This window comes from Chenopodium quinoa, unplaced genomic scaffold (assembly GCF_001683475.1).
Source record: "Chenopodium quinoa cultivar QQ74 unplaced genomic scaffold, ASM168347v1, whole genome shotgun sequence".
In the NCBI taxonomy this organism is placed as follows: domain Eukaryota; kingdom Viridiplantae; phylum Streptophyta; class Magnoliopsida; order Caryophyllales; family Amaranthaceae; genus Chenopodium; species Chenopodium quinoa.
In genome coordinates this window covers 4,358,628-4,416,271 of record NW_018743199.1, presented here as the reverse complement: position 1 = coordinate 4,416,271, position 57,644 = coordinate 4,358,628, and the positions used below count along the sequence as shown (strand labels likewise).

The window sequence follows — 57,644 nt, the reverse complement described above, 5'->3', positions numbered from 1 at the left end:
CTCTTTTCAGGAAGTGAGTCTAATGCCAGGCGCATAGCTTCCCAGTTTGCCTCTTCGTCATATAGCATTACTCGAAGAGTCGGCTCGTAGTGTTCTATTGGAAGAACAGCTTCTGCACCATAAGTTAGGAGGAAGGGAGTTTCTCCAGTCGCCCCTTTTTCAGTCGTCCTAATGGCCCAAAGAACATGTGGTAGTTCATCTGCCCATAGGCCGCCTGCTCGTTCAATCTTTTTCTTGAGACCGTCTGAGATGATTTTATTAAAGGCTTCTACCTGGCCGTTTGCTTGTGGACGGCCGACAGATGCAAAGTAATGTGCAATTCCTTGGTCTCCCAACCAGCTTTTGAGAACAGGCGTCTCAAATTGGGGACCATTATCAAAAACCATAGACATGGGAACCCCGAACCGAGTGATGACGTTTTTCCAAATGAATGAAATTACATCTTTCGTCTTGATTCCCTTTACAGCCTCCGCCTCTACCCATTTAGTGAAGTAGTCAACGGCAAAAAGTATATACCTTCTGCCGCCTGTAGCAGGCGTATATGGACCCAGAATGTCCATGCCCCACTTAGCAAACGGTAGTGGGCTATGAATGGTAGTGAGGTCAGTAGCCGGACGGTGAATTAATTTGCCAAACCTTTGGCACTTGTCACATTTTTTCACCATCTCCATTGCATCTGCTTCCAAAGTAGGCCAAAAGTAGCCCTGCCGCCTTGCCCTTTGAGCAAGCATCCTACCACCTATATGGGAAGCACAGAAACCAGAGTGAAGATCATCTAGTATCTCTCGTCCCTTTTCAGGAGTAACACACTTTAAGAAGGGTTGAAGGTGCCCCCTCTTGTGAAGTTCTCCCTGTATCATTTCAAAACAGGAGGCTCGTTTTTTAAGTGCCGCCGCCTGCTGAGGATCATCCGGTAGTGTACCGTTTGTCAGATATGCCCTGATTGAATCCATCCAGGTTGAGGTTCTGTCTAGAATTCCAATAGGGTTTTCCTCGATGCTTCTCTTCTCCATTACTTCCCAAAACACAGTTCGAGGAGTATCGGAGGAGGCGGATGATGCTAATTTCGAAAGTGCATCTGCCTGGTTGTTTTCTGATCTCGGCACTTGGATCAGATGGAAATCCTCAAGGGAGCCGACTGCTTGTCGGACCGCCTGTAAATACTTGATCATGGCCGGATGTGTCGCTTCGTATTCGCCATTGTACTGACTCACTATCAGTTGTGAATCAGAACAGGCGTCTATTTTCATTGCCCCTGCCGCCTTACACATGCGGATCCCGGCTAGTAAAGCTTCATATTCTGCCTCATTGTTAGAAGCCTGGAAACTGAAGCGTAGAGCATACTCGAACCTGTCGCCCTCTGGAGATTGACATACGACGCCTGCTCCACAACCGTTTGAAGTAGAGCTTCCGTCCACATATACCTTCCAGACTTGGTCTGGAATTTGAGAGTCAGGAGGACGGGTCATCTCTACAATAAAGTCAGCAAAGGCTTGCCCCTTCACTGCTTTTCTAGGCTCGAAAGTAACTTCGAGACTCTGCATTTCTATGGCCCATTTGATCATTCGTCCGGAGGACTCCATGGTGGTAAGGGGCCGCTTGATCGGTTGGTCGGTATACACGACGACTGCATGTGCCAGAAAGTAGGGCTTCAATTTTTTAACAGCCATGAAGAGTGCAAGACCAAATTTCTCCACTAGGGGATACCTCAACTCGGCATTTTTCAGTACGTGACTGACAAAGTAGACCGGAAGTTGACAGCCGTCCCTTTCAGCAAGGAGCACCGCGCTTAACGCATGATCAGAGACGGCCAGGTACATGTACAGATTTTCTTTGGGCAAAGGGCTGACCAGCCTCGGCAAGGAATGCAAGTGAACCTTTAATTTCTGGAAGGCGGCCTCAGCATCCGGCCCCCATTCAAACCTTGCCTTTTTCTTAATTGCCTGGAAAAAGTATAGGCATTTGTCGCCTGATCGGCTTAGAAATCTTCCCAAGGCCGCCAGACAACCTGTTAACTTCTGAACCTCTCGGACGGTACGAGGCGACTGCATGTCAATGACCGCCTGTACCTTCTCAGGGTTCGCCTCTATTCCTCTCTGGTTGATAAGGAATCCGAGAAATTTCCCAGACTCAACTCCAAATACACATTTCTTGGGATTGAGCATGACATGGTGCCGCCTGAGTGTGGCGAAAGTTTCTCGGAGGTCCGTCAGATGATCTTTCTGAAGTTTAGTCTTGACAATCATATCATCAATGTATGCCTCGACGTTTCTCCCAATCTGATCAAAGAACACTGTGTTTATCATTCGTTGGAAGGTCGCCGGGGCATTCTTAAGACCAAACGGCATGACCGTGTAACAGTATAATCCCTGATCAGTGACGAAAGCCGTCTTCTCCTGATCTTTCTTCCATAAAGGAATTTGATGAAAGCCAGAATAGGCGTCCATAAAACTCATCATGGCATGGCCGGCTGTTGAGTCGACCAGGTTATCAATTTTAGGCAGAGGGTAACTGTCTTTGGGGCACGCCTTGTTCAAGTCTGTGTAGTCTACACACATTCGCCAGGTGCCATTCGGCTTTTTAACAAGTACCACATTTGCAACCCAATCTGGGAAGTAACATTGCCGAATGAACCCTGCATCAAGTAATTTTTTGACTTCGGCGGCTGCCGCCTGACCCCTTTCCTCACCATGGTTCCGTTTCTTTTGTCGTACCGGCTTCTTTTTCGGATCCACAGCGAGTTTGTGTACCGCCAAATCAGGACTAATGCCTGGCATTTCATGGACTTCAAATGCAAAGATGTCCTTGTATTCTTTCAACAGGTTGTGAAAGTCGTCACCAAGGTTTCTCAGAGCAGTCGTCCCTACTTTGACTGTTCGGTCAGGATGGGAGTCGTCTAATATCAGGTCCGCATGCTCACCAGCCGGCTGAGGGCGGAACTCATCCGGCCGGTCCTCTGCCAGTGATTGCTATTTTCTTGCTTTTCTTGCGGACTCAGTCTGGGGTGCCTTTCTCTTTTTGTCGCCTGTTTCTTGGACAGGCGCACTTTCCTTGACATTGTCAAGGTCTGTTTGTTCTCCACTTGACCCAGTGGTCATAACAGTGGGCTTGACATCCGAGAGATAGCACTCTCGGGCCATCCTCTGATCTCCCCTTAGGGAGCCGACTGTTCCATTGTCCCTTTCAAACTTAAGCAGCATAAGTGACGGGATTATAACAGCCTTGGAATTATTCAGGGTTGGTCGACCCAGAATCATGTTGTAGGCCGAGAGTTCCTCTACCACTAGGAACCGGACTACCATGTGTCGTCCTTCCCCTTTTTCTCCAAGGCGGATGGGTAGATCTACTCGTCCCAGTGGGTGGACGACTCCTCCTCCAAAACCTATTAAAGGGTGGGAGGCCGGATGTAAGCAGTCCGTCTGATATTTCAGTTTTGACAGACATTTGCTGCTGATGAGATCTGAAGAGCTCCCGGTATCTATGAGGATTCGACCAACTCTCTGGTTGGCCACTTTACATTCAATAACGAGAGGGTCGTCATGCGGCCCCCTTATTCCTCCTAGATCCTCTTCAGTGATGACAATCTCAGGAAATGTATATTTAGACGGCCGTTCTTGGTGAACGGAATTTACATCTAACCGCCTTATATTATCTTTGTTGCCCCTAATAGTGGGGCCGCCTCCTGAGAAGCCGCCTGCAATGGTGTAGACGACTGCATCATCTGTATCAGAACTGTCGGCCTGCTGATTCTTTTTGGCCGACTGCTTTTTTGAGGAAGTGTTCCCCGCAGATTTCTTGACATAAGTGTCAAGATCACCTTGATCAGCCAAGCGGTCCAGGTACCGCATGAGACTGATGCAGTCATTGGTGTGATGACCAATGTCATCATGATAAGCACAGATTTTGTCTTGGTTCCGATTGCTCGCAGAACCCTTCATGGGGAGCGGCTTCTCAATTGAGAGCCGTCCCTTTATTTCTTTTAGGATAAACTGGTTATCCTTGTTAAACACATACTTTGGGGAGTATGGTTTGAATTCTTTTTTCTTTTTCTGGGCCGGTTGTTTAGAGGAATCAGCCGCCCAGACCCCTTTTCTTTTTTCATCTTTGTTGGACGACTGTTTCTGTCGTCCCTCTCTATTGTCGAACCTCTTCCCGTCCGACTGTTTCATCGTACACAGATCAGTCGCCTGTATATAGGCTTCTGCTTCAATCAAGGCCTCTTGAAGAGTCGCCACCCTTTTTCGAACTAAATCAAATTTGAAGGTAGACCCATCTTTGAGACCTCTAAAAAAGTCAGTATAAGCTACCTCATCCGGTAACCCTTGAATCTGTATTCTCATCAGGTTGAACCGCCTGATGTAGGAACGAAGCCCCTCCTTTTCACCCTGCTGAATTGTTCCCAAATCAAGGGTTGTTTTCTTCGCAGGGATGTTCATAGCGAAGTTGGAGGTAAATAAGTAAGCAAGCGTCCTGAAGCTGTTTACACAACCAGTCGGCAGGTTGCCGAACCATTGCTGTGCAATTCCCTTGAGAGTCGCTGGGAAACACTTGCACCAAGTGGGATCATCCAACCCTTGAAGGTACATCAGGTTGGTGAATGCCATCAGATGGTCTTCTGGGTTAGTAGTGCCGTCATAGGCGCCTACTAGAATATTTTTTACTTTGGCCGGCTGAGCGGCTTCAGTAATTTCCTTGGAGAAGGCCGTCGGCTGTTCACCAAGTCTAAGCAGCCGTAGCTGCCAGTCCATAGGTTGGACGTTTTTTGCTGCAGGTCCACCAAATGGAGGTGGCTGCATAAAATACTGTTGTTGCGGCACAAATGGTAAGTTTGGTACCGCCTGGGCACTATGAAAGTCGGACTGACGGGAGGTGCCGCCTGACTGACTCTCATGGTACGACTGAGTTGGCCTCATCGAGGCATTTCGCAAACTGTCCTGAAAATTTGAAGTAGAAGCCGACTCTGATAATCGGTCACTCTTCTTCTGCTCTAGCAGGTGCCGAGCATCTGTGAACGTTTGCTTTGACCCGTCCGCCTGAATATGACGAACCGGTTTCCTATTTCCCGTAGGATAACGGAGTTTTGTGAAATCAAGAGCAGACGGCTCCCGCTTCTTGAATTTAGGATGGGGAGTCGCCTCTCGCCCTTGAACTGGCTTCCTCTTCAGTGAAGTGGAAGGTTTCTTGGCCGACTGCTCTTTGGCTGAAGCAGGCGGTTTTTTGTTGATCAACTCTTGGATCTCTCCCTTGAAATCCCTCATGAAGGTCATGAGTTCGTTCCTTGTGATGGGAGCAGACCCATCAGTCGGCTGTTGCCGAGCAAGCGGTGCGCCTGCTGGCTCGCTTCCTGTTTGAAGATACTCCCGTTCCCTCATTTCGGTATGACGGGTACGTCGGGCCCTTAGGGTCCCGTCTGGAGCTGTATGAGTTTCAACTTCAAATTCACTTTCGGTATCATGGTCCGAATGAACTTGAGGGTCGTCTAGGGGATGCCTCTCTTCTGGAATCGGTACAGACTTGGATGCCATCTCTGAAGTACTCTCCCCACAGACGGCGCCAAATGTTTCGGGGTTTTCTGATGTCCTGCGGGAGAGTTACAATTCCGAGACTGGAACCGGACGCCTGTACCTGCAAAATAACGGAGACTCCTGAGAGCTCCGCCTCCAACGGTCAAGTTAGTACCTGATTAAGGAGTAATCAATACAGAAATTAAAGTAATGAGATCTCTCTAGGTGAGAGTGATTAGTGTTGGTAATCTGCGTTGTTAACGAGATTAGCCGGTTGTTAATAAGTCTGTTCTTCTCTGCTTGATCTCTTAATTATTCGGTTGTGTGATTAATGAGGATTAATCGAGTATTTATAGCCTTGGGAAGCGTGCAGCTCTCTAGGTTTAAGGTAAACCTAGGGCTGATCGGGCCTCTAGACTGAATTGGGCCTTGATGGCCGGTTGTCCCACTTGGCATGGGTGGACACGTGGCATGTCTTAAGTGGTCCGTGGAGGACGTATCTGTGACTGACACGTGGCAAGCTCCTGCTGGCCTTCGTGAAGGACACGTGGCGGAACCTGGTTGGTCCACTTGTCAGACGGTGATTGGTGGATAAAAATCCCCTAATCAATCCCTACTTCACATCATTATGACGAACATGAAACAACTACTGCCTCATACTTACGGAGTATCAAACAAGTTTGGTGGAATTAGTGGGAACTCAAAAGTCACGAGTTCATAAGTTCCAATCCCACCATCAACTATATTTGCTTGGGACTAAGAGATTTCCTTACCTCCTCTACTCTCAAGCGCTAACCTATAAAGTTGGGCTAACTTAACATGTGAGAGATATCATCTGTGTCAAACTCGAGTTTATTTATACAACTAGATTAGGTCCCGTGCCATGCACGGTAATTTTAAATAATTATTATTGAATGAAAATAACATTTAATTAAAAAAAAAAACATACATTTGCTAACAAAAACAAAAAAAAAAATACTATAATGAATTTGTCTAAAATAATATGATGAATTTATTAAGAAATATCCCATTAGCCAGATACATATTTTAATATACATATTTGACAATACCCGGTCTATAATATTTGTATATTTAACCAACATATTAGTATCATTTTTTTTATTTTTTTTATTTTTTTTTATTTTATTTTTTGCTTATTAACCAAATGAATTTCTTAAAGCCATGTACTATGTATTTAACCCGTAAATATATTTCTATTTTAATTTTTTTTAGAAAGTAAATTGATGTTGTAAAAAAATAGTACATTACACTCAATATGTCACATGTTAAGAATCCTTTTTTTTTTTTCCTAAAACTTATACTTTGTAGTTGTTAATATTTTTGTGGAAGGATTTATCAAATATTTTATTTTAAGTAATTTTTAATATTCTAGTCACTTTCTTGAAGCTTCTAAATGTACATCATTATTTTATAAAGATATAAATGCAATTATTGAAGTACATGACACTATAATTGGCAAATTTATGTTGAAGCTAAGTTTGATTTCCCCCCCCCCCCTTTACATAAGTTTATATAGTTGTCAAGAATAGATGAAATCTTTTATTTATGTATAAGTTTATAATAATTTATTTTATTTAAGATTTGTTTTTTAAATAGGTTTTTTTTTATAAAAAAAATTTTAAAAAAAATAAATTAAGGGACATACCAAAAAATGACACGTGTCATTGCTGGTGTATCTTTTAGTATATAGTTATTGACTTATAGTTATTGACTTTTAGTATATAGTGATTGATTATAAGGATAGATGCTTGTTCTTTTTCCCGCACTACCTACCTGGCTAAGTGGCCAGGCTACCTACCTACTGATAACTTCCTGCTAACAGTCTTCACTTTTCTGTGTTTTCACCATACTTTCTGATTATTCTTTTTCCCATTTCCGATTTCACCGTACTTTATCTCAAATTCCCCAAATTCAATTAATTGTTCTTGATTTAATTTCCAGGTAACTGTTTGATCTTAAAAACCCTTTATGTTTTGGATCAAATTTCGATTACTTTTGCAGTTTAGATATAATTATATGCTATAATCTGATTTCAGTTGTCAAATTGAACTGGGTGTTGTTAATATATACCAGATTTGGATGTTTATTTCATAAATTGAAAATTGTATGTTGTTTTCTTAATGCTAAGCATAGTATTGGAAAGCTCTATGTGCTTGATAAATTAATTTGGTTGAGGAAATATAGATGAAAATTGATCAATTATGTTAAATGTTAGGGTTTCTTAATTTTTCTATTTTTTTTAATATTTTTTTTTTTTTTGGGATTTTGTTGGTGAAATGTGATGTAAAAACTACTCTGCAAAATTAGTTATTGTTGATATGTAATGCTAAATTGCTAATGTCTTCTTGTAAATAGAGTGTTAGGGTTCCCATTGAAGTCGAGCCGTTGAAGCACATAACTTTTTGATACTACAGTGTTAAAGACAATGGAAATAGCTAATGAGTATTGGACAATATTGGAGTAATATTAGTAAAACATTGATTATGCTCAATTTTCTTCTTGTGAACCAAAATAAGTGAAGTATAGTGTAACTTTAGCTATAAAAATTTATATTTGTTTGGAAGATTCATTTTTCGAATAATTGTATTTGTAGTTTTTTTTGGTGTGTTTTTGTTGATTAGTGTTGGTTTGTGAGATGTAAGGTGTGATGGGAGCTAATAATGTTATTTTTATCACTAGTAATCTGTATGATAAAGCTTTGAGTTAGTTCCTTAAGAGAAGGATTTGCACAGAGAAGCACCCTGGTTTTAGAGGAAGGGAAAACTATTTTCTAGTAAGCAGAAGATATGACTATGACCTGCCCTTAGCTAGTTTTATGGCTTCCTTAACTGCAAAGCCAAATGTCTCGAGATTATCAATTTCTTTGAAAGATATTAGAGTTGAAAATACTAGGGAATGAAAAGGGTTTGAAAGAAACGAGAGCTTCCATAACCACTGAAAGCTGGCAACCTGTCTGTCGCTGGAACTGAGGGAATACTTCCTTCATTCCTTCCTTCTTAATAGTCCCTTCTTTATCTAATCTCAATTAAAATAGAAGCACCTTGGGGGTCTGAGCTGTGTGTAATTAGAAAAACATCCCTTATGACGACTGATATTGGTTGGAGTGGTTACTATATTAAAGAGATTCATGCAGAATTTCCTCTAATTTGGGGTTATAGAGGAGAAAAGGGATCATTTTTTGCTTTTGTTTCCTATCCAAACCTATCAAAGCTCATCTGCAAGGCATTTTCTTTGTTTTTCCTATGATTAATTTTGTTGGTGTGCGATGAGACTAGAGTGGGTATTGGAATTATTTGTTATGAAAATCCCATCATCGATTCAATTTTTCCTTGTATTTAACATTAATCAACTTTACAAATTCATCTATTTCACACTTTATGGTTTCAAAGACACATAACTTGTTCTGGCAATCTGGCAACATTGACACAAAATCCTCGAGATAGAGAAAATTGATTGAAAGTTCTTCAGCTCACTTGTTCTGTTATTCTTTATATAAAGCTGTTCAATTTGGAAGAACAAAGGTCCATATGAAGGATAGGGATTTAAAGTTGATAGCGGTATAAAGTATATCCTTGTCTCCAAACGTGTGTATTATGTGCTACTAAAAGGCAGATTTGAATCCTCATCTCTTTCTACTATATGATGTTGCTGGTCCTTATGGTGTATGCCTTTTGTGTTAGAGAAAACCAGGAGGTGCTTTATATCTTTGATGGGCTGGTATTTGGGATAGTAAAAATCTGATGTTTCTGGTGATACTATGGGTGTTATTGTAAGAGAAAAATGAACGTGTCTTTGTAATAGAAGTGAAGTGGGTGAATAGTGGGATTTTATGGTGTTTGCAACCTCTATTTGTTGGTGTAATTTTTCTTAATTGCTTTCTGATGTACACAATTTGCCATGGTTTCTTGCATTTCTTTTTCTGTTTTATAAAGGCATGTTTTCCTGTGGCTGCATATTACATAGTTTCTTAACTTTTCTATTTGGACCGCCAATTTTGAAGGAGGAAGAAGTGCTTTGTCACTAGTGCTTTGTGAGGATCAATGCTCGCAGCTTTCAGGACCAAGCGATTATGCATTCATTTTTTATTGCTGTTTTCTACGATATTGAGCTCTTTGAGCAGTGGGCATGCTGGGATAACTAGCGCCTACATACGATCAGAATGGCCTTCTGTTGACATCCCTCTTGATAATGAAGTTTTTGCAGTTCCAGGGGGTTTCAATATTCTTCAGCAGGTTTGTAGCTTGTTCATTAACATTCAAAACTTTCTCATATTTAATAAATTATACAACGCGTATGCTTGAGCTGCATAATATATACGTACTCTTTCAAAATCTAACATGAAGCATTGTTTAAGATGATTTATGTGCTATATTTATCTTCAATACTACAGTAAATAGGAATGTTGAATATGGTAGAGAAACTGGCATGCATCTTCAAATTGTCCTCAAGTGTATTATATTCACAATTTTGGTGCTAAAATGTAAAAGGACTGTGAAAGAAGATTTCTGTTACCATTCTGAAAGGGCCTATAAATCCCCACTTTCGTTATGTACTTTCTCTCACTAAAAGAGAAACAAGGATGAACAAGTGATCATTAGTTTTGTGCTGATTAGGATACTTATTACTTCGTATATTTTTGCTAGTAGTGCTTGACATGCGTACACATTCCTTAATTTTCAAATTAAAGTGAAACTTCTTGCTAATATCTACTTCCAAAAATTCTATGACAAACAGGTACATATAACCCAAGGAGATTATGATGGGAAGGCTGTCATGATTTCATGGGTTACACTTGATGAACCAGGCCCTCGTAAACTACAATATGGAAAATCCAAGGAGTACAACTTTAGTGTTGAAAGCACTGTGACTAACTACACTTTCTATAAATATAATTCTGGTTACATTCATTATTGTCTTCTTGATGGTCTTGAGGTATATGTACATTCTGGTGAATGGCTATTTGGTATGTGTATGATATAATGATTCAGATGACGCCTTTAAATTAATATATTTAGACTTTGTGTTATTCTGTTATTGCATCTCTCATACTTCCATATTAGACAAGTCAATATGAACACTTTAAGTTATTGATTAAAATTCAAGTCTTCCTCAATTACTCTTACAAGTGCATCATAGGAGTAGCTATGTTTGTGTAATTACATTTGTTAGATTTTTGACATTTTTTATGCTTTGGGTGATCAGTAAACTTATTCTCTAGACACCTTTGATAATCTCTATACATTAGAAAAGAATGAAGTAAAGCTCCCCAACTCAATAACTTCTATAGTTGTCTAGTTTTCTCTCCACTCTCATCAGAAATAGCTGCACTTTAAAAAATTATAGCATGTTATAGGCATTAGATATGTGCAGATACTAGGCTGTCTTAGAGTTTTAGATCATGTTAATTACTTTTTGATGGTATACTAAGTTTGTTTCAGTCGGTATTCAATGTTTTGCCAGCTACTTATTTTCTCATCTCATTACAGATGATAAAACTACATCATACTGAATTAATCTGGATATTTCTGATGTTAAAGTAACTTAATTAATCAAATATTAATATGCTGTCGTCTAATATTCCTTTCTGCCCTTTTAAGATCTTACAATCTTACTTCTTTTCATACCCTTACATTACAGTATAGTACAAAATACTATTACAAGATTGGATCAAGTGGCTTGTCTCGAGAATTTTGGTTTCAAACACCTCCAAGGATCCATCCTGATTCTCCTTATACTTTTGGAATCATCGGTAAGTATTGTAATGAAAGTCGTGGGATGAATATTTTTTCCTTAGGCAGAGGCTGATTAGTCAGAATCTTCTGTGAATTTATACATAGGAAGCTTCATCTGCGGCTGTGTTAAGTTTACTTGAGTTTTATTTATTTTTTGTTCTTTTTTTTTTAATTTTTTTTTTACTTTATCTTATTCCTTACTATTCCCTTATGAAAGTGTCATCTGAAAATTAAGTTTAATAATGCATGGTTAGGTTTTGTTGGCAGTTGTCATGCTTTAAGATCCAAATATCGCAATTGTGGTTGTTTCAGATCCATTTATCTTTCAGCCTTGAACATGTTGTGTTAGTATATGAGATCATGCATCTGCTCTGTATGAGCACTAGGAGGCTGAGAAATATTATACAAGTCAATAAGTCATACAAATATTGATTGAGTGCAGAGGCTATTTTCTTGCTGAGTATCAATAGTGTGGTTATTAATTACTGTGGTGAATGTATGATGTTTCCTAACATGTGATGGGCTGTTCTTCCACAACTGAAAATAAAGTATGTAGCATAGAGCCTAATAGACATCTTGGTGAAAGTAAATATAAGTCTATTGCGTATTCTAAGGTATCTTACATTCTTACGTGATGGAAATGCTAGATTTATGGCCTATTCAAGCACATTTGGAAGTTTGGAATAGTATAACATCGGTTTCAATTGAATGCATTTTCTCACACATTTCCATTACCAGAAACTTAGCTTAGTATTCCTGACAATGCTGAGTGTTAGTGGTAGACTGGCAATTAGAACCTTTGATATTAATTGGTGACATAAATTCACCTTTTTGTGTATCTGTGGTTGCGATAGCTGATGTATTATGCAACATCCATTCCATCTTGGTGCTTTTTTTTTTTCTTTTCCTGTTGATGCACATCTTTCTGAGCTCTCTATAGCTGGATAATTGAGCAATTCATACCTACTCATTTTCCTGCATTAGGTGACTTAGGTCAAACATACAATTCTCTTTCTACTCTCCAGCATTACAAGCAAACTGGAGCACAAACTGTACTATTTGTGGGTGATCTTTCTTATGCGGATCAATATAAGTACAATGATATTGGGGTTAGGTGGGATTCTTGGGGCCGCTTCATTGAGCCAATTGCCGCATACCAACCATGGATTTGGACGGCTGGCAATCATGAGATAGAGTATATGCCAGATTTGGTAAGATTATGGTTGCAGATGCCTCAACATTTTATCAGTTGTTTAATTTATTCTATTTTATTTTTTGTGTTGGGGAGGGGGGTATGCAAGAGATAATATATATCCCTTCTGAAATTATATTACATATATACCAAAGAAGACTATGGAGCCAAGGGGAGGGATCACTTTCCTAGAAGAGTTAATAGAATATTTCTATCAGTTTCCCATCTCCAACAACCCATATCTGGGATTTGTAAATTTGTATGAATGCCTTTGGTGCTTAACTGAGTGATATACAGTCTCTCAACTGGAGTGTGTCTTACATTATAAAATGGTGTTGATGTAGAATTGGCGTTGTAGCTGCACATATTTTGTGGTCGTGTCCATTTTTTAGTGTCTTTTGGTTGCTTGATAATCTTGGTACTGCTGTATACTTCCTCCAATTTCTGTATTTTGTACCATTTGGTTTGGACACAACATTTAGGATACGGAGTAAAGTATCTTGTTATCTTTGTATTTTTCAAGAGGTAAATGCTAGCTGATATTGTGCTTCTGTTTTGTGTTGCTTTATTAGATTTAATTGCCATATTTTCCGTAATTTATATTATGCTATAATTTTCAGGGGGAACTAACTATGTTCAAAAATTACCTACATAGATATCCTACTCCTTATGTCGCCTCCAAAAGCAGTAGCCCTCTCTGGTATTCTGTTCGCCGTGCATCTTCTCATATTATTGTGCTATCCAGTTATTCTCCATTTGGTGATCTCTTCTTCCTTGTATTCTTTTCATGCAGATCTGTTTATTATGAATTGTTTTGATCTGATTCTTGCATTTGATTATATAGTGGCATTCCATTATCCTTGAAGAATTCATATATTGCTGTCAAGATTGAGTTGAGCTAGCATAGGGCTCCCCCCCACCCCCCCTCCCCCTCTCCCCTTCCCAAAAGGAAAAAATAAAAATAAAAAAAAATAAAAACAACTTGAAAAAAGTGAAAATGCAAAGATGAATAGAACATTAGGTGGTTTGTTTATGTAGCCTTTGATCTAGGGCTTTAGATAATGGGTTGGAGTCAGTGTTAATGTTTTCATTCTATATCAGAAATAATAGGTGAAATTTTAATAAATATTATGTTAAGTGATACAATTTTCTAATGATGAAATATCATATATGTTCCATGTTTTATACCCAGCCGTTTGTGATTCTGATGATTATAGTTATATTATTGTTTTATCTTTTGTTTTTATATAACCTTAAATGCCTTTGTTTGTTTAATTACTTTTCAAACTTCTCATGGAAAGAATAAATTATTGTAAAGGTGTACCTGTTTTTCCGGCCGGAAAATAGGTATTGCAACATTTTGTAGAGCTATATACCTACTAGGTTTACTGTTTCAATTTGCTGTTCATTATTCCTTGGGTGATGCTTGGATTTTGCCAGACTCTAAACTCTGCACATGTTGATGACTTTGTCTTCATCTTGGACAGTTAAATATACTCCACAATGGATGTGGCTCAGAGAAGAACTCCGAAGGGTGAACAGAGAAAAAACACCTTGGCTTATTGTTCTAATGCATGCCCCTCTTTACAGCAGTAATGTAGCCCATTATATGGAGGGTGAAAGTATGCGTTCTGTGTTTGAGAGCTGGTTTGTTCAGTACAGAGTTGATTTTGTCTTTGCTGGCCATGTCCATGCTTATGAAAGATCAGTATGTATATTCTTTTCCTTTATTCCTGGGATTTCATAAAGTGCTCATGTTTTACTTGCTTATACTGTTTTATGTTAAGATTGAACTTTAAACTTTCGTTGATTGTAAGCATACAGATCTGAGATACCTATAAATTATAGCCATAATAAAACTTGGGAATGGGGTGGTCAAACATCTGATCAGACTTCATGCTCTGACATTCCAATATGGTTTGAAGTTGCTATGGAATAAACTGAAACTGTTGAAGTTGGGAGGTTCATACAGCTCATTTTACATGGCTTGACTTTAGGCATTGGAAACTTTTGTTTTGGGTTTAGGATTGAAGTGGGATAGGATAGATCAGATAAAATTTATCATTTACAGTCTGTTAATGAAAGACGTTTGGTTTGCTGGCTACGCACATGCCTTTTTTTAACTTCCCATAGCCCATGCTTCAATCCCATGAGAGCCACTACTGTGCTTGCTTCCCAGTAGGCATTTGCCTGGAATTTGTTGACGGGTCAGCATGGGGTAGCAGTGAGGGGAACCCTGTGTGTAGGTCAGTCAGTTATTGGCCAGGGCTTGCTAATTTTGGACATGCTGAACATTATTAACTCCAATGGGAGCTTTCCCATTTAATTGTCACAATCAGCTAGAATCTATTCCCTCGAGGTAAAATGAGAAACTCTATGGGACACTGTTGTGGGGCGGAAATAATAAGAGCACAAGTGACAACTTTGAGATGCTTCCCAAAATTACTGACAACTACTTGGGGAAGTGGGAAAACTGTTATTCAGTCTGCACCTTGTTTCTGTCTGATAAGCATGGTTTGTTATCTTTATAGGCTAATTGGTGGTGTTAAAAATAAACTAAGGTAGTAACTGAGCCATATTTAATCTTTTCTTTATTAGTCTAAGATGATTTGGCTATGTAAATCAGAGATCAAGTGAGGCTCTGGTAAGAGGCTTGAAGAGTGGCATATTGATGGGATTGTGAGGGGCAGGAAAAGACCTAAGAAAACTTGGAATAGGGTGATTGAGAGTGATATGAGTGCTTTGGGGATTGAGCAGAACATGGTGTTGGGTAGGTTGGAGTGGAGGGAGAAATGCATTGTCGAGGATGTATTGTGATTTTATATACTAATATACTGTATATACTTTGTTGTTTATTTTATTTTAATATTTACTGAACTCGTGTTTTTGCAAACACTACTTATTTCCCTTGCTAAGGTTTTCTCAAACCTTTTTGTGTGTTTTGCCTACAAGTTTTTCCTCTCTTTTCTTTCCCCTCGCCACTCTTTTTAAACTCTCTTAAAAACTATATATTTCTCTTTTTTGGTTCTCAAACCTTTGTGTTTTGCTCATAAGTTTTTCCTCTCTATTTTAGCCCTGGGTTGAGGACTTGGGGGTCAATTAAAAGCCTGGATGCCTAATACACAAGGTTTTTTTTTTTTTTTTTTTTTTTTTTTTTTTTTTTTTTTTTGTGATTTCAGTATCGAATGTCTAACATACACTACAATGTAACAAATGGCGATCCATATCCTGTACCTGATAAAGCAGCTCCAGTTTACATAACCGTTGGAGACGGTGGAAATCGAGAAGGTCTAGCTGCCAAGTAAGTATGATGAATTGTGCTTGAGATTCCTTTGATTAATGATTTCTGCTTTTCACTTTGGTGGTTGCTTCTGGGGACTCTTTTGTAGTTCATGTTAGGAAGTTCTGTTACTCAAAAATATCCTGTACTGAACAGGTTTTGGTTTTATTTTACAAAAAAAAACCTGGAAAATGGCAAATCACCGTAGCTCTGTCCTGTACGACCCCCTCTGACTATTCAGGAAAAAAAAGAGGGGTGGTGTAGGCTAATTCCATTATTTCTTAATGCAAACTGACTGAGCTTCCCACCAATTTTTTTTATATATATTTTTTTAAATAAAGATAATAAGTCAGAACATATAGAATGGCACTAGTCCTGATCATGGTTAATTTTGCATCTTGGATATCTTCCCTTATGATCATTCTGTATATCTGAAGGTTATTCAATTTACAGGTTCTGGGATCCACAACCTGACTATTCTGCGTTCCGAGAAGCCAGTTATGGGCATTCCACACTGGAAATACAAAACAGAACCCATGCTATTTACCATTGGAATCGCAACGATGACGGGAAAAGTATACCAACTGATTTTGCAGTATTCCACAATCAATACTGGTATGTGTTGCTGCCCATCTCTAGTCTTTCATTCTGTAGTCAACTTTCATACCTTGAGGAAAGGGAGAGTGTGTCCGTTTGTGTAGGTAGGTAACAAAGGGATAATAGAGGATGACAACTCATGCTTTTAATCTGTTTATACTTTATAGTTTGTTGAATCTGGTGTGTTTCTATTTGCTGCATAGGCTTTGGGTACCCACTATGTAATCGAATTAAGATTGGGTACTTGATACCTGAATTCAGCAAGTATATGTCTACCTGAATTTGACACTCGAATGTCAGGAATCCATACCCAAATTAATTAAAAATTGAAATAATCTGTGTTAACTGAACCATTCGGTTGAAAACTAATGTATGAAACAAATTACTCCGTAGGAATTTTCAATGCAATCATTTTACAATATTGGGAGTTAGTTAACTAAAAAAATTGTATTTTTTGAGCAAGCAATTATTAGTAAACGTCTATTGGACACTTGCTTACATCTCCAATGCAGTCATTTAAAAAGTCTTGATGTAGTTAAGAGGGAATTATGGGAGGGATACATTATCTTTTCTAATGAGCATAAGTGCAAAATTTTCTTATATTGGAGTCTTGTAGTAAGCAAATAACTAAAAAGAAAATTACAAAAAAATATGTTTAAGTTCTGCATTATGATGATTTCATAGCTTGTAGGCGTTGTAGTATTTTTCATGCGAAAGTTCTAATTGTATATATTACTAATATTAATTAGTACTACATTTCATATCGAATTAGGTTTATTACACGAATCATTGGACTTGGTACTCCTTCCGAAATCAGTTGTCGATTCTGATGTACTCATGTACCTATTTTTTGGATTTGACATTTGGGTTTTCTGATTGTTTTGCTCAATATTATTAGAGTAGTAACATTTCAAAAGGTAGCAAATAAGTTGGATTTTATATTTTAGTATGGTTGTAGTGAGATAATGAGGTATTTCACATACTTGTTTTTCGTATTCTAGGGCCAGCAACCTTCGCCGCAGAAGACGTGGAGGCTGAGATAGGGATGTATCAATTTTGGTACTTATATCAACCGTCACAATCCTGTTAAAACTTGAAACATTGAGGGATGCACATGAACTCCCCCAATATTTAGATGCTTCAGGAACTCCCACATCTTACCTAAATTGGACTTGGGCGGACGACTGATCTAAGGTGTTGTGTAAAGCTAGTCAATTAAAATGATATGATGTGTAAGCCTTTATTATTTTAGTGATTCATTCAATTCTTTGTTTTGTGTATAGTTCGAAGTACTCTTCATTTTGTATTAAAAAGTTTTGAAAATAGACATTGTAATTATGTAACTATTTCAACAATCTATTACGAAGTATGTACTATTAATATTTTTTAACATTATAATGGTTAAAAATTAAGTCAAAAAGTACTATTGAGTATATATAAAGTGAAAAGAGTTTTGGAAGATAAATTTTACTTTTGCAAAATACTCCTTTACCCCTTTAAAATAAACTACCCAAAAGAAAAAAACCACCATTAAATTAAATCAATAGTTAAATAAAATTACCAAAAAAAAACTACCATTAATTTTAAAAAAATATTTTAGGAAAGTTATATCCTACTAGTATTATTTAGCCTCAACGTCAACATATTTTGTTAAAATATCAACACATTTTGTTAAAATAATGCATCTTTTGTTAAAAAAAATCCCTAATATGCAGTTGATTTTTACAAAAAGATACATTATTTTTTGTGAAGAAACACTAATATTTTTTTCTACTTTTAATTTGAATGAGGTTAAAAAAATATATCAAAGATTCTTTTCTTATCTTGTGTATAAAATGCATCATTAAAAAGGGTTTCCTTATCCTAGTCCATGTAGAAGTCCCTGTTTTGCATATATATTAAATAAGGGTAAAATCTAATACATAACGTTGTACATGCTTGTTGAGTTTGTAATCTGAGATGGCTGAATGGTCAACATTGCCCTGTGATATTCTCGGTGAAATAGCCCTGAAATTGGATTCATGCGATAACTTTGCTAGTTTTTCTGCGGTATGTCATTCATGGAAACATGTTTCGTCGATGGTGAAAGCGGAGTGGGTTGAAAATAAATTAACCACACCTTGGTTGTTGTTAGCCGAGCCTAGTGAAAGCGAAGACGAAAGGAAAACCTTGTGTATCGTCTGTCTTGATTAAGGGAAGTTGCTCACGTTCTAGATCATCAAGGACATCCACTTGGCAAATAATAAATGCTACGGTTTGAAGCTCCCGCAACTCTTTGGGGTTCTAAATATGGCTGGATCGCTACGCTTGGCGTATACCGTGAATTTATGTTGTTTAATCCTATTACTAAAGCTAAGTTGAGCCTCCCATCCCTACACACCTTGCCATTTTACCCAACATATGAAGGTCATAGTAAGTTAAAATCTTATCGTCTGCTTCAAAGAAATTTTGGTGGAAAAGGCTGTGGTACTCAACATTGATGATGACTTATTTGTGATGGTGATACATAAGCCGTTTCACAATCTAGCGTTGGCTCGCCCCGAAGACCGGGAATGGACTCCGATACTAACAGAATGTAGCAAAAAGCGCCAGGTTATGGATGTCATGGATTGGGATGGGAAAATAGTCATCACGTATATGGATGGATCACTTGCATATTGTGATATTGGTAAACATCCCATTAAGCCAAACACTTTTACGTCCTTATTTTTCCTCGATGTTTTGCAATTCGAAGCAGTTGGAAGTGTGTACATTGTGGAATTGGATGGCGATTTGCTTGTTGTCTTACGCCATAGGAAGAGTGGTCTAAAATATGATGAGCGGGGTCTACGTACTAGGATTACCAAGCGTTGGTCCAACGGAGATTGCTATCGTACCTATGATTTCCAAGTTTATAAATATGTTGGTAACACAACTAATTCATGGAAGCAGGTTACGGATCTGGGTGAACATTTGTTATTTCTTGGTGATAATATTGTCATTGCTCTTCATATATCAAAGGCTCCTAATTGCCACCAAAATACTATCTACTTCATTGATGATGAAACTTATCATTGGAAAATGTCGTTCGAAACAGAAGTCCGTGGCCACGATATGGGTATGTTTGACATGGCGACCGAAAAAATTCAACCATTTTATCATAAAAGCACTGGTATAATAAAAACTGATATAATTTCTCAGTATTCTTCTCCTATATGATTTATGCCCAAGTTTTAGATTTAACATGTTTTCTTATTTTATTATAGGCCAAGTATAAAGATCCTTCAAGGCTTCAACGATTTCCAATGTTAGACTTATTTTAGTATAAATATGAATGCCGTCTTCCAATGTAAATCATCAAACACTCAATAATAATATTGTTTTAAAGTTATGTGTTTATTAATTCTTAGCAATTTTAAATCCTTTCTAAAATTTGCCCAAAAAATTATTATATAGATCAAAATCGTAGTATATTGGATGTTGTTAGATTTGTCAAAATTTCAAAATTTTAAAATTATTTTAATTCAAATTATATTAAATATATACATAGTCAAAGATTTGTATTAGAGATCGTGAAAGTCAAAAGAGATGAGGGGGATTGGGAAGGGGATGGTGATTCGGGGGAAAGTGGGAGGGGTGATGACAAGGGTGGTGGGAGGGCCAACAAAAGGGGGCTGAATTTGGCGCCGGCGGGGTGGTGGGGGAAGGGTATTTTTTTTATTAATGCATGAAAAAGCACATTGTATGACTAATGCTTTATATTCATATGATCGAATTTTTCATATGATCGAATTTTATACATGACGTGGAAATCAGATCACCTTAGCAGAAGAATAATTGAACAAAAACTCCATAAAATTCTATGTACATAATCTACTGTGTTTGGGTTTGAACTTTTGATATCTCTGGTCATTACATCTATACCAGTAAATATCATTTACCACAAAGAATGACCTGAGTCATGCAGAAATTTAATCACTTGGTCTCACCATAACATATATTCCACGGAAGTTGAACTGAGCTTGCACTTTTTGTTAAGAGTCATATGCTCAAATGAGGGAGGAAAGTCGAGGAAACGTTTTGATATTTGTGTACCTTTCGAGCACTCCTTTCACAGCGTCGTGCTTTTCCTACTTAAACATCCCTCATTATTGGCTGAGGAGTCCACTTCAGATGCAAGGCTAGCCTTCCGGATGTTGTTCCGTCTAGATCAAAGATGTCGTAGAGATCCCCTTCCAGCAGTACTCTAGTAAGTGTCATGATGCATCTTCCCATATAATTCTGCAATATTAGATAGAGATAAATTATTTGAATTTTCCAGAGAGCGATCTGACTATTTAACATCATATGAAACAACAATTTGCCATCAACATTGGATACATGAAATAAGTTTTTTGTTGCCGTACAATACAGAAGAAGTATACACACTTTAAGTCTTTAACCGATGCAAACTAGAAATATCCTCTTTGCAACTGTGTGGTAATGCTGAAAAAAACTCTTGTAATTATACAAAGGATATGTGTAAGTAAAATTTTTTTTAAAAAAACCATAAATAATAAATACTCTGTAATTTGGAAACAGTGTGAATAAGGTACTTGAGACTTGATAGCAACTGGGCAACAGAGCATTGCATTGATGTCCTGATGATAAATGTAATAAACTACTTGTGGACTAGTAGAAGAAACGGTAAATTTCAGGCTAATGAACTTACCTTTCCGATTGTGTCATGATCATACACCTCAAAAATAAGTAGTTCGTGCAAAGCATCCTCCACAACAAAGTCAAAGGTTTGGTTCCAAACAGGATTTAGAGTTTCATTTAGAACCTGCAATTGAATAGAGAAATTGGTTAAGCATGCAGCAATTTCTGAAGAAAAGTCCAACTGCAAGCCATAAATTAAGGCAGTAAGGCACAATAATGCAAACACTGATCAATAATGAATACATACTCTAGTTTTCATTTTTGTTCCTGCCTTCTTCAGTGACACAGTCACATAAGGATCAGACTTTCCAGTCAGATCCATAACGGGCAAATTTTCTGCAGATACTACTGTTACAGAAAGCACCCCTCGAAGGATGACCTCATGCTTCTTTTCACTGGTTTTTCTTTCGATATCACTGACATCATCCTCAGTTGTGTCTTTCAAGACTCTTTCCACATCCGTCAGCGGCACAATAGAGGAAAAAGGATTTAGAATCTGATTTTCAGTGCCAAATGGACAATATAAGAGCTCCAGATGCACCTGCATTCCGAAAGAAGCCAAGTGAAAATTAAGTCTCCTCTTTCTCAAGCTTCTCTAAAGCCTCACCACGAGGTTTATAAAAGAAGGCAAGAAACTAAGAATTGAGAGGATTGAACCAAAAATAGGAAACATTTGTATTTCAAATCTTGTATACTATCACCAATATACTTCTAACAGATGATTTCAATATCTCTACTCTTAAGTAGTTCAATCATTCTCATTCATTATACTTTTATATCCTGCTACCTTATTTAAAAAAAAAAAAAAATCTAAGTATCAGATAAGAAAATGAAACTAAATTTCACTGACTTGCACCTCCGAAAATAATAGATAATATATGAGCAGGATAAACCAATAATTTAAAAATAAATAAATAAGTTCACAAGCTATTGGGTTGCTGAACACAATGTCAAAAAATGTGGAGAAGCAATTTGATACAACATTGAAAAAATTTAGCAAACACTCTCTTCTGTTTTCACCTCCTACTTACAGGAAACAATTTAATTTCATTTCCATTAGTTTTCTGACTTTTTACGTTGTTCATATACAAAAACCTAATAGAAAGGAAATCAGTAAAGATTTGTGAGACAGGTTCCTTACCTGACCTCTATTTTTTTTATCCCTCTGAACCTTCAGGTCCTTGACAAGATTCAACCATTCAATTTTCACTTTACCAGGCTCAAGCACATTAATTGGTATTTGTGCACAGCCAATAAGTTGAGGAGGCTGAAGACCTTCATCATCATAGACTCTAACAGTCAAATGTTGCGTGGCTGGATCCTCAACTACGAAGTCAAAACTCTCATTCCATATTGGATTTAGTTGATTGCTCTGAAGAAATGCTACAAAGTCATCGAAGATAAAATAAAACATTTGAAACTAGAGTAGAGAATAGAACACAAACTTACAATAGTTTTACTTTTTTTGGTTCTGTTACGTAATGGGCGTATGAATAAGGAAGCAAAAGGATCAGACTTCCCAATGAGATCTTTATTTGACAGATCTTTAGCTTGCACCAGTTTCACCTCTAATATTCCATGAGGCTTCAATTCCAAGTCACTGCACGAGAAAAAGTTCACACACAAAACTATCATCAAACTCAGCTTTCAATAAAGCAAATTCCCCTCCAAAGATTCAATTTATGTTTGAAAAAAATAAACATTCCAAAGCCTTTTTTTTTTCAATCGGTCATCATCTCAATATGGTTACATTTTTTGGCTGTCCATAGCCAATTTTATATGCAGCGCCTTAGTTAAGGTCTCTTGAACTTTACTATTGACACTAGATAAACGATTGATGGGTTCATTTGAACAATTTTACGGACATAAGCTCTATTCTTTAACCTATTTATTTTTAAGAAAAAGGAAATGAGGATGAAGCCTTCAAAAGAGAACATTAAGAGCAAACAGCACTTGCCTGTAATCTCCAGGTATAATTGGTATTATCTTACGAACTGGCCACGTTATAGAGTCTTCTATAGCATCTCTTATCATTTCCTGCAAATTTATAGCCAGATTTTCAGGTTGTACGGCTCAGTAGCTTAGAAGTAAATGTGTAAGGCTTTACATACATGATACATCCTATACAATAATGTAAAACAATCAAATTAAGAAACTTTTAGGGAACAGAAAAACAATGAGTTTAAAAATGTTTTCAACAAAGAAAGAATTATGATCAGCCTAATGAGTTTTTATATATTTTTTTTGTTTATTTTTTTTACCTTCTAATCACAAGGATTGAACAGAATATCTTACTGAAATTTCTAGACATAGTTAAAGGTACATGCATGCTATGTGAATATGTGATTGTAGTCAAGCTCTAATGAAAACAACTCTAAGCCAATATCATTGTCCCACAAAAAAAAAAAAAGGAAAATGAGAAGTATTTTTTTATTTTTAAAAAAGCTATGAAATAGTTTAACTGTTCATGCCTAATACTAAAAATCTTAAGCCATTTTCACAGTGCTGCTTGTGCTTCTAGGCTTGAGTGCTTGACTGTCTGATCCTCGCGGGAGGCATGGGATAATGAAATGGTAAAGTCAGGATTATGGTGACAGGATAGGATCTAAACACGACAATGGAAATAGCAAGAATAACACGCAAGCGTAGCCCTTGTAATTGGAATGATCTGGGAAGGCTGTCCTATACAAAAGCTTATACCCATAAAATAGAAAATATGATTCCCAAGGACCCCTAGTGGCCCTATGGAAAACATCTGTGTGAAATATAGCTATCATTTTATAAAAAAGACTACTGATGGCAAGTTAAATAAGTGGTAAACAAAACCGTAGCTAATGTAGCTTGACTCGAACACACAAAAAAGGGTAGTTAAAGAAGTGACATACAAAAGGGTAACAACTGTACTTTGCTATTGGTACTAATATTACAGAGTACTAAACAGGAAACATGTAGGGCAAAAAAACTCTCTTTCTCTCAATGCTCCTCTATTGTATTAAGTTATAATGCAGGTAGTGCATTACACAATTTATGAAGACAGGATTCCAAGAAACTGTAACCCTAAACCCCAAGCCGTATGTACCCCACACTACCTCACAGTTCAATAAAATTGCTGATGAATTGACAGCGATTTTCTCTTAATTTTGCTCTACCAAAAGAATAGGCTTCCCATAAATACACTTTAAACACGCCAAAAACCATAATAATGCATGACTAAGAGATTCAGTTGAGCAAAAACCATAACAAAGAACATTGATGCTACACAATTTTCAAAAGATAGCAGGATCTATTCAACAGATCAGCAACAAACCAACAAGAAGCATAATTTACAGAAAAAATAATTTCTTACATCAATGGAATCAGAAAGTCCTGGAACCATGGACATGTCACCACCAATAACTTTAAGTTTAAAATCCAAGTCTTTCTGTGTTGAATCAAACAGATGGGTCAATTGACAGAAAATCAACGAACCTAATAAAATGCTCAACTTTGAGTCAACTTTTTTGAAATGTTAATATCCATTTCTCATTTGTAAATTTTCTGATATAGATGCCAATATATCATCTCCCATTTATAATGGAAGGCATATAAGGATAAAGGTCCTCGCAGAAAAGACAAAATAATAGAGATAATATATATAGATATCCAAAACAAAAACCCCTACCTTTTCTCTTAGTGAATAAGATACAGCGCCAAAACAAGGAAACTCGTTCACGAGAGGCTTGAAAATTATCCTGAAGAGCCCAGTAAAACCTATATTTTTAATCTAAATAAGCACATCAAGAATAAAAACATCAATGAGCAAGTGAGAAACCATTCGAAACAATAAAGAATCCAAACTATGAAGATATGAATTATTTAGAAAAAAAGATATGCAGAAGATTTCAATAAACAGTAATTAACCTGTGAAAATAAGGTCACAATGACTGGATCAAAACTTTCTAAATCGTGCTATCCTATGTTCCTAACTCTTCTTTGATATAAATTTGGGGTTTTGAAGGAGAGACAATTGAGGATGTAAGCTCATACATGAGCATTTCGGTGTATAAAAAACTTGTGCTCGTACAATTATATAGTGTACTTCAGTATATAACGCATCATATTATCATCGTAAAGGCTACTCCTACAGCAAAGAACTGAAAAGGTTACAAATGTACCTGTATAGGTAGTGCAATACCAACATGAGTTTTCACATCAAGCACAATGTTTGGATTACCATCCCACTGCATCTCTATTTCCATGACTATCTCCCCAGGTTCACTATCAAGAATGCAAATTCCTGAAAACCCAATTCATCACGCATTGAGAAAAAAAAAAAAAAAAAAAATCAGCATTAAATACTTAACTATAAGAGTAGTAACATGTCATATTACTAGGGGTGAGCAAAGACCCAGGGTACCCGGTACCGGACCCGGAACCGGTTAGGATCCGCCGGGTCCGGACCCGGAACTGGTCCCACCGGTTCCGGGACCGGGTCCAAAATGTCGGACCCGGTTGTAACCGGTTCCGGGACCGGGTCCTAAAATTTCGGACCCGGTACCCACTGGGTACCCGGTTTAAACCAATTCCAGTTCCGGGTACCCGGTCCCGGATCCAGACAATCCGGGTACCCGGAACCGGTACTGATTTAGTTATAAAAATTTTTTTTGTTTTTTTAAAAAACCCAACAATTATGGCCCAATATTCCAGATTTTACCCTAAGTATATAAAGCAAAAAAAAAAAAAACCCTATTCTATCCTCTCACTTTCTCACCCTACTCTGCTTCTCTGCTACAGTGGTACTCACCACTCTCACACTCTCGCTCTCCTCTTGACTGTCGAGTGTCGACCACCGTTCACCGTCGAGCGTTCACTTCTTAATTCCTCCAAAGGTAATTTTTAAACTTTGCATATCAAATTATCAATTGCGAATTTGCGATTATGTATTTATTCGGTTTAGATCTGAAAAACGAAAGCTAATTTTTAGGGTTTTAATCATGAATAGTGTTAATTATGAAAATTACTATTAAAGATGAGTTTGAATCATGATAAAATTACAAATTACAAGTACAAATTAGTTAAACATTCAGATTTGTTCCTTCCCTTGAATTCTCTAGTATTTTGGGTGAATATAAACTCGATTGTGTTGATTGTGCTTCTTCCCTTTCGTTTTAACTTATGTTTTTTTTTTATAAAAATCATATTATCGAAGAAGAATCGTGGGGTTTAATACTTTAATGGGTTTAATCGTTTATTCTCAGATTTCGCAAGTTTAATGGTTTTTATTCTGTTTATTTTGCTATTTTTTAGGCATTTTTATTGCGTAATCTATTGAATTACTGATCTTTCAGTTTCTAGGTTTTACTTTGATATGTTGTGATGTTGTCATTGTGTCAAGTGTCTTGATCTGTTTAGTCTCAAGGTTTAATGTATTGATGTTGTTCTGCTTCTTTGCATTGCTGTTGTGTTGGTGTCAAGTTTCATGAATTGATTTAGTTTATGGGTTTAAGCTATTTCTTGTTTTATTGAGCTGGTCTTTTCTGAAATTTGTAGTTGTGGAGAAAGATGTAGATGGTGATGCATGTGCAGGAACTACAGTTGGATTTCTATGTAGAATTCTGCTTGTTTAAAAGGTTTTTATAGAGGAGAAAGTGTTTCAACAACTAAAGGAACCTTCTTTTCATAAGATTAATTACCATTTTTTCTTTATTAAGTTCCAATTCCTTTTTGTATTCTTCATGAAGATGATGTACTAGGATCTGTGCATATTGTCTCTCCTTTCTTTCTTTGTGTTTATGTGAGTGAGACAATATCAGTTCTGACTGTTGTATGTATTTGTGTAATGCATATAATCACTCTCACTTTGTGTAATGTTTATGTCTTATTAAAGTTTAATTTGTTCCTATTTCAGAACTATGAGCAATACCGACAATTCGTCAGTCCCTATGGATGATGAAAGTGAGGTTGGAAACGAGAATGCAACAACCAAATCAACCAAGGTTGGTGACAAGAGGAAGTCTGAATACTGGAACCATTTTTGGGATTTTAGAGATCCAGTAACCAAAAAAATTGTTCAAGTCAAATGCAAATATTGTGAGAAAATGCTAACAGGTAATACTAATAATGGAACTTCTTCATTAAAGAAACACCTTGGTGCATGTTCAAAATACCCTCCAAATGTAGACAAAAAGCAAAAACTCATTTCTGTTTACAAGTCTCCTGAATCTGATGCTACTATAGTCTCTAATTGGAAATTTGATGAAACTGCTTGTAGACTTGGTTTGGCAAGAATGGTTATTGTTGATGAACAACCATTTTCTATTGTTGAGCGTGAAGGTTTTAGGTATTTTTGTAGTGTTGCTGTACCTCAATTTCATATACCTTCACGTTTTACAGTTGCAAGAGATGTGAAGAATATATTTGTTTGTGAAAGTGGAAAATTAAAGAAATTAATTGGGTGTTTGAAATCGAGAGTGTCACTAACAACTGATTGTTGGACCTCCATTCAAAATTTTAATTATCTTTGTTTGACTGCTCATTTTATTGATGATGATTGGAAGTTGCATAAAAGAATTTTAAATTTTCAATTAATGGATAGTCATAAAGGTAAGGAAATTGGAAAAGTTGTGGAGGCATGTATTCTTAAATGGGAGATTGAGGATCGATTGTTTTCTTTAACTGTTGATAATGCTAGTTCAAATGATGTGGCGGTTGGATATTTGAAAACACATTTTCATGATAAACTTGTTTTGGAGGGTTCATTTTTTCATATGAGATGTGCTTGTCATGTTCTAAATTTGATTGTGAAAGATGGTTTATCTAGTGTGAAGTCTTCGATTGCTCGAATTCGTGCTGCTGTTAGATATGTGAGGAGTTCACCTTCTAGAGCTAAATTGTTTGCACACTCTTCTATGTTGGTTAAAGTTTCTTGTAAAGGTTCAGTTTGTCTTGATGTGGCAACTAGATGGAATTCTACCTTTCTCATGCTTGAAACCGCATTGAAATTTGAAAAAGCTTTTAATAGGTTTGCGGAAGATGATCCTGATTTTAGTAGGGAACTCAAGGATGGAGTACCTACACAAGAAGATTGGGTAAATGCTAAAGTGTTGTCTTTGTGTTTGAAATTATTTTATGAGTCTACAAAGAAAATGTCGGGTAGTTTATATGTTACTACAAACTTGTATTTTCACGAGGTTTTGGAGGTGTTAAGTTGTTTGATAGAATGGGAAAACTCTACAAATATGGATATTCGTATTATGGGTAGACAAATGAGGGAAAAGTTTGATAAGTATTATGGGGATCTCGGTAAAACTAATATCATGATGTTAGTTGCGGTTGTTTTAGATCCTCGATATAAGCTTAGGTTTTTGAAGTATTCTTTTAAAAAACTTTATCCTAACGACTTTGCCAAAGTCGATGTTATTTGTGACAATTTGTATGACAATGTTCAGAAGTTATTTAACCATTATGATGCTATTATTGCTTCTTCCTCTTCCAAGAATAATCGTAATATTAATGTTGCCAATGTGGATAATGGTTCTGAAAACTTGAGCTCTTCAAATAGTGAGCAAATGAAAAAGTTTTATGATGATTTTGATGAGGAAGAAAGTGATTTTATTGTTGAAAAAAGTGAATTGGATTATTATCTTGAAGAAGCTCGGGAGAGAAGGGTTGAAGGGGAAATGTTTGATATTTTGGGTTGGTGGAAAGAAAAAAGTGACAAATACAAAGTATTGTCAACATTGGCTAAGGACATTTTGGCTATACCAATTTCTACGGTTTCTAGTGAATCCGCATTTAGTACATCGGGTCGCATACTTGATCAATTTCGTAGTAGTTTGGGGCCAAATATGGTGGAAGCTTTAGTTTGTACTCAAGATTGGTTAAGGGCGTCAAATGTATGCATTGATATTGAGCGCTTCCTTGAGGATGTTCAAAAATATGAAGAAGGTAATACACTAATACTTCTATTATTTTGTATATTTATCTATTTTATTTCTCTAAGTTTATTACTTATATTGTTTACTGTTTTTTTTAGAATTGGATGGTAGTGACACTGGCATCACACAAGTTAATGAATTTGTTGGAAATAATTGATGTGACAAAGGTTTGTATAATTGTATTCTTAATTATATTGTATGAAAAGATATCAAATGACAAATATTCTAAGGACATTTTGGCTTTTGTTTATAGGGAATTTGTGCTTCCTTGTTGGCTGCTGCCTCTTTGCTTTGTTGTCTGCTGTATGCTGTCTTTCTCCGTTGCTTAGATGGTTGCTGACTTGCTGCTGGTCTTGTTGCTGGCTGATGGTGTGCTCAGCTGCTGCCTGCTGATGGTGTGCTCAGCTGCTGCAGTGCTGCCTGTTGCTGCCCTTCCTTTTCTTCCCTTTTTTTTTCTGAACTTTTATTTAAGTAGTTGTTTTGGTTATGTTTGGATGTTTGGACTTTGCAGCATTGTTGAAGTTTGTTGTACTGATATTTTAGGTTGTTGAATTGGTACTTTTTGGCTTATTAGTTTGTAATATTTGTATTTTGAAATATTTGTATTTTGCTAGCCTCCAAAACTAATTTAGGGATATTATTATGTTAATATAACTAGCCTGCAAAATTCCATTATATATAATAATATATTATATAACAATTATAAAGAAAAAAACAGTATTTTACTACGTTGAATAATACCGGGTACCCGGTTTTGGAACCGGTTCCTACCGGGTCCGGGACCAGTTCCAAAAAATTTGGATCCGGTATTAACCGGTTCCGGGACCAGTTCCAATTCTTGGGACCCGGTTATAACCGGTTCCGGATCCGGGTATTACAAATATGACCGGGTACCCGGTCTTGCTCACCCCTACATATTACCTAGTAACAACCTAAAATATTGACACTAAAAGGATCTGAAGTTCAACCATTAAACTGAGCTCACACATAGCCTAAAATATAGGCAACTGTGCAACAGAGCTTGCATTATACTGCTTAGGCACTCTAATTAAGAGTGCTGCCAAGACATCACCATTCAACACCCAACCATGAAAAACATTGATCATGATCAGGACCACAATTAGGGCCAAGAGAAGCTAAACAGCATCTACTTTATTGGACATGATAATAAATCAAAGAAGCATATAATGGTTCATGAATTATATCTTGAATGTCAAAACACTGTTGACTTGTTCTAATATTTCCGATATCAAGAGCTTCCAGCATTTAAGAGCTTACAGGCAATTGCTAATCATCATTCTCATAGCTGACATAACCTCTGGTGGGTAGAACACTAGAGAAAGTAATATAATGATCATTTAAAGAAGAAACAAATCTCATATATCCTTGAATAAAGTTGAAAATGGTTCAATTTCAGCTAATTGCTAAATTTTCCAAAGTGTCAAATCAACTGCTTCTCAATAAACACCACATCAAGTGATAGAAAATATAACTACCTCACTAAATAAACGTGTACAATATAAACAAAAATCAATTACATTCTCCAATTTATGCCACAAAAACTTTCATCAAGAGACAAAATACTTTGTATACCAATTTCGATTCAGCACCCGATGTTTCAGAAACTCACAATCAGCACACTGACCTGTAAACTGAGGGGCCACAGTTCCAAGAGTCAGCTTCTTAAATGTCATGGAGGCTAATATGACAGGTCTATATTGCTCAAGAATCGGTTCCACCGTGCTCCTAATCAGCTCTGATGCTGCCTAATTAAACAGCCAAAACTCACACAATTATTTCCAAATCAATCACAATACATAGTTATGAGTCTTTTATGGCCAATTTCAATGATTGCAAGATGAAATAACTTACTTCATTAATATAAGGCCATAGTTTCTCTAACTGAGTATTAAGCCATTTTAGCTGCAATTTAACAGAACCCAATATTATTTCATTTGTTGCCATTTTAAGCATGTTCAATTCTCCAAAACAAGAAGATTGCAACAATCTAAACCACCTTTTCCATTTGAGGAAAGATAACCCATGGTGGGTATTGCTCAGGTGTGAATATCTTCCTAGCATCCTCCACTGTCATCCTAGAGAAAGCAGCCACTGTTGCAGCCTTAAGCAACAATAATCAAAATTTTAATGCACAACAACATAAACCCATCAAACAACAACAACAAAAATTTGATCTTTGGCAACAAAAACAGATTATAAATTGAATTTGATTGCATTAAGATAGGTAGGAGGGAGAAAGAGACCAAATCGGTGCGGCGTTTGGCGCGTATGTTCTCATAATACACCATAGCCATGATCAATCCAATACCAGAAGCAACACCAAGAACAATTCCTAAAACAAAACCCATTTTTTAGCTGAAAATAAATGGGTTTTGATCAGTTTGGTAAAATATGCTGAGAATTTGATGGGGTTTAATTTTAATGATGTGTTTGTTCATTGAGACATTTTATCGAACAGGTGGTGAGCATTTAGGAGAGAGAAAAGGGAAGAATCCAAAAGAAGGTGTGAAGAAGCGAGAATGTACGAACGTGATTATGTGAATTAATTTAGGATTAAAAAAAAAATGTTGATTATTAAAAAAAAGAAATATTCTGCTTTTGGGTTTGTGTTGTTAGTTAATTTAGAGGGTGTATTCCAGTTTTAGCAAAGGTAGTTTTTATTGTTGGAGAAGTTACTCCATTGCCACCTCTTTTTGTTTTGCTTGATTCTTTAACTTTCCCTTTTTATACCAAACAAGGTGTTTGTTTGTTGTATGTTGTATGTTGTCTACTTGTCCAAGAGATTAGTTTTCACAAGTCACTGCTTTGAAAACATTAGTTGGTTTTGATGGTACATAATATATTAGACTGTGTCAATAACTCAATGTAGTATGAGCTCCTACGGTCATAATTGCTAAAGCGGATAATTTTTTACTCCGTATGCGCAACTTTTTTAACCAATCAAAGTTTTTTTTTCATATAAAATGCTAGAAGAAATACATTTAGGGGTGGACCTTTATTTAACCAATCAAAGTATTTTTAAATTGTTCATTATAAGTAATTTGATGTCTATTTGTTGCATATAGAAAGTTGTGGCATAGTGGTTAAGTATTGTTATTTTTTAACAAAAGGCTAGGGGATCAAACCTTGCACCACCTAATTTTTTGACGAGGATCCGCCATTGATTCTTAGCACAGTATTATTTATGTTACTTGTCTAATCGTCTATCTTAATTAGGTAGTCAAATTATATATCATCTAAACTAGTCTTTTGACTTGTATAACACAGGAGTTGTTAATATTAAAAAAAGGTGGAATACAATGTGTTTTTTCATTATAATTTTTTTCAATGAGAAATAAGTTAAAAATTTAGGGAGAGGGAGAGTGAATGTTGAAACATACTCGATATAAAATTTAAATTACGGGGAATATAAAAGAGTTATCATCAAATGTATATTAGTTTAGTATTGAAAAAAGGGGGGGGGGGTTGGAGGATGAAACGTAATTCGTACTTGTAATGCTTGTAGTTTAAGTTTTTATCTTAAATGTTAGGTATAAAAATGTCTAAAGTTTTTATTTTTTTTTATTTTTTTTTTAACAAAGTCTATAGTAGCTTTGAATAATACAACTTTGCTTATATGACTACTTCAGTACTTTGTGAATGTCTAATTGCTCATATTATATCTAGTATGGTTTTAAGTTCCAATGTTCACTTTCATTTATTAACAAATGATAATAATTTCTTAAAAGATATTTGAAATTAAAATCTTTCAAATTTAATACCCCAGTTATACTAAACAAGCCCCAGTGAACATATACATTCATGTGTTTCCAAAAAAACAAATTAATAAAGAAAATTAAGATATTAAAACAAACGTAGATCACTTTACCTGGAGACAAAGCAAAGTAAAATGAATATCGTACCATCTCTAGTTATGTAGTGTGTGGGAAAGAATTGGATACTTTGTTTTTTCTTGTCAATCTCAATTCATTCGATCTTCTTGGAAGAAAAAAAAATACAAGTATGACTGTATGAGAGTGGCCATTTTCCAGACACTAACCCACATTTGTTGCCAGATAAAACCTTACACGCGGCAACCCTTTGTAATGGATTAGTGTTTGTACTGTATGTAATCATTAATAAAGAGACACTTTTTTGTTTGTTTGTTTTTCTTTTGGTCTTTTTGTTTTCCTTTAATCTTAAGATAAAAAATAATAATAATTTTAAAAAATATATAAATAATAAGGAGAATGACTTTGTTTGAACATCAACCCTCATGGTTTTTTTTGTCCAGTATTTACGGGTCAGACACTTTAAAAGTGAAGGGGAAGTATTAAGATACTCACCCTCAACGTGTCTCTAGTGGGATTGAAACCTCAACCTCAAGAAATGTACATCCTTACCACTACACCAAGTTTATCTTGGTAGAGATACCTCAAGTAGTTAAGTGTGAGTGTGTGACTACTTGGGGAGTATGTATAGTGTATTTAATAAGTAGTTCATACTAAGGGTTTGTTATAATTTACTGAATTGAACTAATTGGAGCTGAACTGAATAGAAATAAATTGTTTATGAGAGAAGGAAATTAGGAAATGAACTGAACTAAACTGATTGGAGCTTAATTGAAAAGAAATGAACTGAAAATAAACTGAAGAGAATAGACACGAAGCATATGGCAAATAATTTCGGACAAAACAAGGAGATATATGTGGAGAAAATAGTTTTAATTCATAATAAATAAAATTATGAATGTTTTGTTTAAAAAACACACATTAATAAGAATCTGAATATATTTTATTTGATAATTTATTTTATTTATGATCAACACATAAAAATAAGACCAAAGGTATAATTTATAGATAGATCAAATCAAATTAGAGTAGACAAAAACTAAACTAATGACCTATTGACCTCGAATCATTAGAAGGAAAAAAAAAAGCGGGGTTGCTAAACGCATCAAATTGAAGATCCATACAACGTTTCTCGAGAGCATTGTCAATATGGGGGCCCAAGAATCAAAGTGTCATTCACTTGGGCCATGGGCAGCTCAGGCCCAATCATATGATTCATGAATGGTGGTAGTACAATTGTGAGTGTGACTGGGTGGTTAAAGTGACTTGCACAGTGATTTTCAATGGTTCATGCTTAAGAATGCATAGTCATATAGGGCTTAGAGCACCCACATCCCTTGTAAGTTGTAACTTTATAATGACACATTATTATTATTATTCTCGAGCTACCTGAGCTTGCGTCAACAAAAAGTTACATGCAAATCGATTTGTTTTTATATGCTTAGCGATATATATATATATATATATATATATATAACTTAAATTCTCCACAAGTAAAAATTATAAAAGTTATATATTATGATAATACTTATTGAGACGGATCCAAAAAAATCATACATGAATATATTTTTTCTTATATATTATTCACAAAAGACGGTCAAAGGAGAGGTGGTGAATAGTGTAAAAGTCAAAACGGGTCAAGTAATAAAGAACGGAGGAAGTATAAATAATATGAAGTATAATATAGGCATATAACATAAAAAAGAGGTAATGGACATTGGTGTAAATAGTAAGTGGGAATACATAAATAATAAATCAATAAATAATAAGTTTACAATAATACCTTAGTAGTTCAGGGTTATCTGGTCAGGCTCCAGGCTCCAGAAGAAGACAATATTATTAAGATTAGCAAAGAGGTATCTTCAGGTAACTGGTTCCCTGGGTTATGTTATCCAAAATCATACTTTGTATCTCTAATCTCTGGTAATCTAGAGTAGGGAAAACTTTGCTTAACCTAGGCTGAATCCCTGTATAGAGTTGTGATACTCATGTTTTCCATGTCTTCCTTTCCATTCCCGTTAAAACAGCTGAAACTTTGAAGCCCTGAAGCTAGCTTCCTGCCTCCTTTGACGAAGCCTCCTGCTTAAACCAGAAGACCAGATCTAAAGCGTTTGACAAACATTTGGCCAACCTTGATGCTTTTGTCCAGGAGACCAATTTATTTGGAGAACTACAATATCAAACTTGCCATGTCCATGATACCAAATTTACCAAGCTCTTTCTATGTTTCCAGTCCACTGAACCTATGTAGCCACAGTATGCCTTGATTTGTCTTAGTTTGTTCTGCACTGTTATTCAACTGTTCGAAAACGTTTACCGCTGTAACTTTTCATAGGGTTTGAGTTGATAATTTTTCCATCTTCCTATTTGTTTCCCAAAACTTAGTGCTGAGTGTTTTCCCTTTAGTTGTCATTGCACTTTAATACCCAGATCATAATTCCTGTAGTTGGGTAAGGTATTGATAGTTTAATCAGTGCTATGCTTCCGGCATTTATCTCATTGCTGCCATCATTTACCTTTACTCTTTTTGCCATTAATTCGACTTTGTGCTATTTATTCGACAGTCATACTTATTTAATTGTAGGTTGCTCTTGCAAATTTATTAACATTTTGGCTTATTTATTTTGCTGGTTTAGTCACCTGAAAGTTGGTTTATGTTCTTTTATGTTTTTAAAGAGGGGTGCAGCAATTGTTTTAGACATGATGTCTATTAGAATTAATAGAAAAGTTCTGTTACTTTAAGATTATATAGCTTTACTGTGAAGTGTAATGAAAGTGGTAGGTTTATCTACAGCTATAAGAGATCCAATACAAGCTTTAGAGTGTGTATATGTTCTACATTAGGGTTGTGGCCTGTGGGTCAATAATATGATGAAGGTAAGTGGGATTGTAGACAACTGTAAATTCCTGTGACAAAAGCCTGAAGTTCGTATTTAGAATCTAGAAGGATTAGACCTCTGTTTTTGGTTTTGCAATTGGGAAATTGTCTCCAGTACTTGGGGTAGACTATCTTATCTGTGGTGTGTTCCAAGCAGCTGATAACAGTTGCTTTATGTCGTCTCTCTTGCTCTTTCTCCCAACTCCGTTGAACATACTCCAAACTATTCTATAATCCTTAGTCCATACCTATCTTCTCATCCTTTACCTGCTTAGGATCTACCTTGGTCTAAATTGTTATTTTGCGCGATAGGGTACATTTGAAGATGTTATGTTATTGACCTTTCGGTCCTTTTGAGATTTAAAGGTTAGCTTGTTTTGTCAAGCTCTAGTAGGATCCAGGGATTAAGACCTAATTTTCAGACTAGTGAGATTTACGATGGAAGATTTTGTTTGAGTGGTGTCATTTTGTACCTTGCTTAAGGCTATGTTAAGTTCTGCTTCTTTTTTTTCCTGCCTTGCTTGTGGATTATATGTTTTAAAGTTACTTGACTTTTAACTTTTTCGGCTACCGTGATTCCTTGTGGAGATATGTGCCCTCCCCTCTTCTCAAATAACATAAAACTACCTACGATGTGGGAAATGTTTTTGATTGCTGAGGAATATAGTTTTGTGTATTTATCTGCAATGGGCAAGCTTTTCTGGCTCGTTTGATTGGCGATATAAACGGGGGAATGAAAATGAGGTGGTCTATTTTTGTTACTGAAGTCTAATCACTTTCACTTAGCACTCATCATTTAAAGTGATTATTATCCCCATTTATTCGCTTACCTTACGAGTTGCTAGTGCTTAAGAAGAGAATATTTCATGTTTGCTGGAGTCCCTGCCTTTGTGTAGTATATGCTATTTGCAATTAGCATAGCTGGGCTTGCCCCTCTTCTTCACCCAAAAAAAAAACATTTTTTTTTTATTAATGGTAAAAATGTTGTTCCTATTCTCATTCTCATCTATTTATTACCTACGTACCCTCCCTAGGTAATAAAATGGTGGAAATTCACCCCTAAATATTTACATTATCATTTTCTTTAAGTGAGTGTAAATAACATAAAAAATTATATTAAATTATTTTATAAATTAACAAATTACGTGATGAAATAACCGAACTTTGGGTCTTATTTAACCATAGCAATAATACTAAAAACAAAAACATAAAAAAATAAAAATAAAAATCTAAATGAATCTAGATATTTGAGTTATACAAACAGAAAAACATCAAAATAATCTATTTTGAGAAACATACGATTGTGATTGTATAAGTTCCCACCGTGCGTAGATGTTCTGGAGATTTCCATAGCCAAAAGAGTAGAGAGAATTTTTTTTTTCTTTTCTTTTTTTTTTTGAATTGTTAGGAACGAGGGAATTGGAGAGAAGCAAAAAAAAGTTTTTGACAAACGTAAAATTGATATTTCGTACGGAGGAAATAAGGCTTAAGGGTAAGAATGAACCCTAATATTTGGTCGAAATTTGATTTTAGTCTCCACGTTTGACTTGTTTGGTTTTAGACTTAATTTAGTCCCTTAATGACTCAATCACCACTTTGAGTGGTCATTTTGCTAATTGTGCCAAATATAAGGGACTAACATGTTAACATGGCGGAATATTTTGACACATTAGGGACCTGCAACAATGACAGGGCAATGGGAATAATTAATTGGGAAGCTTCTTGCGTACGCTACACTAACGAGGTAAACATTAAGAAATTAGGATCTGTTCACATTTACTAAAATGAGCTGAACTAAACTAAACTGATTGGAGTTGAACTGAATTGAACTGAATAGAGCTGAAATAAATATTTTATGAGAGAAGAAAATTAGGAGCTGAACTAAAATGAATGATTGGAGCTGAACTGAACTGAACTGAACTAAACTGAAATTAAGCTGAAATGAACATGCCCTTAGTGGGACACTTGGACAAATAATAAAAAGGCAGGAACGAAGAGTTATGTTAATTGAGTGAAAATTAATCTTGGTGAAGTTAAACAATGGTTAAACTACTTGGGAGCGCACAAAATGACTGATGTACGTTAAAGTGAGCAATAAAAAAATCATTTCTACCAAAAAAGGTTGGCGCCCTTTCATTTCTTCTCCCTTGTTCCAAAAGAAACCCTGCCATTTTCGGAGCTTTAAGGAAGGCGATTCATCAGTCCGAGGTGTGATTTCGACTTGATTTCCATTAATTTGTTAGGTACATTACTCTTTTACTATGGTTTTTTTTCCCGAAATTGTGTGAAATTTTTCTGGTAATGTTAGGGTTTAGGGTTTTATGATGATCAGTTGATTTTTTTATGTTAAATCTTTTGTTTGTTATAAGTAAAGAAGGTGTTAGTTTGCTTTCGAGATTAGATTATTAAAATTTGTTGAAATTTCTACTTCCTTGTTGAAATGAAACATTAGAACTTCGTTTGAAGTAGCGTAAAAAACAGGGGATGTTGTAGTTTGAGTTTGAAATTGGTTTTATGCTCACTGTTGGTTTTTATTACTTAGAATAAACGTACATTGGCCGACCATGATGAACTTCGCCCAGTGTCGTCCATGTTTGACGTGTTGCAACTTCACGTTTTTCCTCGGCTTAGAGACTTTGAAGAGGAATAAACCATTTATTGTTTCTCGCAAGAGTACCCTCTGTCACAATCCCAGTTTGAACATAACTCTCAACAATAGCAAACTATGTCAACAGAAGCATTGCAGAATAAAGCTAGAGCCAAACAAATGGACATATCAATTAAAGAAGAAACATTAAGAGATAAATTAGATAAAACAATTTCTTATTCATTCATAGAACTTAAATACATAAAGTAGCATTATTATTACAACTACTCCTTAATTGACAACTTTGTTAATCAAAAAACACCAACACACACTGCTACTAATGCAATTAACACCCACACTTCACACTTGAACCCTACAAAAACCCTTCCATTTTTCTTTCAGCATCAAATACTCTGTCTACATCTTCCTTGCATACTCCTTTGCTACATTCATCTTCACCTTTGAGGGGCTCAACATCAACACTTAACATCTTTTTATCTTCCAAACAACCATAATATCACATCTATCTACCAGTCAGTATGTCTTTCATCAAACCACTAAAAAACCCTATACCCCCTTCTGTTAGTGTCTGCATCATAATCGAGCCATGGCATGAACATCATCCCTGGATTATCTTTAGTCCTTGACAATGACAGACTACAGTGGCAAGTTGTAGCACTGCCAAATGAATCCCTAGCTATTGCTAGACATTTCCTCAATTCAGAAACTGACATTTTTTTTATTTTATTTTTTTTGCAACCACTTTCAGGAAATCTCTTGATCAAGAACAACTTCACAATCTCGAGCCTTTCACTTGGTTTTACCATAACATATATTCCATAAGAGTTGAACTGAACATGCGCTTTCTGTACTGTTCGAGTCATATCATGCATGATAAACATGCTAAAATAGAGCCGACAATGGTCGTATTTCATTTTGTTCTCGTGTTGTTATTCACAAAATCTATCAAACACTATATAAAAGTTAGAATAGTTGCATAATCTGACCAATTTATTAAAACGGTTTGTTTTTTGGTCTCATTTTAATTTGTAATATGAGACATCTTACACATACACAACATGAATAAAATATAAAATAAAAAAAATAAACTATCCAATTACAATTAATAATTAAAGATCCTAAGCTTATTGACAATCGAGACGAATACCAGCAGAACAAAAATGGAATCAAAACAAAAGATTCGCGATACATGGACCGTAAAATAGAAGTTATGGTGATATATATGGGAGTAATGGGACCAATTTATTTGAACCAACCATTTCATTTCTGTTATAGATCACACAGCATATTGTATTGTATCATGATATAGGCTAATGGCCAAAATCAAGTGATGGACAGATACCTCAAATTGTTGTGTATAACTAATTCATTGATTATTATTTATGTATTACCATAATCTATAGAATATTCACATCGCATCTTTAATGCTGTGATAAACTAACTATTTTATTAGATGTTGATGGGACATGGGAATATGATTATATGAGACAATATGAATATATATGTCATTGTGTTATTGGCTTTAACCTACCAAGATATTTTCTCTTTCATTACATACTTTACTATAAGTTTTTTTTGGTGGGAGATTAAACTTACGTACAATACTCTATCTAACGTAAGCTAACTTGGGAAGATTATGAAAAACCAGCTAAATTCTAAAAGTACTCATTTTTGGAAATTTTTTACTAAAAAGGAATAAAATCTTTGGAGCTATGGATGTACTCTCTAATGAAATTAGTGGTTACATTACTTACATATGTCGTTTAATAAATATTTTGATTTTTATACTATTATTCTGTTAATTTGATTAAGAATAATGTATTGTGATTTAAAATTATGAAAGGTTTTTCTCGAATGTAAATATCTAACAAATGACCAAAGCAGCTAATGACTAAAAGCTAATTGTCAAACATGACTATTATTGAGAGTAGCACTGTCAAAACGGTTTGACAGTTCGGGTTCGGTTCGGATTGAAATCGGTTCGGTATTAAATCGGGTCGGTTTGAAATCGGTTTAAATGTATCACGGGTCGGTTTCAGTTCGGTTTAAATAGTTATCGGTTCGATTCGGTTTCGGTTTATTCTTGAGCGGTTTTAATTCGATTCGGGTTGTAAACGGTTCGGGAAGTAAACGGTTCGGTACGGCCGGGTTGCGGTTTGTTAACGGCTCGGTGTTAACGGTTTTTATACCGGTTCAAACAGTTTCGGGTTGGAAACTGTTTCGAGTTAGAAACGGTTCGGTTCTTTTTCGGTTCAGTTTTATTTTGGTTCGGTTTGTTAACGGGTTTGCTTTTTATACGATTTAACGTTATTCGGATCAGTTCCATTTCACGTTTACTAAATTATGGTTCAGAATGGTTTTTTATTTCAAAAAGTCGGTTTTTAATCGGGTCGTTTGGATTCGGGTAGTTAAACAATTTTGGTTTGAAATTTCATAGTACTTGCTAACTAACCTTTTGTTGGTTAACAAGTTTTATATCAAGCCGAGACTTCATCACTTCATATTTAGGCATTAGGCATTATATTATATACAAATTCTCATCGATTTTAAAAATACATATCATGTTATTTTCAAGTTTAGTCATATTGATGTTACTAGTTTATTACGAAGTAACTTAGATTATAAAAGTTTAGTGTATTAATGAATTATTATGTTTTACTATCACATTATTAGCTGCTTCTTATTCATTCATCTAATTGATGTGTCATAATCATGATTTGATGAGTTATTGTGAGATCGAAATTACAGTTTGATTTATAGACAGTTCGGTTTATAAACGGTTCGGTGCAAACGGGTTGCAGTTTGTTAACGGTTCGGTGTAAACGGTTTTTAGCTCGGTTCAAACGGTTTTGGGTTGGAAACGGTTTCGGGTTAGAAACGGTTCGATTCTTTTTCGGTTCGGTTTGATTTCAGTTTGGTTTAAAACTGGTTCGGTTTGTTAACGGGTTCGGTTCTTATACGGTTTGAGATTATTCGGATCAGTTCGGTTTCGGTTTTACTTAAATATCGGTTCGGGTCGGTTTTTGGTTTTACAAAATCGGCTTTTAATCGGTTCGGTTCTCATTTGCTTGGGTCGGTTGGTTTCGGACAGTTAAACGGTTTCGGTTTGAAATTTGACAGCAGTAATTGAGAGAATTGAAATATGGGAATCTAGGTCTAGATGATACTAAGTTTTAGAGATATAAAGCATAAGCTACTTTATTTTTACAAGAAATATGAGCATGTTTGACAGAACATCTTTATATATTTATTATGACGAATTATTCTATTACATGTAGCTCCATAATGTTGAAAATACTCCACAAGATTTGGGAACAACTTTCTGGTGCACCAAAAAGACAAGCAGCTAATCAAGGTACTTGGTATATATTATTAAAACAAAGGAACATTCCTGATTATGTCCGTTTTCAATTATTTCATTAATTTAAGCCAAGATAACTGAAGTAGGAATATGAATACAGTACTTTTTATCAGCTCAGCATATATGTTATTCTTGGTAGTTCATGAAGAAATTAAATATGTAAAAGTTACTAAGTTGTGATGAAATCTAAGATTAATTATGAACATTTTGTTTATGCCACTATATGTAGTCTACATATATGGTTAGCATCAATTGTATATCATAATCATTGCATATTAATATATATTATGTACGTTTCACCGTCTCTTGTATTTTGTATGTGATGATGGATACGACCCACTACCACCAAAATGGGTCTATCTAATTTCATAGAGGATAATTTTTTCGTCGTGAATAATTTTGATTTTTATTGTCTTTCGCAATAATAAGAAGTTAATTTTTACATCACAAATTTTGACTACTCCTATCTTTGGTGTTGCCAATGCCAAAAAGTGGTTTGCCATTTGAAATAAAGGGTGGAAAATAAGGTCAAGGAAATGAGCCATTAATTTTCCCAATTTAAATATCTGAAAACAAAATAAGAAATTCATTTCAATTCATTTTTGTGCTAACTCACACTCCAAAGTAAATATCCGAACATATGAAAATATCTCTTTGTTTTATTGATTTAAATTATTGCCTATCCTTTCATTTTTTATCCAAAATAATAATGTACTTAGTCAAATTCCAAAAACCTAATCTAAAATTCTCTCCACATATATTAAAATCCTTTAATAGGGGAACGTGAACCCAATCCGTAAGATATGGAGTAGTAATATTCTCCATCTTTTATTTTTTATTTATTTAATTATTTTAGTTTTAAAAAGTAATATTCTCCATCACATACCTAAAACAATAAGCCAAATAAAGTTATCAAAAACCAATTTACAATAAAATTTAAATCAGCCCCTTAGCAAGAGGGAAAAGGGAGGTCACAAAATTAACGAGAGCAAAAAAGCCATTTTTTATAACTTTGTTTTTAAGAAAATGACATAGTATATAGAAAGGACATGCTTGCCGACTTGCTTTGCTATAATGTCTATCTATAACAGAAAGGTAACACAATTTTTGATTGAGCGTCACTATTCTCAGTAGCTCCGTTTTAGATTAATTTGACTAACACATTTGTCAACTGTCATTGATCATTAATAATTTAATATATATCTATGCAAATATGATATCATAGAAATTTTCATTGATATTATTCTAAAAGCATCTTACTTTGTAGTTTGTCTAAACTACACGCATATACTTATAATATTTTAATTTATGATTAAGTTAATTACGATTAAAGTGAGACATGTGAATTGTGCAAAAGTCAAATTATTGCCTCTAATAATCAATCTAAAAGCAAAGGAATTAATCAATTTATACAAGTAATATTTGCTAAAAACTTTTGAAGTACAATCTAACACTGTTAGAAATTATTTTATGTAGGCCTTTTAATAATTACTTCCTCGGTTCTTTTTCATTTGACCCGCTTTAACTTTTACACTATTCACCATCCCTCCTTTGACCGTGGTTTGTGAATAATATGTAAGAATAACATATTCATTTTGAATCATTTTGAGTTCGTCTTAATAAGTACTATCATAATATATAACTTTTATTTTTTTTTTAAATATGGAGAATTAAAGTTAATGACCATTAAAGTTTTGCATTGAAAAACATAATAAAAAAAGCAGGTTAAGTAAAAAAGAACAGAGGAAGTATAAGTATAGAGGGTTTAACAACTTTTGGAGAATTTTTTAGGTGTCTTTATTCAAGTTATATATATATATATATATATATATATATATATATATATATATATATATATATATATATATATATATATATATATATATATATATATATATATAATAGTGCCTTTTACTACTTAATCATCTATTATGTAGTCGGTGAGGCTCGAACAAGCTTAGTGACCTCAAAATTACAAGACGAGTTACCTATCAATTCCACATAGAACACATAACAAGCCTAAAATCAACTAATTTTACCCAACACGCCCATAAAACACCAATAGGAACAAATGCATGATGATTATTATTTTATTTTTTTAAAATTTGATTTAACAAAATCACTATTTTCATCACATTATTATTTAAGTAAGACCGTTCCAGAAAGAGAATATTTGTAATTTTATTTTCCATCTCTCTTTCTCTCTCATACCCTACAATTCGCCACCTGTAGTTACGCCCTCATAACTGTCAATCCTCTCTTTCTCCTTTCTCTCTCACCTACGCCATTTATTCATCCTCCCTTATTCTACTTCTTCCAGAAAATTACAGACTAAATTCAATTTCACAGAATTTTATCTGAAATTGAATAAAATGGCGGGAAATGACTGGATAAACAGTTATCTAGAAGCCATTTTAGATGTTGGAGGTCAAGGTATCGACGCTTCTAATGGCAAAATGTCGTCGTCTTCACCATCTTCGTTGCTTCTTCGTGAACGAGGCCATTTTAGTCCTTCTCGTTATTTTGTCGAAGAGGTTATTTCTGGGTTTGATGAAACCGATCTTCATCGCTCTTGGGTTCGCGTAATGTTTCTTTCTCTCTCCTCTTTTTTCTGATAATTCTCGTCGTTTTTATTCATATTTGTTTTTTTTTGGAGTTTTGATTTTGATTGGTTTTGTTTGATGAATCATGTATTAAATAATTAAATTATTTGATTTTTTATTTTCTTTTCTAATTGCGTAATTGTGGAGTTATGTGGTTGGTTTGTAAATTGTAAGTTTATTGGAGTATTTTATTTATTTGATTTACGTGTTGTTGTGTGATTAGCTATGATTGACTGGTTTATTTAGTTTTTGAATTAATTATTTAATGGGAATTGGAGTTTATTGAAACCAGTGAAAAAGGGTTGTTATTTTTCTATTCAGTATTTGTTTATATGAAAAATTACTTGGAGGACTTGAACAAATTGTTAATTAGAGTGTAAATAAGTCGAGTCAAGATGATAGGGGTGTAAACGAGTCGAACCAAATAGGGTGTAAACGAATCGAGATCGGATGATAGTGAAATGTTAATGTAATATTATAGTATGATTGGATTTAATGGAGCTCATTTTGGACGAGCTCTTACTTTGTTTGAGTTTAATTAATTTGCTACTGGGTGAGCTGAAGGTTGTTCAAATGAGATCCCAAAATGGTCTTATTTTGAAGTTAATTATGTAAAGTACTCCGTATTAAAGTAGTTTACAAACTGAAATAAATGTAACAAGATCCTACCTGATAATTTATTTCTTGTAGGTACAAGTGTATAACTCACAATTATGGTCAAATTTCTTATTTTAACGAAAATTAGTAAGTGGGTAGTAAAAAAAACGGAGGTAGTAACTGATACACAATTACGCATAGAACCTAAAAATTTTAACAGGTTTTACTAGAACTGTGTCCTTGCTGATTGCAATAAAATGATGGATGTAACATGTAATTATAGTCATCGATGTACAATTAACATACAAAAATGGAGGTAGTATTAGTAATTGATACACAATTACGCATGGAAAATATAATTTGAATAAGCTGTTGCCAGAATTGTGTGGACTAGGCTTGCTATGTGCATTAAATTAAGACACTGAGATCTTAGTAATATCAAATTTGTTCCGAGTAAAATTTTAGTTTGCTTGGCAACGAGACCAATTTGAATGTGGATCACTATTTTGGGACGAGATAAGCTAATCACAGAAATGAAAAGGGAGAATATTTCCAATGTAGATTAGCAAGTTATTATAGAAGTATGAATGTTTATTGACAGAGATGACTGATGGCATTAGCTGAAAAATGGAACAAGTATTGAGGCATGACCGCATGAACATAATAACTGTAATATGGATTTGCTCTTAAATCAGGAATACTAACGAGCAGGGTTATACTTGGATGAGGTTTGGAAATTTTCTACTGTTTTCACTGGCTTTATGTTACTGTTGGTTGTCAGTTCTGAAATCAAGAGTTTTGTTTTCCCCTGCTTCTGTAAACATTGGTTTGTACTTTGTAGTATGATTTTTTTCATAGAAATAATCCGTGTTGTTTTATTATGTACTTATTTGCTTTTCTTCCTCCCTCTTAAAATTATTTCGATGCGTATTGATTCATTTAGTTTTGACTTGTGGAGTTGTGGTAGTACATTGTAGGATCAACTTTTATTTTCCTTATATCTTGGATTTGAATGCTGTTTTTGGTTACTACTTTGGCATTCTGAAGATTTCAGTGTTTCCCTGTTTGTATAGGCTGCATCAACTCGCAGCCCTCAAGAGAGGAATACACGGTTGGAGAATCTGTGTTGGAGAATATGGAACTTGGCACGCAAAAAGAAACAGGTACTATTAATTTGCTCTATTTTGTTAGTTACCAAGTATTAAACTAGAGGGCCTTAGGGATATGCAGGCAAATATTCTTCACAAATGAATTTTCATTGGCATATATATTAATTTTGACATGTGCAATTGATGTCAGTTCTGGATGGCTTTTTCTGCTGCCGTTATTTTTCTGCTTCTCATATGCAATTTGTATGTAGATCGAGGGAGAGGAAGCTCAGCGTGTGGCTAAACGCCACGTGGAACGCGAAAAAGGTCGCAGGGAAGCTACTGCTGATATGTCCGAAGACTTGTCAGAAGGAGAGAAGGGAGACACTGTAGCCGATATGTCATTTGCTAGTGATAGCACTAAAGGAAGAATGCGTAGGATAAGTTCGGTGGAAATGATGGATAATTGGGCTAGTACCTTTAAAGAGAAAAAACTCTACGTTGTGTTAATAAGGCAAGAATAGAGAATTAGAGATACATGGTTGTTTAGCTATGTTTTATTCATATCTATTTTAATAGATTTTCTCTAGAACAAATTTCTTTCAGGGCCGAGTTAGATTGAAATACTTGTGATTCTTGTAAGTTATTGTTTTTAACAATCAATGTTGTTGCAGCCTTCATGGCTTGATACGTGGGGAAAATATGGAACTTGGTCGTGATTCTGATACAGGTGGTCAGGTAGCTTTTGCGTTTTATTTTAGCATTTTTTTCATTTTGACCTGTTGTCTGTGTACTGGAAGATTTATTTGTGGTCTGACATGATATGTCATCATGATTGTTACTCAGGTAAAGTATGTAGTAGAACTTGCAAGGGCACTTGGGTCAATGCCTGGAGTTTACCGCGTTGATCTACTGACAAGACAGGTTTCAGCTCCAGGGGTAGATTGGAGTTATGGTGAACCTACTGAGATGTTGTCTCCAAGAGAGATTACAACAGAGCAGCTTGGAGAGAGTAGTGGTGCTTATATAATCCGCATACCATTTGGGCCAAGGGACAAATATATAGCAAAAGAGTTACTTTGGCCATACATTCCAGAGTTTGTCGATGGGGCACTAAGTCACATAAAACAGATGTCCAAGGTTCTTGGTGAGCAAATTGGTGGTGGATTGCCTGTTTGGCCGGCTTCAATCCATGGGCATTATGCAGATGCTGGAGACTCTGCTGCCCTTCTATCTGGTGCTTTAAATGTGCCAATGGTTTTTACTGGTCATTCTCTTGGACGAGATAAGCTTGAACAGCTGTTGAAACAGGGAAGACATTCTAGGGAAGAAATAAATGCTACATACAAAATAATGCGACGCATAGAGGCTGAGGAGTTGTGCATTGATGCCTCTGAAATAATTATCACCAGTACTAGGCAGGAAATTGAAGAGCAGTGGCAGCTCTATGATGGATTTGATCTAGTTCTAGAACGCAAACTAAGAGCTAGGATGAGACGTGGTGTGAGCTGCCATGGCAGATTTATGCCCCGTATGGCTGTGAGTGTTCATTACCTTTTTCTTTTTTATGACTTTCTTTCTGGAATGATCTATAAGACTATCTACATAGACCTGCAGTTATCTGTTGTTTTTTCCCCTTCTCTGTGGCTTCTTTTTTTGTGCTTGTTTGCCATATTTATAATGGAGGTTTTGTAATCATTCAGAGAATTCCTCCTGGCATGGAATTTCACCATATCGCTCCACATGACGTTGATATGGAAACGGATCTTGATGGACATAAAGATAGCAATGCCAATCCAGATCCACCTATATGGTCTGAGGTCAGTGGAGCATTTCTGTGTAATAACTCACTAAGAGATATATGTCTTACTTTTTCTTCTTTTTTAGCTGGCTAGTATCTTGTTTTAGCAACTTGCTATGCAGTTTGGGTGGCTTTGACATATGGATAATCTGCATACTTCTGACCCTATCTCTTGGCAGATTATGCGTTTTTTTACAAATGGGCGCAAACCAATGATACTTGCTCTAGCCAGGCCAGATCCAAAAAAGAACCTTACAACATTAGTCAAGGCTTTTGGTGAGTGCCGTCCATTGAGGGAACTCGCAAACCTGGTATGCCTATCTGATCTTATTTTCTCTTTGTGTGTATCATAGGGCATCTGACTTCATAAGCTCTATAAAAGAATTGCTTGTTACATTAAGCTACGTAGGCTAATAGATTATTATGCCCATCTCAGAAAGAGTGTTGTGTAATTCTCTCTTTCTTCTTACTCTTCCAGACTTTGATTATGGGAAATCGTGATGATATCGATGAAATGTCTGCTACAAATGCATCTGTCCTGATATCTATCCTCAAATTGATTGACAAGTATGATCTGTATGGTCAAGTGGCATATCCTAAGCACCACAAGCAGTCTGCTGTTCCTGATATATATCGTCTGGCTGCCAAAACAAAGGTACTATAATTCTCAGGTGAAGAGAGTATGTACCATATTTTAAGCTTTAGTGACAGACATCAGAACCGCAATGTCTGTTTATTTAGCTCTTAAGTAGCTGGCATTTGTTGCCAATGGGCTTGGTAATGGTATTAGTCTTGTTATTAACCTTTTAGTCATGCTTCCATGGGTCATCAGTTCAATGAAGATTAGCTGATTATATGTAGCAAGGAAGCTTTCATTGAACATTTAATTTGATATTTCTTTCATCAGTTGTCCCTTTATTCCAGAGTAACTTTAACATTATACAGCGCCAAATGATTGTCTACCTTTTAAAATGATCTGGCCATAGCATTATGCTTTGAGTTTCTTCCATGGTATTTACTTTTTCAGGAAATAGTCGTCATATTCTTCTTGTCTCTCATGCTTAAGGATATATTTATATGTAAAATAATTGAGTCATTCCCTTTTGCTCTCATCACTTGGTATTATGCATCTTGGAAAGTCCAATCATAAACTATTACAAAGTATGTTCTCTCTATCCAAATTAGCATGATTGATGATTATTTTCCACAAAGGGAGTATCATTTGGAGTGAGTCATGGTTACATGGATGGTAGGGGCTTATATATGCTTTGAGTCTAGACTCTATGCCTATCAAGGCTACTTTCATGGCATACTGAAGCTAAGTAATGCATGCTGTACATTCTTACTGTCATAATGATTTTATCCCACTTTTTGGTGCTTTGTAGGGTGTGTTCATCAATCCTGCGTTTATTGAACCATTTGGACTGACTCTAATTGAGGTGCTGTTTTAATCATTTTTTGAAGTTTTACAGCCATAACTTTATTCTATTAGCAGTTGACAGTGTTTCTTAATTTTTCTTTCAATGTGTAGGCTGCTGCCTATGGTTTGCCAATTGTCGCAACAAAGAATGGAGGCCCTGTTGACATTATTGGGGTCAGTTAATTTGTAATGCTTAATGTGGTTACATGAATACTGGATGTTGATAGCTGTTTTTCACTAACTACTTGTGGATTGATGTCAGGTTCTGGACAATGGGCTTCTCATTGATCCTCATGATCAGCAATCTATTGCTGATGCTCTCTTGAAGCTTGTAGCAGAAAAACACCTATGGATGAAGTGTAGACAGAATGGGTTGAAAAATATTCACCTCTTTTCATGGCCAGAGCACTGTAAAAATTATTTGTCCCGCATAGCCAGTTGCAGACCTAGGCAACCAAATTGGCGAAGAGTTGATGAAGGATCTGAAAATTCAGATACAGATTCGCCCGGTGATTCTCTGAAAGACATTCATGATATATCTTTAAACTTAAAGCTTTCACTAGATGCTGAGAGGACTGAAGGAGGCAACAGTTTTGATGATTCACTAGATTCCGAAGAAGCTGTAGGAAATGCAAAGAGAAGAATAGAGAATGCAGTCTCAAAATTGTCAAAGTCAATGGATAAAGCACAGGTTGATGTTGGTAATCTAAAGTTTCCAGCTATTAGGAGGAGAAAGTGTATATTCGTCATTGCTCTGGATTGTGATGTGACTTCAGATCTTCTTCAAATTATAAAGAATATTATTTCTATTGCTGGAGAGCAAAGAGTGACAGGATTTATTGGAATTGTACTGTCAACATCTATGACCTTATCTGAGGTTAATTCTCTTTTGGCTTCAGGAGGTTTGAAGCCTACAGATTTTGATGCATTCATTTGTAACAGTGGCAGTGAACTTTACTATCCGTCTATGGGTTCTGAGGATAGCTCAACAGAGTCTCCGTTTGTGTTAGATCAAGACTACTATTCACATATTGACTATCGCTGGGGAGGAGAAGGTTTGTGGAAGACTTTAGTGAAGTGGGCTGCTTCAGTCAATGAGAAAAAGGGAGAGAATGCTCCAAATATTGTTACTGCGGATGAATTTAGCTCTACAACTCATTGCTATACATTTAAAGTGAATGATTTCACTTTGGTAATTTCTCTAACTCATACTATAAAGAATATACAATGCTTTTACTTGATACTATAAAGAATATACATTGCTTACTCTTTTTTCTTTCTTTACATGCGTGTCTTTTGGGGCATTGCTTAGGCAAATTGTTTAGTGCACTGGAACAGTAATGGTTTTAGATATTCTGTGGAGCTATATTTACACAGAGCTTGGACTGCAGTATATACCTCTATGGCTCTATCAAACATGAAGCTTGAGATATTCTTGTTATGAAATTATTGTTCAAGTCCAAAGTTCCTGCCTTCTGTTCATCTGTTTAAGTAGTTCCTACTTTGACCATGGTGAAATTTCATGCAGATTAGATCGAGCAGAAGGCAGTTATAAAGTCTTTCTTATATTTTGATGTTTTCTGCTAGTTTTTATATATTCCAATTCTTATCAGAATCTGAACTGAAGCGTTTGGCTGCTTCAGTTCTTATTTCACTGTGCTACCGTACATGGCCATTGTCCTTTACATTATTTCAAGTTGTATCAAAAAAATCTTTGACCTGTCTCAATTTGCAGGCACCCTCTGCTAAGGAGATTAGGAAAATGATGAGAATCCAGGCTCTTCGATGCCATGCAATATATTGCCAAAATGGTACCAGATTGAATGTGATTCCTGTATTGGCCTCCAGATCCCAAGCACTAAGGTATGCAGATAAAGATCTCATTTTTTTTTTTACTCAGAGTCTAATGCCTCCAGATCCCAAGCACTAAGATATGCATTGGGAGATTAAGGCATTTTGTAGTCAAATAGTTCATCTCTGCTTGTTTGATCAACTGGAAGAGAGACTTGACTTGTTAGTTGTTAGACTTCAGTTTCGAAAAATTGTACATTCTTTCCTATATTGAATAGCATATTTTTCTAGGCCTTGTTTCCATTACTTGCAACAACTTAAATTTCTCATTCACTCACTAAAAAGTTATGTATGATATATGAGCAGATACCTCTATATGCGTTGGGGAGCAGAGTTGTCCAATTTTGTGGTTTTTGTTGGTGAATCGGGAGATACAGATTATGAAGGCTTGTTGGGTGGAGTCCATAAGACAGTTGTATTCAAAGGCATTTGCAGTAGTGCTAATAAACTTCATGCTATCAGAACTTATCCTTTGGAGCATGTTATCCCTGTTGACAGCCCCAACATTATCCATACTGGAGGATGTAACCTTGATGACATAAGAGAGGCTCTAATCAAGCTTGGCGGTTTAAAAGCATAGAAGATAGTCTTCAAGACATAACAATACTGATTTTGAGATGCCACATTTTACAAATTTTCTTCAGTTGCCATATACATACATTGCTGATTATATCTCTGCTGCATATATTGCTGGGAATCGGTCAGTTGAATGTTTTCTCAACTTGTATATCTTATTCATTTTGTTGCATCATTTTTTTTTCTTTCTAGTTTAGATAGGGCTGGAAGCTGAATCATAAGGGCAGTAAGAAGAGACTGGCAAGTTTCTGTAAGCTGCATTGTACAATCTGAAATACAATTTTCAACATGTTCTCATATGGACTAATTTTTATATACGCATATTTTACATTAGTTTTATGTTCAGTTTTTCACGAAAATAATCAGGGACCAAACACGGAGTTGCAGAAGAACTCAGAAAGAGGATAGAAATGCTTGTTTAGATTTGCAAAGTTGTCACTTTTGACATATAGTGAAAATAGTAGCATTTCGTTTTATATAGTACACTCTTTGTGTGTTGATTTTCAATAACTTTGCATTCCACAATTATATTTGTTAATTGTACTGCCTCTAGAGGTCTAGGTAGAAGGGTTAATTCATATCTGAGGACTCTAGCTAGTTTTACAAAGTATGTATATTACAATACAGAGTACTCCATACAAAATATGCCCTTGGTATTAGTATGGTTGTATTGTATTTTATCTGAGTAACGTCGTTGGTAAGATTATCCATCTTTCATTCCTAACACATAATTCTCCACAGTGCATATAAGTACTTATAACTAGAGCTGTCAATTCGGGTAAACGGGTTGGGTTTGGGTGGGTCGAGTCAACTCGGGTCGGGTTAATTCGGATTAATTCAATAACCTATGCGGGTCGGGTTTGGGTTGGGTCATGCTTGAGTTGGGTCACGTCAGGTCATACTTCTTATCGGGTTTGGGTCGGGTTTAGGTCGGGTTAATAATAGTTTGGGTTACATTCGAATCAGGTGAACAATAGGTCGGGTTTAATTCGGGTTTTCATAGGTTAAAACGGGTTAGGGTAATTCTCGGGTTCGAGCCAGGTTCGGCTCAAGTTAATAATTTGCGGGTTAGAATTGGGTCGGGTCATTCTCGGGTTTGAGTCGGGTTCGGTTCAAGACAATAATTTACGGTTTATAATCAGGTCGGGTCATTTTCAAGCCGGACCATTTTCGGTTTCAAGTCGGGTTCGGTTCAAGTCAATAATTTGCGGGTTATAATCAGGTTGGGTCATTTCTAAGTCGGGTCATTCTCGAATTCAAGTCGGGTTATGTTCAAGTCAATAATTTGCGGGTTACAATCAGGTCGAGTCATTTCCAAGTCAGGTCATATTCGAGTTCAAATAACTGTAAATAGATAATTATCATTTTTATCAAGCTAATTATTTCCTTTGACTATAATATATATATGGCAATATACTAGGCAACTATAGTCTATAATTAGGAAGATAATTATCTCCTTTGACCATAGAACAAATATATACTTTATCTAACTCTTAAATTTGAGGATGATGCTCCTTTCTTTTGCTGGCGTGGACCGACTTGGTCTCCCTAGACAAAATGCTTTGACCAACAATAATGAGGTGGTCAAAATTGCATTTAAGGTGATTTGAAATTGGGTCAGGAACAATTTGGGTTTAATTTAGGTCGGGTCAATAACAAGTCATGTTAATTTCGAGTCGGGTTAGTAACAGATCGAATTGAATTTATGGGTCGGGTAAGTAATAGGTGTCGTAAAATTCGATTCGGGTCATCAATAACAAGTCGGGATGAATTTAGGTCAGGTCAATAACAAGTCGGGTTGATTTCGTGTTGGGTTTGTAACAGGTTGGGTTAAATTCGGGTCGGGTTAGGAATGGGTCGGGTTGAATTCAGGTCAGATTAATAACAAGTCGGGTTAAATTCGGGTTTAGACAGGTTAAAACGAGTTTGGTTCAATTCCGGTTCAAGTCGGGTCCGGTGCAAGTTAATTAAATTGGTCGTTGTAAACCGGTAAATCGTTGCAAGTTGTAAACCGGTAAATTGGCTGTTTAAAAGCAAATTGGATGGTTACACACACCCAACTGGACTCCCGGAGGATATTAGGGACCATGGTAAAAATTTCGGCAATTTTTATTTTCAGGCAAAAAAAAGTCATAAAATTCCAAAATTGAAGACTTAATATCCACGTTTTTTGAGAAATTTTGGAGGTTTCAGGCCCCGGTGTCGAAAAGTCTTGAAATTCTATGGGATACATCTTGGGGTCATATAATGCCGTTTGAAACCATATATGATCATTATTTGTTGTCATAAATGTTCATGGTAGGCTTTAATTAATGAAATCGTTGCAAGTTGTAAAACGGTAATTTGGTTGTTTAAAGGCAAATTGGATGGTTCCACCTACCCAATTGGACTCCCGAAGGGTATTAGGGATCACGGTAAACATTTCGGCAATTTTTATTTCCGGGCGGAAAAAGTCAAAAATTTCAAAATCGAAGACTAATATCCACGCTTTTTGAGAAATTTTAGAGGTTTTGGGGCTCGGTGTAAAAAATCTTGATATTTTAGGGGATACATCTCGGGGTCATATAATGCCGTTTGAAACCATATATGCTCATTATATGTTGGCATACATGTTCGTAATAGGTTTGAATTAATGAAACCCTTGCAAGTTGTAAACCGATAAATTGGCCATTTAAAGGCAAATTGGATGGTTCCACCAACCCAATTGGACTCCCAGAGGATATTAGGGACCAAGATAAACATTTCGGCAACTTTTATTTACGGGCAAAAAGAAGTCAAAAAATTCCAAAATTGAAGGTTTTTTGAGAAATTTTGGAGGTTTGGGGCTCGGTAGCGAAAAGTTTTGAAATTCTAGGGGATACATCTTGGGGTCATAAAAGGCCGTTTGGAACCATATATGATCATTATTTGTTGTCATAAATGTTCGTGGTAGGCTTGAGTTAATGAAATCGGTGCAAGTTGTAAACCGGTAAATTTGTCGTTTAAAGACAAATTGGATGGTTCCACCCACCCAATGGGACTCCCGGACGTTATTAGGGACCATGGCTAACATTTCAGAAATTTTTATTTTCAGGCGAAAACAAGTCAAAATTTTCAAAATTAAAAGCTAATATCCACACTTTTTGAGAAATTTTGGAGGATTCGGGGCCCGGTGTCGAAAAGTCTTGAAATTTTAGGGGATACATCTTGGGGTCATATAATGCCGTTTGTAACCATATAGGATCATTATTTGTTGTCATAAATGTTCGTGGTAGGCTTGAGTTAATGAAATCGGTGCAAGTTATAAACCATTAAATAGGCCGTTTAAAGGTAAATTGGATGGTTCCACCCTTCCAATTGGACTCCCGGAGGATATTAGGGACCATGGTAAACATTTTGGCAATTATTATTTTCGGGCGAAAAAAAAGTCCGAAAATTTCAAAATTAAAGGCTAATATCCATGCTTTTGTAGAAATTTTTGAGGTTTCGGGCCCGGTGTCGAAAAGCCTTGAGATTCTAGGGAATACATCTCTGGGTCATATAATTTCGTTTGGAACCACATATATACGATCATTATTTGTTGTCATAAATGTTCGTGGTACGCTTGAGTTAGTGAAAATCGGTGCAAGTTGTAAACCGGTAAATTGGCCGTTTAAAGGCAAATTGGATGGTTCAACCCACCCAATTTGAATACCGAAGGGTATTAGGGACCATGGTAAACATTTCAAAAAAAAATTATTTTCAGGCGAAAAAAAGTCAAAAATTTACAAAATTGAAAGCTAATATCCACGCTTTTTAAGAAATTTTGGAGGTTTCGGGGTCCGGTGTCGCAAAGTCTTGAGATTTTAGGGAATACATCTGAGGGTCATATAATGCCGTTTAGAACCATATATGATCATTATATGTTGTCATAGATGTTCGTGGTAGGCTTGAGTTAATTAAATCGGTGCAAGTTGTAAACGGTAAATTGACCGTTTAAAGGCAAATTAGATGGTTCCACCCACCCAATTGGACTCCCGGAGGGTATTTGGCACCATGGTAAACATTTCAGCAACTTTTATTTTCAGGCGAAAAAAAGTCTAAAAGTTCCAAAATTGAAGGCTAATATCCACGCTTTTTGAGAAATTTTGGAAGTTTCGAGGCCTGGTGTCAAAAAGCCTTGAATTTTTAGGGGATACATCTCGGGGTCATATAATGTCGTTTGGAACTATTTATGATCATTATATGTTGTCATAAATGTTCGTGGTAGGCTTGATTTTATGAAATCTGTGCAAGTTGTAAACCAGTAAATTGGCCGTTTAAAAGAAAATTGGATGGATACACCCACCCAATTGGACTCCCGGAGGGTATTAGGGACTATGGTAAAAATTTCGGCAATTTTTTTTCTAGGCGAAAAAATTCAAAAAATTCCAAAATTGAAAACTTATTATCCACGCTTTTTGAGAAATTTTGGAGATTTCGGGGCACGGTGTCTAAAAGACTTGAGATTTTTGGGAATACATCTCGGGGTCATATTATGCCGTTTGGAACCATATATGATCATTATATGTTGTCATAAATTTTCGTGGTCTCTTTTCTCTCTCCTCCTATGTTAAGTCTCCTTTTTTAAGCCCTAGGAGCTTGCCGGAGTTCCGGCGCTGCGGTCGTACCCCGGCGAGCCTCCTTATCTTCTTTTTCATCTCCTTTCTTAATTTTATTCCTCTCTCCTCCTTTCTTTTCAATTTTCCCTTCTTGTCTTTTCATCTTTCTCACACTCAAAATCCACAGATTCACCTTCTTTATTGAGGATTTTTAATCCCTTTGTGAGGTGATTGTGTGAGCCTAGTTAACGAAGGTCAGTGGTAGTTCAAAGGGTCTCCCCGTCAGGTTCGACCTCGTTTCCCACCTTTGCGTGGAAGGTTAGTGGTAGTTCAAGGGGTCTCCTCGTCGGTGAAACAAGGCCTAAGGACTAGACCTAATGCCGCTGTCATTGGTCATCGGTGATTTTGACCGTGACGAAAACAGTAAAGTTAGGGTTAGGGTTTCGTGGGTCCTTTTGCTGGAGAGCTAGGCCTAACACCGTCGTCAATAGAAGTTCGTGACGGAAACGGTGAAGTTAGGGCTAGGGTTTTGAGGTTCCTTGTGTTCATGGTCTCAGGTTTTGAGGTTTGAACGGTACTCTCCTCTGGTTTGTTCTCTTTCCTAAGTATGTTTTTTCTTGGTTATTTATCAGAGTTTACTTGTCTTGGTTTGTTTTATGGTAATTTTTAGCCTCCTTTGGTTGTTTCTTGGGCTATTGAGTTGTTTTGGCTATAGTAGTTTGGAAGGTTGTGTGCAGAGGGAGTTAGGATCCTTTGTTAAGAATTGTAGTGTGGTTATAGTGGTAAGAGAGTTTATATGTATGACTGTTGGGGGTTTGAACAAGAAGTTGGACTTGGCTAAGGTGAAGTATGTATTTTGTCGGAATGGTATTGGTTTGGTTCCTTTTCCTTCGGTGCTAATGATTCATGTGATCATTACTCTTGAATTTTCTTATCTAAAGCAAGCGCCGTTATAATGAAATCGGTGCAAGTTGTAAACCGGTAAATTGGTCGTTTAAAGGCAAATTGGATGGTTCCACCCATCCAATTAGACTCTCGGAGGGTATTACGAACCAGGGTAAACATTTCGGCAATTTTTATATCCGGGCGAAAAAAAGTCAAAAAATTCCAAAATCGAAGGCTAATATCTTCGATTTTTGAGAAATTTCGAATGTTTCGGGGCTCGGTGTCGAAAAGCATTGAGATTTTAGGAGATACATCTCGGGGTCATATAATGCCGTTTGGAACCATATATGATCATTATATGTTGTCATAAATGTTCGTGGTAGGCTTGAGTTAATGAAATCAGTGCAAGTTGTAAACCGGTAAATTGGTCGTTTAAAGACAAATTGGATGGTTCCACCCAGCTAATAAGTCTTTTGGAGGATATTAGGGATCATAGTAAATATTTCGGCAATTTTCATTCCCGGGTGAAAAAAAAAATCAAAAAAATTCCAAAATTAAAGGCTAATATCCACGTTTTTTGAGAAATTTTGGAGGTTTCGGCCTTTTAATTTAGGCCGTTATTGCTAGTTATACACTTACACCAC

At 35.9% G+C, this 57,644-nt stretch overlaps 4 protein-coding genes and 2 long non-coding RNA genes across 7 annotated transcripts; 5 read left to right on the top strand and 1 right to left on the bottom strand.

Moving 5' to 3' along the window:
• The first annotated feature begins 7,273 nt into the window (after window positions 1–7,273).
• On the top strand, window positions 7,274–17,718 carry LOC110733616 (bifunctional purple acid phosphatase 26-like). Its single transcript, XM_021913682.1, has 10 exons — window positions 7,274–7,466; window positions 9,526–9,757; window positions 10,260–10,457; window positions 11,163–11,274; window positions 12,242–12,468; window positions 13,070–13,208; window positions 13,937–14,157; window positions 15,629–15,750; window positions 16,183–16,344; window positions 17,328–17,718. The coding sequence occupies exons 2-10, from the start codon at window positions 9,566–9,568 to the stop codon at window positions 17,362–17,364; spliced, it is 1,410 nt and encodes a 469-aa protein (XP_021769374.1). The 5' UTR covers window positions 7,274–7,466; window positions 9,526–9,565; the 3' UTR covers window positions 17,365–17,718.
• Window positions 17,719–18,285: 567 nt separating this feature from the next.
• LOC110733729 lies at window positions 18,286–19,524 on the top strand. The gene is made up of 2 exons (XM_021913815.1): window positions 18,286–18,375; window positions 18,787–19,524. The coding sequence occupies exons 1-2, from the start codon at window positions 18,286–18,288 to the stop codon at window positions 19,522–19,524; spliced, it is 828 nt and encodes a 275-aa protein (XP_021769507.1).
• Window positions 19,525–19,984: 460 nt separating this feature from the next.
• On the bottom strand, window positions 19,985–31,653 carry LOC110733614 (synaptotagmin-5-like). 2 transcript variants are annotated; one of them, XM_021913679.1, is made up of 13 exons: window positions 31,187–31,652; window positions 30,940–31,044; window positions 30,795–30,845; window positions 30,568–30,688; window positions 25,161–25,282; window positions 24,668–24,769; window positions 24,353–24,427; window positions 22,964–23,043; window positions 22,456–22,606; window positions 22,148–22,378; window positions 21,254–21,547; window positions 21,017–21,130; window positions 19,985–20,586 (listed from the first exon to the last, which is right to left on the bottom strand). In XM_021913679.1, the coding sequence occupies exons 1-13, from the start codon at window positions 31,289–31,291 to the stop codon at window positions 20,440–20,442; spliced, it is 1,698 nt and encodes a 565-aa protein (XP_021769371.1). In that variant the 5' UTR covers window positions 31,292–31,652; the 3' UTR covers window positions 19,985–20,439. The 2 variants fall into 2 exon arrangements, with proteins under 2 accessions (XP_021769371.1, XP_021769372.1); XM_021913680.1 differs by lacking the exon at window positions 24,353–24,427 and having other exon boundaries at window positions 31,187–31,653.
• LOC110733615 lies at window positions 25,377–29,571 on the top strand. The gene is made up of 2 exons (XR_002513658.1): window positions 25,377–27,093; window positions 29,176–29,571. It is a non-coding gene; the product is annotated as an uncharacterized LOC110733615 (long non-coding RNA).
• Window positions 31,654–34,535: 2,882 nt separating the features above from the next.
• On the top strand, window positions 34,536–35,371 carry LOC110733613. Its single transcript, XR_002513657.1, has 2 exons — window positions 34,536–34,639; window positions 34,801–35,371. It is a non-coding gene; the product is annotated as an uncharacterized LOC110733613 (long non-coding RNA).
• Window positions 35,372–43,795: 8,424 nt separating this feature from the next.
• LOC110733612 (sucrose-phosphate synthase-like) lies at window positions 43,796–51,895 on the top strand. The gene is made up of 13 exons (XM_021913678.1): window positions 43,796–44,202; window positions 45,894–45,983; window positions 46,181–46,422; window positions 46,583–46,646; window positions 46,755–47,447; window positions 47,612–47,728; window positions 47,889–48,020; window positions 48,188–48,364; window positions 49,095–49,148; window positions 49,241–49,303; window positions 49,392–50,321; window positions 50,865–50,992; window positions 51,287–51,895. Exons 1-13 carry the CDS (start codon window positions 43,993–43,995, stop codon window positions 51,558–51,560), a joined length of 3,174 nt encoding a protein of 1,057 aa, XP_021769370.1. The 5' UTR covers window positions 43,796–43,992; the 3' UTR covers window positions 51,561–51,895.
• Window positions 51,896–57,644: the final 5,749 nt, after the last annotated feature.

Bases quoted from the DNA above. Each gene is read 5' to 3' on its own strand.
- LOC110733616 (XM_021913682.1), top strand. From the start codon at position 9,566: ATGCTCGCAGCTTTCAGGACCAAGCGATTATGCATTCATTTTTTATTG. The intron at 9,758-10,259 runs GTTTGTAGCTTG...TATGACAAACAG, and splicing joins GTTTCAATATTCTTCAGCAG to GTACATATAACCCAAGGAGA. The intron at 15,751-16,182 runs GTAAGTATGATG...TTCAATTTACAG, and splicing joins CGAGAAGGTCTAGCTGCCAA to GTTCTGGGATCCACAACCTG.
- LOC110733729 (XM_021913815.1), top strand. From the start codon at position 18,286: ATGGCTGAATGGTCAACATTGCCCTGTGATATTCTCGGTGAAATAGCC. The intron at 18,376-18,786 runs GTATGTCATTCA...TTGGTGGAAAAG, and splicing joins ACTTTGCTAGTTTTTCTGCG to GCTGTGGTACTCAACATTGA.
- LOC110733614 (XM_021913679.1), bottom strand. From the start codon at position 31,291: ATGGGTTTTGTTTTAGGAATTGTTCTTGGTGTTGCTTCTGGTATTGGA. The intron at 23,044-24,352 runs GTAAGAAATTAT...ATAAATTTGCAG, and splicing joins GACTTTCTGATTCCATTGAT to GAAATGATAAGAGATGCTAT. The intron at 21,548-22,147 runs GTAAGGAACCTG...TTCGGAATGCAG, and splicing joins ATAAAAAAAATAGAGGTCAG to GTGCATCTGGAGCTCTTATA.
- LOC110733612 (XM_021913678.1), top strand. From the start codon at position 43,993: ATGGCGGGAAATGACTGGATAAACAGTTATCTAGAAGCCATTTTAGAT. The intron at 46,647-46,754 runs GTAGCTTTTGCG...ATTGTTACTCAG, and splicing joins ATTCTGATACAGGTGGTCAG to GTAAAGTATGTAGTAGAACT. The intron at 49,149-49,240 runs GTGCTGTTTTAA...TTCAATGTGTAG, and splicing joins TTGGACTGACTCTAATTGAG to GCTGCTGCCTATGGTTTGCC.